General features: G+C 32.8%; 5 protein-coding genes and 1 pseudogene across 7 annotated transcripts in view; 4 read left to right on the plus strand and 2 right to left on the minus strand.

Moving 5' to 3' along the window:
• LOC134725052 (uncharacterized) overlaps positions 1-3,040 on the minus strand; it is a 5,208-nt gene extending 2,168 nt beyond the window's left edge. The window contains exons 1-3 of the mRNA XM_063588548.1: positions 2,327-3,040; positions 1,561-1,603; positions 521-750 (exon numbers count right to left, since the gene is read on the minus strand). Coding sequence (XP_063444618.1) covers positions 521-750; positions 1,561-1,603; positions 2,327-3,022 — 969 coding nt within the window. The 5' untranslated portion in view covers positions 3,023-3,040. The remainder of the gene's footprint in view (positions 1-520; positions 751-1,560; positions 1,604-2,326) is intronic.
• Positions 3,041-13,128: 10,088 nt separating this feature from the next.
• On the plus strand, positions 13,129-21,345 carry LOC134726392 (uncharacterized). The gene is made up of 10 exons (XM_063590792.1): positions 13,129-13,143; positions 13,484-13,714; positions 14,322-14,537; positions 16,152-16,191; positions 16,826-16,923; positions 17,375-17,617; positions 18,307-18,537; positions 18,921-18,951; positions 19,391-19,990; positions 20,665-21,345. Exons 1-10 carry the CDS (start codon positions 13,129-13,131, stop codon positions 20,934-20,936), a joined length of 1,977 nt encoding a protein of 658 aa, XP_063446862.1. The 3' UTR covers positions 20,937-21,345.
• Positions 21,346-28,295: 6,950 nt separating this feature from the next.
• LOC134725048 (toll-like receptor 13) lies at positions 28,296-30,402 on the plus strand (annotated as a pseudogene).
• Positions 30,403-36,627: 6,225 nt separating this feature from the next.
• On the plus strand, positions 36,628-38,789 carry LOC134725047 (toll-like receptor 13). Its single transcript, XM_063588545.1, has one exon. It carries the CDS (start codon positions 36,628-36,630, stop codon positions 38,722-38,724), a length of 2,097 nt encoding a protein of 698 aa, XP_063444615.1. The 3' UTR covers positions 38,725-38,789.
• A 15,078-nt stretch (positions 38,790-53,867) lies between these two features.
• On the plus strand, positions 53,868-57,529 carry LOC134725050 (uncharacterized). The gene is made up of 2 exons (XM_063588546.1): positions 53,868-53,929; positions 54,933-57,529. The coding sequence occupies exon 2, from the start codon at positions 55,030-55,032 to the stop codon at positions 56,743-56,745; it is 1,716 nt and encodes a 571-aa protein (XP_063444616.1). The 5' UTR covers positions 53,868-53,929; positions 54,933-55,029; the 3' UTR covers positions 56,746-57,529.
• Positions 57,530-64,579: 7,050 nt separating this feature from the next.
• Positions 64,580-67,427, minus strand: LOC134725053 (uncharacterized). Of its 3 annotated transcripts, none has more exons than XM_063588550.1 (2): positions 67,222-67,427; positions 64,580-65,554 (listed from the first exon to the last, which is right to left on the minus strand). In XM_063588550.1, the coding sequence occupies exon 2, from the start codon at positions 65,547-65,549 to the stop codon at positions 64,596-64,598; it is 954 nt and encodes a 317-aa protein (XP_063444620.1). In that variant the 5' UTR covers positions 65,550-65,554; positions 67,222-67,427; the 3' UTR covers positions 64,580-64,595. The 3 variants fall into 3 exon arrangements, with proteins under 3 accessions (XP_063444620.1, XP_063444621.1, XP_063444622.1); XM_063588551.1 differs by lacking the exon at positions 67,222-67,427 and adding an exon at positions 66,823-66,946; XM_063588552.1 differs by lacking the exon at positions 67,222-67,427 and adding an exon at positions 66,637-66,796.
• Positions 67,428-72,089: the final 4,662 nt, after the last annotated feature.

Here is a 72,089-nt window from a genome sequence, read left to right on the forward strand (position 1 = left end):
GACTTATTTGTAAATCTCACTTTGCTGAACATTGTTGTCGTTTACAGTTTATTTCTATCCATAATAATATTCAAGATACTAACCAAAAACAGCAAAATTTCCTTAAAATTACCAATTCAGAGGCAGCAACCCAATAACGGATTGTCGGATTCATCTGATATTTACGGGGCAGATAGATTTTGGCCTGATAAACAATTTTAGGACGTCAGATTTGCTCTATATGTTTAGATTTTTAGTTATAAGCCAAAAACTGCATTTTACCCCTATGTTCTATTTTTAGCCGTGGCGGCCATCTTGTTTGGTCGGGTCACCGTACACATTTTTTAAACTAGATACCCCAATGATGATTGTAGCCAAGTTTGGTTTAATTTGGCCCAGTAGTTTCAGAGGAGACGATTTTTGTAAAAGTTAACAGACGACGACGACGGACGATGGACGCAAAGTTATGAAAAAACTAACTTGGTCCTTCGGGCCATGTGAGCTAAAAGGAGTTATAAATATAAAACCTTATAGTATATACCATTGCCTCTTTGTATCCCGGACGAATGTCTGAAGCTGGTATTGAAATTTCCCCACTAGTCAAGTAGGTCTCGGAGTTTTCTAATTTATATTTCGTCAAGTTCTCTACCTCAATGCCAAACACGACGTGATAGTTTCGAGGCATTATTGAGGACAATGTGGTGTTGTTTCCTAGAGAAGAACCTGGCACAGCTGTGGCACCATCAAGCAGATTGTCTATGGAAACAGATTCTACAAGAAGAAAAGATTTTTTTTTAACTGTTCGATTGGTAAATGATTGTGCATTGGATCTTAAAATCATGACACTTTATAAAGACAAGCATGACATGCAAATCATATTATAAACCTGCATGCAAATTTTATCAAAATGATAAGGAACTTGGGAAACTGTAGACTCCTCAGTTTTGCATCATGTTTTCAATTATCTAAGTATTATAGAATATAAAACAACTTAGTCTTAGATCATACGTACGTTGTGTAGACAAGGTTTGGTAGCATCGTTCTAATAGTACCATAGATAAATAAAAAAAAACATAGAGCCTAACGTGACTGTAATAAATAATGATTGATTATACCACGATATTCAAGTGGATCACGGTAGTCTTTTCCAACTTTTTATATAGTATGAATAATTAATACTTAGGCACCACGCGTACGTGCACGGTAAAGTATTATACCATGAGTTAACTTATGCAGAAGTTTTACCCTAATTAACATAGACATAAGAAGATGTAGTTTGAGTGCCAATGTGATAAAACTCCATCAAATCACAATTAATAAAAGTAAATAAGTATTGGTCGAAATACGGAATTTAACACGGAGCCTTAGATCATACCGATTAGCAAGCTATAAAGGGCCCCAAAAATTACTAGTGTAAAACCATTTAAACAAGAAAGGCAACGGTCTCATCTATATAAAAACCACGCGAAACACTTATGAACCACATCAACAAACGGTTCCTAACGTAGGACAGGTGCAAACAAATGTAGTCTCGTGTAGTATATGCATGTATTGAGTGCAAATTTTAATATATATGCATACCTCCTGGAATATTGTCCTGGTCTTTTGTGAGTTTTTCAAGTATCTAAAAGTAAATATATATGTACAGAATACATGATAAATAACCCAAAATTGCAACGTTAAAGAATTTGCAGTTAAACGAACAATTGATAGTACAATGTTGGGACTACATGTTCCTGTCGAATAGTATAATACAAAGCAATCAGGCTAATTGAAGCACATGACTACCTACAAACAACTTGTATACCGCCTTTAATGATTCCATTTAAGTTTCCTAAGACCAACATAACTAGTCGCTCATCGTCAAAAAAATTATAGAGGTTTCTTTCGTTTGCAATTGATCATTTAGAGATCAAGCCGTCTGAAATCGACTTGGAGATTGATCTTTTGTAGACGAAACGCGCGTCTGGCGTAAATACAAAATTTAATCCTGGTATCTATGAGTAGTTTATTTGCAAGGGCATCTTTGAAATTCAATTAGTAAAGTCTGACAAAATTTCAAGGAAACTCCGCAAACAGTTCGAAAAAAAATTGTAAACATTGCTTCTGATATTACTTGTATATCTCATTTTTTGTCAACATGTAAACTTACACGTGCATGCATAAACAGAAATGTGCTGGTATACACCGCATTTTACAAAATAAAACTATTTTTATTTCAATTACTAAACTAAATGAATATAATAATTTCAGTAATTGTAAAAGAAACAAAATAAATTAGCATTAAACAAATGTCTAAGTACTACAAAAAAAATGTATATCGTTAGTATTATAATCGTTAATTTACCTTTAATTGGATTTTCTTCAGTTCGTCGTCCCTCTCTATCTGTTCAAGTAATATTGTCTGCAATTTCATATAAATCCAAAGGTTAAATGGTTGTCTACACACTTCAAACAGTCTTTGTTTAGTTTCTGTTTCTTTCCCATATATATTTGCAATGATCAGTAAGGACTTTGAGATTTGTTCAATAGATTGGTTATACTCTTCATTTGCCATTTTTCCTTTTTTGGCATGCGCAGATTCATTTCTTATCTTGACAAGATCACCAATTGCTTTTCTTTCAACGGAAGTAGGAGGGACTAGGAAATTTATCAAAATAACTCGAGCTAGAGTCACATCAAGCTCTTGTATAGTGATGTTTCCTTTTACAGGACAACAACAGTTTGGCGCCGATTTACTAGTCGGGTTGTGGCATGGCAGTTTTACCCCAGCCGAATCTGTGAATAATGTCAGTTGTGGCGGATGGAGCACCCTACTGCCTTTTGAGTGTGAAGGTGTGCCAGTAGGGCAACTACAGCACGGATAGTAGTTGTAGCAAAGATGGTAGAGATCATGTTGGATCTTTCTGATGAAGTCTTCGTATGTGATGCCTTGGTTTGTCAAATAATATTCAATAAGTTGTTGAAGTGATTCTTTAGTTACATCGACTATAACTGTCGAATGTCTGTAAAAATTTTCTTGTTGTTCCTGCTCTTCTGTCATTGTCCTTAGTAATTAGAGTTTCTGAAATATTTTAAGTAAAGAGAAAAATTAAAGAAAACAATCAAATAAAACTGCCGATTTTTCACGGTAACCGGTACCGTTCAATAAATGATAAAAGGAAATAAATGAAATAAAAATTCGCTATTATCAGCCAATGTGGTTTAATTCTGGCTAAACAAGAAACAACGCTGCTAAATTATTCACTAGCAAGTATATAATTCGAACTCTTTTTCCCTTTAGCAGTCAGAGAAACATGTTAAAATATAGTTATCGCTTATGCTAAACAAATTGAATGATAAATAGGGGGCGGCCTTCATTTACGCGGATTTTAAAAATGACACGTATTACATTTGCGCGGAAAAATGGTATATTATCTGTAGTTTACCTGAATTTTTTTACCTGTAATTTGTTTTTCGATTATTATCCTGAATATAAATTGACGATCAAACCACAACTTGTTATTTCATATATTGATAACATATTCAAGACAAGTCTTAGTTTCTTCTAGAAGCCCTGGAATAGGCCAACCCTCCTATTTTTGTATTTTTTTCTTAAACTTTGAGCTCTTGTTTCAGAATTTTGAAAATATAGCGACCTTCGTAACCTGGCACAAAAAAACGCCTGTTTCTCCTCTACAAGATCTTTATAGTCATACCCCGTGACACTCCTCATTATTTATCACTAGTAGTCCTGGAATAGGCCGACCCCCTGTTTTTTGCTATTTTTCAAATTTTGAGCTCTAGTTTCAGATTTTGAAACATAGTGCCTTTCGATACATTGCACAAAACAAGCGCCTGTTTCTCTACTTCAAGACTTGTACAGTCATATCCCGTGACACCCCTCATTATTTTTCTCTAGAAGACCTTGAATAGGCCGACCCCTATTTTTTTGTATTTTTTTTCAATTTTTGAGCTCTTGTTTCAGATTTTTGAACATAACGCCCTTCGTAACATGGCATTAAAGAAGTGCATATTTTCCCTCCTTAAAACCTTTAGTCATACCCCGTGACACCCCTATTTTTTTTCACTAGTAGCCCTGGAATAGGCCGACCCCCTGTTTTTGCCATTTTTTTTTCAAATTTTGAGCTCTAGTTTCAGATTTTTTAACATAGCACCTTATGATACCTTGCGCAAAAGAAGCGCCTGTTTCACCTTTACAAGACCTATATAGTCATACCCAGTGAAACTCCTCATTATTTTTCTCTAGAAGCCCTGTAATAGGCCGACCCCCCTATTTTTTGTCATTGTTCTCAAATTTTGAGCTCTAAGACTTGTTTCAGATTTTTGAATTTAGCACCCTTCGATACCTGGCGCAAATAAGCGCCTGTTTCTCCTCTTTAAGAACCTTATAGTCATACCCCGTGACATCCCTTATTGTTTTTTACTAGTAGCCCTAAAATAGGTCGACCCTCTGGTTTTTTTTTTGCCATTTTTTTCAAATTTTGAGCTCTAGTTTTAGATTTTTGAACATACTAGTGCCTTTCGATACATTGCGCAAAACACGCGTCTGTTTCTCCACTACAAGTAGATATAGGAAGATGTGGTGTGAGTGCCAATGAGATAACTCTCCATCCAAATAATAATTAAAAAATAAGTAAACCATTACAGGTCAAAGTACGGCTTTCAACACGGAGCCTTGGCTCACACCGAACAACAAGCTTTAACGGGCCCCAAAATTACTAGTGTAAAACCATTCAAACGGGAAAACCATCGGTCTAATCTATATGAAAAAACGAGTAACGAGGAACACGTATATATTACATAAACAAACGACAACTACTGTACATCAGATTCCTGACTCTGTACAGGTGCAAACATTTGCAGCGGGATTAAACGTTTTAATGGATCCAAACCTTCTCCCTTTTTCTGAAACAATAGCATAACAATACAACATAGAAAAACACACGATAAAATATCAATTGGCAGTTTTAACTCAATCGAAAAAGGCAGTTGCTATTTGTCCGGCTAGCCGGACGAATATTACCAGGACTTTTTGTCCGGCCAATACAATGCGCGTGTCACTATAATATTTGTGTGTGCGTGTAATATTACCTTAAGCAGCACCAGGGGGTAGCACATGTTTGTAATCTTTAGTGTTAGGGCCTAATCTTGTTACTGGTAATTGAAATTAATTTGTTGTTTTCTTCATACACGTCATACTGGTATATATAGTCCAATGTGGATAACGAATAATTAACAAAACTCATATATTTATATATATATAACTCGTCTAAACATCAACCCAACAATGTTAGATCTGTAAATTTGCTTTCGCAAATTTTTGGTTCTTCCCTCGCCGGGATTCGAACCCATGCTACTGTGATATCGTGACACCAAATCGCCTGCACTGCAGCCGTCCCGCTAGACCACACGACCACATGGGCTCTCAAAAAAAGAGCTTTCAGTGGGCATGTGTTACCTTTCAACGTCAGTTTAATCTAGCGGCGTACTACAGTACATGATATATAAGGCATGAAGATGTTGTTGTTACAGATCAGCTAAATTATCTATAGTAAAGTATCCTACAAATTAATGTAAGATACAGTCACAGAAAATAGTAATATTCATAAGTACGTCTGAGTCAGTGACAACCCTACAACAGATGTATCCATCGGATCGCCATCAATGTATATATATATATATCCCATATTTGTTATACATTTTATTTAAGAAGAGAGAAAAAATTACTTGTAAAACAAACTTGACTCGTGCATTTCAAGTTAACGCAAAGGATTTTTTTCCTGCTAAAAAAAAATAATATTGTCTGTAGCTGTCAAAGAGAATTATCGACCCCTTGACCTAAAGTTATCCATATTTTGAGTGAAAGGTGAGAGATTTTTCAATATAATGCCCACCTCCCCCCCCCCCCCCCCCCCCCCCAAAAAAAAAAAAGAGTAAAAAACACTGTTTTTTAAATTGTACGTGAGAAGTTCGGGGTGACACGGTGTGCTTTCCCGAAATTTCTCTTCTCTTTGTTTCTCCTGATCCCATCTTTGTTGTTCCGTGTATTTTATTACCCCCACTGTTTATAATCTTATTTCCAACATCCCCACTTCAAGTTTGTAGCCTCAATCCCCCTTCTATATACCACTTCAAGGGCTACTTGCAAGATTCATTTTTGGAATATAACTAAGCTATATTTCATTTAGTTATACAATCCCAGTTATACATGCAATTGTAAATGCCTCTCTCGGCTATACTCTTGCTTTGAACATCTTTTTCACCATTTACACAGCTGTAGCGAGTCAAATAATTTTGTTAAACTATTGTTCTCCGATCAATTATCTTTTTATTTCCCATTTTCAACAGGTCGAATTAACAAGTAAATACGATTTGAGAGTACTCGCAGTTACTGACAGCTAGGTAAAAGCCAAAACTAATAAATAATATAAAAAAAAATCATGCATCAGAGACTAAAATCAACTAAAACACATCCCAGGGATTTAGTATTTTAACGTCATTAACAGTCAAAGAAGACATGACTTGTGCAATGCCAAAAATAAATGTATCGACAGTTAGTGGGATATTGAGGAGCGACTTCTATAGAAATAAAAATAAACGTGTCTGTGTCTCTACACATCTCACCTCAAAAGATAATAAAATTTAGTTATGTTTTAATTTGCTAATGACAAAATCAATATTAGTGCCAATGTGAACTATATTCTGAGATCTAATTACAATATTGGTACGATAACCCTTACTTATAAGTTTGTTTAAAGGTTCGATGAGTTAACAAGGATCGCATAGTGATTTCCTCGCTTTAAGAACAATATTACCATAAAATTAAGGATGTGAAATACCATTTTTAAAACTTGTATAGTCATACCCCGTGAAACCCCTCGTTATGTTTCTCTAGAAGTCCTGAAATAGGCCGACCCTTTTATTTTTTCTCAAATTTTGAGCTCTAGTTTCAGATTTTTTAATATTGTGCCCTTCGATAACTAGCGCAAAAAGCGCCTGTTTCTCCTCTTCAAGACCTTTATAGTCATACCCCTTGGCACCCCTCATTATTCTTTACTAGTAGCTCTGGAATAGGCCACCCCCTGTTTTTTGCCATTTTTTAAATTTTGAGCTCTAGTTTCAGATTTTTAAACATAGCGCCTTTCGATACCTAGCGCAAAAGAAGTGCCTGTTTCTCCTCTAGAGTATTTTTATAGTCATACCCCGTAACACCCCTCATTATTTTTCTAGATGGCCTGAAATAGGCCTACCCCCCATTTTTTGTCATTTTTTTTAAATTTTGAGCTCTATTTCAGATTTTTTAACGTAGCGCCTTTCGGTAACTGGCACAAAAGAAGTGCCTGTTTCTCCTCTACAGTACCTATATAGTCATATCCCGTGACACACCTCTTTATTTTTCTCTAGAAGCCCTAGAATAAGCCGATCTCGTTTTTGCATCTGTGTCTTTTAGTTTAATTAAACAAGGACATCAATGGTGCTATATTTTACAGGGTATGACTACTTTTACATACGTTCTAAATTGAAGAGGGTGCACTGGTGGCCCGCCTACACCTACAAATAATCCGTTGATAGATTCAGAGTTATTGTGGTACTGAATATTAGCCTAAAAAGAGATGTGACTTGTTTTATCAATAGATGGGATAAAAACCATTTAAGAATTGAGTTAAAATTGCTATATTTTAACGGATTTTCTGCCTTTTTGAATATTTTTTTTATTTAATGGCCGTTGTTGTCTTATTCTGTTTCTTATTTTCTCGATTTATCTCCCTATTGTTTGCTGGCTTATTGTTTGCTAGCTACTGTTCGCAAGCTTAAGTCTGGTCCTGTATCCTAGCGATTTAAGATAGCATTGACGGAATATTTCACCAGTTTGAAATTTCAGAAAGTGTGTAAACTAAATTTTCTCTTTGTCTGCTTTTAACAAGCGAATGGTTATCGCTGCCACGAATTTCAATGCAAGTAGGGCAAAGGGGGGAATACGCTTTCATGTAATTAAAGGTTTGTAAGTATTAAATTATAAACTTTTTAGGCTTTTTGTTTCATTATTTTGAGAATTGCAATTTGATGATCGATTAGGTGGGTTTTTTTTATCGTCTCTGTTAAATTTATTCATTTTTATATACATTAGTGACGATTAAGAAATAGACATATTGTGCAGACACCTTTCTTGTGTAGAAAACTATACTACCTATTGCCCTCTAGAAGTAATTTATTTGTTTTTGTCGTTTGATTGCTGTCTTATTTATATATAACCTACATCTTTTACAGTTTTAGTTCATTTTGCTACATACTTTTTAAAAATCCTAACTGCAAGTGTTATTGGGAATATATTAATTGCCTTATTTTCCCTCAATAATATGCTTAGAGGAAGATTTACCGAGGAGAATGTAACTTATTTTAAAATAAAATATTAAGTAAACACAAAAACAATGTTTCATTTTCTGATCTTTGACTTCTCCTCCCCCTCCTTTTTTTTTGTAGTGAAGACATGTCACATCTAAATAATTGAGCTGCAGCTTATGTCCAGCACCCCGTATTTTCGGTACCGACTTAAAAATGGTATTCAATGAATTCGATTGCAAAATATTCATTAAAAAGATATACAGATCAAAATCAGATTTTATTTCATTTAAAATTCTAAATTCGTTTCTTTTTTTTTTAGGAAATTACAAAAAATAATTATTTACTGGTTTGTCTGTGAAACACTGGTAAGATTTACATTGTGACACAAAATATTATAAAAATGATATATTATAGAAATCAAATTCACCCCTTTCAAAATCAAGGGTCCACCCCTTAAGGTAAAATATACTTTTGAACTGTGCCGTATATCTGTGGTAGTTAATGCACACCTTAGTTGTGCATTATCCAGATAATAAAACTGTTCGAACAAAGAGATTTTACCAATGTCATGTGTTAACTTGAATTATTGATCGAAGTTGTTTGTCAACAAGTATTTAATGGTTCTTTTCGGTTAAACATTCTCTGAAATTCAAATGGCGCAGAAGATTTAATTAAACTTGACATTGTTTTGAATATGAAGACTAAATGCTGATTAATTGCAAAGAAGATAAATGATTCACAGATGACATGACGATTACAATAGATGCAAATGGACCTAATTATATGTTTGGTTTGTCATTTGTCTATAAATATTAAACATGTTTTACATCGTCAATTTATTAATAAAAAAAGATATTAAAAAAAAAATAATTGTGAAAGTTTCTTAAATCTTACAACTATATATTTACATGTGCGTTGTTGTAGTAAAAAACACCGTTTATAACCCACCGGCCATTACTGTTTATCAGCCATCACCTATTCTATTGATATAAACCAAACAAACAAAGTTCAAAAAAGTATGGTTCAATAGTCTCTGAAAATTTTATAAATAGTTATAGAGTTTATCACGTAATTTTTTTCTTTAAATTCTAAGTTAAGTAAATTATAAACTTAATACGCCGTTGGATTTCAGTGTTTTGATATAAAATGTTTGATTAGGCAAAACGATTATTATCCTTTCATTGTGATTCGAGAGCTTGAAAACGACTAGTTTCTTTATATAAGGGGACGACTATTTGATATTATTGAGGAGGGGGGGGGGGGCAGGAGGACTTGTTTTGAATCGGATATTTATTTTGGTGGATTAAAGGCACAGATAATTTATTTTCTGCACTGTTGAAGCATGATTTTTTTCATTTTCATTTATACAAGGGACTGATTATTCTCACAATTATATTTGAAATATTTGATAACACAATTTCTAAATTATTTTTTTGTTCTTGAATAAATAATACATGTATAGTCAAGTCAGTAAGTACCATTAAATGAGAATCTTTCCTTGTCCTCTGGACATGCTCGAAGTGAATCTTCTGAATTCAAAACTGCATAGATGGCTGTAACTAGCCTTAATTAATAGAATAATGGCAAACACATTTACCGAGCGGAGCGAGGCTTACAAAATTTCGGCGAAGGGTTTGGGGCCCGTGAAGGACACGAGAAGCTTATCAACCTTTAAGACCAGCACTGGATAATGAGTGTGTTGTGTAAAAAGTAAAATAACAAAAATAACGAACTTTAAAATTGAAAGTCCTTATAAAATTAAAGCGTTAACACACCAAACCAATGAAATACAACAGTCATATTCATAATTTGGTACAGGCATTTCCTTATGTAGACAGTGGTTTATCAAACCTGTGTTTATATCGATGTCATCGATTGTTATAACATGTGTGATATTGCAAGTAGCTGGAAATACAAGAAGCTCGATCACTCGTTTATTGTTTCTGACTTGACAACAAATTTTATATATAGCGAAGAATAGGTCCTCACAATTAAGTAGATCAATAAAGTAAAATAGAGTTTTCTATTTTTAGTTTACAAATTTCCAGATATATTTATATTATTTCCTTGTTAAATTGGTAACTAACAACATTTTAAACGCATTATAATGATGATGAAATCTGACTGAAATGAGTGGTAAGACCATATCCGACATTTAATTATCAAATTTATATTGATTTTAAAAAAAAATCTGTCATGTATGCTATAAGAAAGGTACATAATAACAAATAAATATTTTGAACACATTCATTTAGTCCATTTTATAATGATACTAAAATGTTTATTAAGAGTTAATTACAAGTATTGTTATAAAAATACTTTAAAAAACACAATTTTATAAAATTGAACATGAGAAATCAAAAGTTCACTACAAATCTTCTTATTAATAATATCAAAACAAAACCAGAAAGAAGAAAATAAAAAGAATAGAAGAATACAACAAAATGAAAGGAAATTAGAAAATGACAATTAAAACAAATAATTTCAATTTCAAACTCTGTACTTTTGTACTTTTCATTATTAAAAAAAAAATATGACGTAATTTCTCAGTTAACCATTTTCTTTTATATTTTTGTATTCATTTAAATACCAATATTATAAGGTCAAGGACATCTTTTTTTTAAAGTAACTGTAGTTCACACGGTGCCGAATTAGTTTAAAATACTTATATATTTTTGCATTGCTTATCATTTCTTTGGCCATTCAGGCACCGAGCAAATATTTTATGATTGAGTGTGAGCATTGGCCATTGGGGGTTGGGTGGGTGTAAAAAGTAAAATCACAAAAATTCTAAACCTAGAGGAAAATCTAATCTGAAAGTCCATAACTACATGGCAAAATCAAATAACAAAACACATCAAAAACGAAAATAAGAATTTATCATGTTCTCGATCCTTTTAAATAAAAGAAAAGCTATGAATTCGAAAAATATGTGATTTACTACTTTTTCATTGTTTTATAGGAAAGGGACTTCACTTACAAATTGGGGGAACGGCAGTCAGTATTGTCAAAGGAGATATAGTTACACAAGAGGTACGATTTACCGAAAATAAAACGGAGAATAGAAATAGGGAGTGTGTCAAAGAGGCAACAACCCGATCAAAGAGCAAAAAAAGATCGACTTAACTTCTCCATACGATGCTTTCCTTCGTGATATTCCATTCTGTAAGTCGTTAGTGCCCGATTCTTAATACAATCAAGTTTGATAAGCATTGGTTCGTTCCATTTTCTTTAAAATGCGTCTCTATAATTGAGATTGCGTGTGCTCACGCTACCTGTTTCGATTCTGTATTCATGCCGAATTACCCTGTGTCATAAGCCATACATATAATATAAAATTGAGAACCGAAATAACGAATGTTACAAAAAGACAAAAAATTCTACCAAAGAGCAGAAAACAGCTCAAGGCCATCAATGAGTCTTCAACGCAGACAGAAAAACCCGCACCCAGGCGCGTAGCTCCCTATACGCCAACACGCAGTTGCGTGCACATCGGTTCGGCATGCCAAAAAAAATATTGCAAAATTAAAAAATTATAAATCAAATTTTACACCATGTTGCCACTTTTTTGATTGATGAAATGTCATTAAATAACGGCATTTGGTTTCAAAATAGAAGTTTTATTGGAGATCATGCATGACAAATCGGACACTGTAACTTGTATCTTTTACAAGATTTGAATTTGTTATACTCAGTCTAATACATGTAGTTTCGGAGCACATTTTACAGACGAGTACGGTTTATCTGTTTGGAATGAGATGTACCAATCGTCATTAGCTTTAAACCCTTCGATATCGTTGAAACTAGGCCACGGCGATGTGTTCGAGGGAATACCAGAGCCACTCATCCTGCAAACACGCCAAAACAGTATTGGAAAGTCTCATTTTATTTTGCGTTGATAGACCATATGATAATGGAACTGGAGAGTGGAGTCGCGTCTAGTATAATCAGAAAATCGCTTCTTAGTGCCGTATCTGCTTCCTCGTGTTGTAGGAAATATAACAAACGAGCAAATCTCAACATTGTGTGAGACATACGAAACTGACCTGGTATGTAATTTTGACGAATTCAATTGGGAGGTCGCTCGATGGCAAACACGTACACTGGTTTATAACATCTCGCGAGTGCTACCGTGGTGATCTATCAGTGTACTATGTCTGTTGAAATCTAATGTACGATCAATGAACAATGACAGGTTATCATCGCTAGCATTACTGCATATTCAACGATATTTCAGTGTGGATACCGACAAATAAATAGAGAGGCTCGTTTCTGCCTAGACCCGAAGAGCAGATTTTGGACAATTTTGAGAAAATTCTGTATCAGAAAAATGTGTAGTTTATGTTTTCAATTAACCATGATTTACTTTATTCAGAAGCTTTATGAATAGTTTTACATTCATAAATTGTTTATAAGTCCTATCTACATGTAGCTCCTCTTGCAACTGTCCTATGACCAAAAGCCGAAAAAAAAACATTTTCCTGCATAAAAGGGTCCCAAAAATAGTAGGTGCTTGCACATCGTTTCTTTCTAGCTACGCCCCTGGCACCTGGGGTCAAACTTCAACTGGACACCAAATAAAAATGTGTACTTATTTCAGTAAAAATTGACTTCACACTAAACTCCGAAAAATATAAATAATCTAAAAATAAAAAAAAACAACATGTAAGACTTTAAAAACCAGAGGCAATTATAGACAAACATAAATTCATTAGAACAGCCGTTTCCGTTTCAAGCAAAAGTTGGCTGCAGGATTCTTATGAATTAAATAGAAGCCATCCCTTCGAATGTATATTGAACACAATGATTGTATTGAATGTACGGGTTCCGCTTTTTCCATAGATAATCAGATAAATGTTCCACGTGTCTTGACCAAAATGCCATTAACCCCTTATCGTTTGCTACTAATCAACTGAAATTAACGTGCCATGGACAGCATCACCGGTTGAATAGACTCTAGAAGAACAATACAAATACTCATGAGCACTTGTTACTCTGTTTGATTCTTTTTTCTAAACATTCACTTTTCTGTCAAGGGATTTGTGAACTCAGTCTTTTATTATGCCTTTCCGTCCTTGCCGTTAGCCATGGTGTTGTCCGTTTTAAAGTCATTCGAAATATGGATTGAAAAAATGCAATAAGTTTGCTTCATTTTCAGATTGATGTTATAGTGAATACTACGAATGCAGAGTTAAATCTTAACAATGCAGGCCCTTCTTCTAAAGCAATTTTAGCAGCCGCCGGAAACAGTATTCAACAAGAGTGTAATACTAATTTTCGCTCTAAAATCAATCCCGGTGATGTGGCTGTCACAGGATCCGGATATTTGAAATGTGAAAATATTTTTCATATCTACATTCCAATATATAAAAGTCCAGAAGACGAAAAGGTTCGTATTTAAAAGAACGTTTAATGTTATTACATTTCACCAATAAAAACTTACCGCCACGAAATATCACAATATTGCTGAAAATGGCGTTAAACACGATGACCATCATTAAATTAATCAATAATAATGACGATTTTAGTACCATATGAATGCTACTTCATCAATCATAATTATATATTTAGTCTGCCACTCATTGTGAACAATCAGAATTCTGAACTCGTAAAGGTGAACATATACATGTAATTTAGAATACAAACAAAATTGATATAAATTTCGAATTTGTAACTGTACTTAACCGTTAAACACATAAGATCAACAACAAAAATTGTCTGAGCTAGTGTTTCAATTAATTATATAAAACATCTAATGAAGAAATAATAGATCTTCAATTAATTTAAGGTTTGGAATATTTTAAGCTTAGCATATACATGTACATATATGCATTTTGTTAAGACACTCCTCTATTGTTGAAACCATATGCACGTATTGACCTCTTCATGGTTTTGTTCATTTGCTTCGTTGTGTTGCTTTCGTACCCCGTGTATTCTTATCTATCTCTTCAATTTTTCCTGAAATATAATACATTAATACTAATATTCTGTTAAAGAATATACATGCAGCCATATATGAATGTCTGAAGGAGACTGACAGATTGAGTTTGCAGTCCATTTCCTTTCCCGCTCTTGGAACTGGTGGACTGAATTATGAACCAAATTTTGTAGTAAACTCACTGTTTGATACTGTAAAAAGATACAATGTGCAGAACCCGTCGACAAACATAGAATTGGTTGTATGTGTTGTTTACCAAGATCAAATGTATCAGGTATTATTCATGAGATAAATTAAATATCCTTAATTTTGACTTTATATAAAAAAAGAAGATGTGGTATGATTGTCAATGAGACAACTATCCACAAAAGACCAAAATGACACAAACATTAACAATTATAGGTCTTTGTGTCATTTTTGACAACCGCCCGAAATCAACATATTCCAATTACTATTACTTATCTCATTTCATTGCTTCACACTTTAATATAAATAGCATATCTTTAGTCTTCTTCTTCTTGTCGTTCGCCTTTGCACTTGCATGTCAGTCTTCTCAACGAATTTGGTGGTCTTCTGTAGGGCATTCACTGGTCCGTATAGTTTCTCTTTGGGTAGTGTTTCTGTGTGCCATATCTTATTTCTCAATGACTGATGGATCATGCTGTAAGAGGTGTGTCGTATCCTGTTCTGCTTTCCACAAGGACACATTGGAGATAGAACATCCTTCATGACTTTGTGTAGATGTTGGTTGAGTCTGTTGTATCCTGTCCTCAGTCAAAATATAGTGGTTTGTTCAGATCTTGTTAGCTGATGGTAACTGTCTTGTTGCTGTGGAGTGTTGAACAGAGATTTGATGATAGGCTTCATCTCTGTGAAGCAGACTGGATGTTCTTCCTGTTGTTGTTCAGCACCATACTTTGCTTATGTATCGGCGTGTTTATTACCCCAAACTCCACAGTGTGAAGGGATCCACTGAGGTACTATTGTCAGACTTTTGATGTTGTATAAAGCTTTTTGGAAATGAGATAGCTTGTCGTTTTTCAAAGCTTGTGGCACAGAGGAATACTTCTCGAGTTGTGTTATCGATTTTGGTTTTTGATCGAGTGTAGTATGGTTAACTTTGTAGTTTGAACGATGCAGGCCTGTTGGTAGTGCCTCTGATTGTTGCTATCCATAGGGATACTTAATGTATATACCAGCCTCTCCTTTTGTTGTGGCATTTGTGCCTGACCTATCTGTATACTAGTATACTGTTTCCCATGTTTCTTGAAGCACACTCATTGTCAGTGTTTCCTTTACATTGCTAGTCTGTTCATTTTTGGTTGTAATGAGCGGAACTGAGGTCTGAATGGTGACATTTCCAAGTTTATCTTCACACGGCTTTTTATTCATTGTGAAGTTGGGGATTCGATATACTTAGGTATGCCTGGTGCTTTCTTTGTTATGCTCTTGTCTGTAATGTAAAGCTGAATCTTTTGAGTCTGCCTGATGAGAGTTGTTTCAGTCTTATATTCATGTGGTGGTCTTGTGAACACTGCAATTACATCTTTAGAAATTATTTATCTATTTATTTATTGTTTTCTTTTCTTTTTTTCATTTCTTTCCTTTACTTTTTCTTTGGTATTCTGTTTTCGTTCTCTGTTTTGTTTTCTTTCTTTTTTTCAAGTTAACACATTTCTATTTCTAATATTCTTCCCTTTTGTATTGTTTGTTTAGAGCACTTTTGGGGAGTAAATTTTTTCCTCGGCCTGTCTACACTTTGGTTCATTTTAGTTTTGCATAGGAATTAAAGGGTATATATCCTTGTTTTTTTTTTTAAATCACCACCATCATTAATGACTATGAAAAAGATAAACACAAAATACATGTATTTCTTCGTACTTTTCAGACATTTGTGGCAGCTGCGAGAGAAAGAGCAAGACGAAAAGGTATATTTGTTTTACATTTGTGTACCAAAAGGTATTAAAACCTTTTTCTGCATAGGCAAGGTAAATAACGATCACATTGCAATGTGTTAACGAATCTAATTAAATTGTAGCATTAATTATTTGTTCTCACTCGGTTGCATCCAAAAAATGCTAAAATTAAGAAACCCTCTAAAATTAATGATTCATATATTTCTAATTATTCTTTATTCTAAACAACGTATTTGCATTCACTCAAATACCGTTTTAGTTCTTAAACTCAGAAATGACCTGAGTGATCCAGTTACAAAACAATATACGATTTATTGTTACACTCAATATAATATCTGCTAAAATACGGAAACAAAATGGAGTAGAATGATTTTACACAGTCTAGTAATTTTGGGGCCCTTTATAGCTTTTTGTTCGGATGGGCTCCGTGTTGAAGGCCGAACATTGACCTATAATGGTTTACTTTTTTAAAAATTGTTATTTTGATGGAGAGTTGTATCATTGGCACTCACACCACATCTTCCTATATCTAGAAAATCTAAAAGAATATATGACTATACATTGGAGTAGCATACAACTATATAAATAAAGGAATGAATAATTAAGACCTTCCGTCTACCTAAACATTTACCATTTAATATTACAGGAAATGAGGCTAATAAGACCACATTGAAAATCTCTGGAAGTACGAAAATTGGAAATAGTCATATAAAAGTATCAGTAGGAGATCTAACACAGGAGCAGGTAAACATGACTTCAATTTTTTTGGTATTTATTATCAAAGTGATTTTATCTTAATTAATAGATAATCTCATCATAGATACCAGAATTACAATTTATATTTACGCCAGACGCGCGTTTTGTTTGCAAAAGACTCATCAGTGACGCTCGAATCAAAAATTGTTAAAAGGCAATACTGTCGGGGTGTACTCTTGTGCCTATTAACTTGTTATGTTTGGTCCTTCTTCAATGAACGAATTGTATTTTAATTATTATATTCACTTGAAATTGTATGAAACGACCTTAAGTGTTCGGTATCCCAATCAAATTTAAATTTCAAATTGACAAAACTATCAGTAAATTAATTAAAAACAGAAGACATTTCATCTACAACAAGACATACATGTAAATTAACAGACAACAGGGTTATACACAGGTCCTAAATGTAAATTTCCTACCAAACTCTTCTTTACAGGTAGACGTTCTAGTACACACATGTTCACATTCGCTGCAGCTTAAAAACACGTCCAGACTTGCAACAGAAATATTAAATACCGCAGGGCGGAACATACAAACGGAACTCGATAATAATTATCCAAATGGCTTGAAAAATGGTGAATTTGCTGTCACAAATGGATATGGATTGAGTTGTAAAAAAGTATACCACGGAAAAGTACTAGATTTTACTGCAAATGGCAGGAATGATCGACCAGAAAAAGTGAGTAAAACAATTAGCTATTAATTAATTATGACTTTTGTCTCGCATGCAATGAAAATCGCGGAATTGAAGACATGGGATCACAATTCCCCCGCATCGTCTACGGCGTAAATTATTTGTATTAGGCTAAGGTTTATGTTCAGGAGGTAGAAGCCATGGATACTTTATACCTTGTTAACATATGGCATGGTACGTAGTGTCTTGAAAAGTTGCACATGACTTTCTGGTAGATTGAACCTACTTGAACCGCTTTTTCATTGTTCTTTAGTCAATGTTAAGTGTTCATGGTTGAGTTAGTTTTTCTCAGATACGATAAGTAAGCAGTAAACTATGTTTTGTGAATGGAATAATTTCATTATCTACATGTCATCTGGCAGAGTTCATATGGCCTTGACCTCATTTTATGGTTGACCCCGATTTCCTTTACATGAACCTTTGATACTGTGTGGTGTGTTTTTTGAAACATTTTTTATACCCTCGTATTACAGACTTTCAACTTGAATTTAATCATGAAAAGTAAAGCAGCTGAGATATGTCTGAGTGTACACTCTTGAGTTTTTTTCTGAAATATATGTATGTCTTGATCTATTTAAATCAAGTGACTCAATTCATATGCTTATCATGCTCTCGCCATTGTTGCCCTATTAGCATTTGTAACTCACATATATATTTCTCAATTCATTTTACAGATTTTACTCACATTTATAACAAGGTGCCTCACAGAAGCGAACAAATACGGATCTAAAAGTATTGCATTTCCAGCACTAGGTACAGGAATCCTAAAGTTTCCGTCTGATATTGCAGCCTCTATTTTTATAAAAGCAATTAAAGACTTTATTTCTAAACATCCTCGAACATCGACCACTGACATTAGAGTTGTTGTATTTGGAGGGAATCCGTCCTGGTCGAGCATCCAAAAGGTAATATTGTGTAAAATGTTTAATGAAAAACACTTTTGAATGTCCTAGTATATCGCCTCTCTTTTATTATGAATAAAGTTGCCTAACATTTTATCAAATCTTTGTTGTTGACTGAAATTTCTAAAAAGAATTATATCGGGACAACATTAACGTTTGTATTGTATAAAAAAGTAGGCGTAATATGACATTCATACGAATGTTTGATTCAAATCGGATAGGGTAAAGATGTTCGTCCCTTCTCTGCTAGAATCTTCCTTCTTGAATGTTATTTCTGAAGCTCAACACTAAAATAAGTTAAAAAAACATGTTGAAATTTAATTGATTATATAACTACTGTTACTGTTGAATCAATACTTTTATGAACAATATTTTGTGTCTTTAAGGCTTATAGAAATGAACTGTCAACAGACCGAGGTAAGTTTATATTTAATATGTGATACTTTAAAACATGTATATGCACAATAATGTTAATATGGTAAATATAAACAATCTGGTTTCAAAGCAATATGGCTTAACGAATAAAGATGATGATCTCACATTGGTGTGATTTTTTCATTAAAAAAAACAAACAAAACGCCTCTGAGTGCTGGAATTTCTCGTTACATTGAAGACCTGTTGGTTACCTTTTGCTGTTGTTTTTTCTATGGTCGGGTTGTTGTCTCTTTGATACATTTACCATTTCCATTCTCAATTTTAAAGGATGTAGCTTAATATTTGGGAAATTAAAAAGTTTTGTAAACGAGTCAGTGAGGTTTATGTCTGTATCAAATTCATACTGCTAAACTAAACTAAACATGGTGTGTGTTGATTTACTTTTTTCAAACAGAAATTTTATTATACATATACATTGCAGCATTTCCGTGCTCAAATTTTCTTTCCATGGCTGTTCCAAAGAGAGGAACAAAGGCTTACTTTCGTTATAAATACAATGAAAACCCTCGGCCGCCTACTAATTGGAGTCATTTCACGTGCGATAAAACAATTAAGGACTGGATTTCAATGCAAGGCGCCAATCATTATAAGCTCGTTAAACCCGATCAAAGAATTTCAGACGACATCGAGCATCTATTCCTGAGCACAATTCAACTTGACGGGGCTGAAGTAGTCTCTGTTATGAGAAATGAAAATTTAAAACTATATGAAGAATACTTTCAAGAGTGTCAAAGATTGTACAGTAGAGCTATTGCAACTGGACCATGTAAGTCTCTAGCCAATACACCTGGATCCAGGGGACCATCTCTAACAATGCAGTATGCCAACCGACAAATTGCAAACCTATTAGACTCGGACTTAAACGAGGTTTATCTCTTCCATGGAACAAAGAAGGATAGAGTAAATGTTCTTCTTCACAATGGATTCGATCTAAGATTGGCAGCTATGAATTTTAAATCTCTTTGGCTTGGAGCTGGTGTCTACGCGGCAGAAGAGGCTAACTTATCTGCCCAGTATACAGGTATTCAGCTAATAAATATTTCTTAAATAAAAATGGACAGATGATACCAAAAAAACAAACAAAACTCAATGAGACACCAATAAAAAAATGGCATAAACGATAAATAACGAAAATACAAATTACAAGATAACACCAGTCTACAAAACACAACACAGATAAGACTGATTGACATGTATAAAACAAACAAAAACATGGGTGATCTCAGATGTCCTGTATGACAGAAGTCGAGGCTTCGCAAATTTCGTCAGGCAATAAATCCCGGAATTAATGCGTAAGTTCAAATTATTTAGACCGTTGGTTTTCTCGTTTGAATGGTTTTACACTAGTATTTTCTGGGCCCTACATAGCTTGTTGTTCGATGTGAGCCAAGACTCCGTGTTGAAGGCCGTACATTGACCTATAATGGTTTACTTTTATAAATTGTTATTTTGATGGAGAGTTGTCTCATAGGCACTCACACCATATTTTCATAAATATCTAAGTCTACTGACACCTAAGAATATACAATATAAAAAGTCATCCAACTTGTGATAAAGCTACTATTAATGGATCTCAATGAGGATTTTTTTATTTAATACCAACATGACCAATGCAAAATCTGTTCTGTCTTAAGATAGACAGTAACTCAAAACCAAATTCATATATTTATTCCGAAATTGCTTTATATCTTACAGAAAGAAATGGAGTATGTACAATTTTTGTTATGAGAGTGTGTTTGGGTGATGTCTTTACAACGAAAACACACATGACTGATTTGAAAAGACCTCCTTGCAAATCCTTCTGTAATGGCATTTGCACTCAACATAAAGAATTTTTCGATTCTGTTGTTGGAGAGTTTCCCCAAAGAGAATTTGTTGTGTATGATGATGCAAAATGTTATCCTGAATATGTGATACAGTACCAAGTGGTGCAAAGTCCTCCGGACCCAAAGGGTGGATATTACTAACAGCTTATGCAGCATATTTGATATTATTTGAACGCGTTTTTAATATTCTATAATATATATAATTGCTTTGAAGTTTTTGTGTGTTTATTTATGTATTTTGAAGGATAAGATTGATGTAAAAGGCTTTTCAGATTTTCAAAAGAAATATTAATGATAAAATGATGCAATGGTTAATATGTAAGTGTATATTCGACAATTAAGTGGTCGAGTTCAAATGTAAACTTAAAAATAGAGATTGCTAAATCAATTTTGTACATGTTATTAAAGTACTTGTTTTGTTTCATATAATAAAAACAAATTACATTTCCTCCCTCAAACGACGGATATTTCATAAATTCGGGTTTACAGTTGAGTTATGTTATGTATAGAAATCTTCATAGTTTACATATACATGCAGTTATATATAAATATATTCGGCGTCAATAAAATAGAATTTCTCCTCTGAAAGTAACTGAACTCATTAATTAACAGAATTTGGTTTCAATTATAATTTGGATATATGTCGAGTATTAGAAATTGCGACCGATAACCCTGCTGGTCAAACAACCTGACTGACTTTATAAAAATAGAACATAGGAGTAAAATGCAAAAATACATTTATAAGGTCTGAAATGACAACTTTTTTTCTTAATTTTTCCTTCTCATTTTTGCTTTTTAAAAACTGAAAAAAAGATAGGGAGAAGCTTTAAAATCAAATATTGATTAACAAAACAATTAAGAAATTAGATAGGCAAACATGAAATTGTCAACTTTCTTCTTTTGTAAATGATTATTGGCCAAAAACAATAAAATATAAAAAAAAAAAGTACCGGGAATCCGTATAGTGAAAAATCATCAGCAATGCAAGTGGAGACTTAACAGATTTTCATCATGAATACTACTTTATTTTACAATGTGAGAAAGTGTTTCCTTTGTTGACAATAAAGCTAGACCTAGTTCGGCGACACAGGCTCTTATGAGAATCTATTTTCCTTATAAAGATACAACATTGATGTTTTCATAATAATTTCGTCGTCTTTAAATCAAATGGCGTATATTATTAAGATGTCTATATAAAAAAACGACATCATGACTACATGTGCTCTTCATAACATCGTTATACCATTTTGGCGTCAAATTTCTAGTAAAAAATACAAAAATCTTGATTTGAAATGCAACTTGGGTAAATCATTAATCAAACGGAATACAAAAGGATGTCGAATGAAGGGATTTGCAGAAAACGTAACAATGACACAACAACAGAATCATGATGACCTCTGTTGTATGTTGTTCGTCCCTGAACGAGAATAGTATTATAATAGATGATGGAAGCAGTCAAAGTGTTAGCAACTCGATTGAAGAGCAGAAAACGGCTCGAGGCCAATAATGGATCTTCAATGCAGCGAGAAACTACTGCACCTGGTTGCAAAATTGAGTTGACTTCAAAACAATAATGTACACAAGTTCATCGAAATTGATGCCACACTTAACCCCGAAACATACAAATGAACCAAACTTTTGAAATACTGATAACTAACAAAGAGTTACTAGTACTTCGAACAGAAGCAAAATGCGGAGGGTAACTCGCGGTTTTTCAGATCTCAGCCCATCCCATTACATATATATTGTCAAAAGCACAGTTAATTCTATTTAAAAGAATTTTGAGTCCAAAACTAAGCAAAATGACAGTGATGAAAATAGGCAAAAAGGGACTACTATATGTTACTGACATGCCAGAATTCAATTAATCTCATTGAAGCATTATTTCTTCGTCGTATTGATATCAGAAACAGCCCCTTATGTTTTTGTGGAGTAGCAGAAATATTACTAAATTAGTGCCTATGAAGCTTTTTAAAGTGATTTCATGATAATGACAATTGAGGAAAAACAATATTTGAAATTTAAAATATTGATAATAAAAATATGAATCTCTTGAAAATTGTTTTGTGAAAAGTTATTTCTATTTAATTTCCTTTTTTCACATACATTAAGCAATATTTTACCTTTCCTCCACATTCAAAACTATGTCTTCTGTGCATGTCATTAAAGAAACTTCGAAGAAGTGTTTTATTTGCAGTCAAAATACATTTTTTATTTGTTTATATCTCAAAACTATTCATTTGTATTTTTAAGTTACAATGTTTATGTCTATTATAGTTCACTCACATGAAGCTATGTGTCTATCAGTGATAGCTTGAATGGACGTATCTTTATCAATTTCGTAAATTCAGAAGTTAAGATGTATATTTTTTGTAAAGGTTAAGTTAAATGAATCAAAGGCTCGAACTAGCAATTTGATTAATCCACCATTTGAAAATTTTTAATCTCAAATTCTGAAATCTCCAAGATAATAACCAAACACAAAGTGAGCACAAATAAACCAATGCTAGGGAGTCGTCTAAATCTTACAATGACATGTATTTTTATTTCTAAGAGTTGAAGGCCTTACTTGGTCGTTGAGATTAAAACATCAATGAAAACGGTGTTCTTTTGTTTTTTTGTGTTTTTGTTGTACACATATTGATATTGTGTCGAAGATGGATACAAATGTACCAATATCCATTATTGAATATTCATGCTAGCAAATAGTTGCTTATTATTTGTTATAAATAGTTTTGTTAATTGAGATTTAAACAACATCAACTTATTATTATACTCACAAATATTAAAGAAAAAATGAGGAATATTAAAAAAGAAATAGGATATTAGGAAACAATTTAATTTTGGTTAATTGCGAGATTTTAATTATTTATAATTTGGTGTGAAAAAATCGATGTAGCTTATTAAATAAAAGTAACAATAATGATTTTAGAATTAGAAAAAAAACACTAGTCAAGCTGTTCAAATCCTGGGTATGTTTTAATTTTGTATTTTTACCAAGATGACCTGTAGGTTTTAAAGACAAATTAAAACAATAAAAACAAACACACTATTAAAAGAACTGAACGCATGTATAAACTAAACAAGAAGTTGAAGATAATAAATGTATATTTAAACTTTATATTGCAAAATGACTGAAAACGATTTGAAAAAAAATAGTAAGACGAAAAAGAAAAAACAATTCACAAAACACTGCAGATCAAACTTAAGACAAATCAAAATAAGCACCACTAAGAGAACCTCCGGTGCATCAGAAGTGTATAAAAAAAAACTGTCTTCTAGCTATAACACCAAGTTTAATCTGCATAGAAAGTTTTGGGGATAAAAATTAAAAAAACAAGAACAACAAATATTTAAATCAATTTCGAGAGTTAAACGTTTCCTGTATTTCATAGAGCTGTATTAAGGGAGTTCGCTTCGCAGTTTCAAAACAATTAGCTTTTCAAAACACAATTTTATATTAATAGGGGATTAATACAGTAATCAAAAGAGCAAAAATATATTTTGGTCTATATGCTGGTTTTCGAGAGATATTCTCTCTTGACTTTTCATGGCTTTATCATTGACAAGTTTTTGTTCTTAAAAAACTATTTTTAGTTAAATAAAAATAATCAAAATTTTATAAGACTTTTACAGATGGCTTATCAATATACATGTAAAAGATGCATAAAAAGAAAAAAAATAGGGAACAATGGGCAAATTTCTTAAAGGCATTCAAATGGATAAACCACAGAATTCCGTAAATCTGACAAAAATTCCAAACAATGACAAGCAAACATCCTTAAATCAACATTGGTTTTGGATGAATGATCTTGATCATCTACATTTAAACTATTCTCTTATTTTCGATAAGAATCAAGTACCAATATGTAATGTCGATCAATTGTTGTTCAGCAGACATTTATTATTCATTTAGTTTTGTTACTTTGTGTGTGTGAGTAGGTTGGCCACTGTCCCCTTGAAATGTCCATTTATAGAGGTATTAACATAAAAATGGTAAAATATACAAGGATGGAAATGTTGAATGCTAGACCGGTGTTATGTCCCACAAAGAGTCATCAGTGCTGCTCGAATTTTACAGAGTACTGTTACAGAATTGACGGTTGTTGACAATACGACAATTATAAACGATATTTATATTTTGGTTGAATTTGCCAAATAAAGAAGAATTATGCTTTTATACTCTTATGATAGTTCACAAAAGGTTGAAAATGAAGAACAGCAATACAATTACCCAGTGTTTTGATCACGGAAATACCTTTTGTTCAATTTAATACTAGTATACTTTTATGACGCTTTGAAACTGTGATAGAACGTGTACTCATTTCTGTTCAAATCACATTTAATAATTTCATACAGTTATCAAAAGAAACAAACTTATAATTCAATACGACAGACGCCAGACGCGCGTTTCGTCTACATAAGAACCATCAGTGACGCTCAGATTAAAATGGTTATCAAGCAAAACCAGTACCAAACTGAAGAGCATTGGGGACACAAGATTCCGAAATGATGTGCTAATACGGCTAAGGTAAGCTATGCTTGTGACAAAAAAGTATTTCGTAAAAAAGCATATTTTTGTAAACAGGAAATTTATAGAAAGTGAGACAAGGAAACATTTGTTTTGTAGAATTTCCTATATTATGAGTGTATTTTTTATTTTTGAAATATAATCAAATTATAGAACGTGATTTTACAGTTTCATGTACTAAATGTATCTAAAATCAGTCATGCTGGTATATATCTTTGACTTTGAAAAGTTATTGTCTGAAAATGTTCAGTTGTGGAAACTAATTATATCGCAGCAAATAATATAGATTTGATCTATTTAAACTAACTGATTCTCGAATTTCTATAAGCGTCCATCAGTTCACACAGCTGTATTTCCTCTTTAACTTCCTCAATATATGTAATTTCAGTTAGATATCACGGGAAGTTTAAATACATTCGTCGGATGAAACAACTATAAAGGTCAGTTTTAGAAAATAATTTTTCTAGATAAATATTGCTTTAAGGTCTCAATTCTTTCTTTTGAGATTTTACTTTCTGTCACGATTCAAATTAGTCCTGTGTTTTTGCGTTTTGGCATGTCTTATATTTAGATAACATTGTTTTTCAAAGAATAGATTTGAAATTGGCTACATAAAAACAAATTTACTGATGTTCCCATATTTTGACTATTTTATTGATTGTGACTGTTTATTTAACGCATCATGTAAATGTAACGGAATTTGATGAGACTGTTATTAAAGTGAGAGGGTTAGCGCTATAGAACCAGGTTTAATCCACCATTTTCTACATTTGAAAATGCCTGTACCAAGTCAGGAATATGACAGTTCTTGTCCATTCGTTTTTGATGCGTTTTGTTTTTTGATTTTGCCATGTGATTATGGACTTTCCAAATTGATTTTCCTCTGAGTTCAGTATTTTTGTGATTTTACTTTTTAATTCTGAAATAATAGAATGAAATTGATGACTATTACTCATGTCAATCTAAATCGTTCAAGAATTCGAATAAATAAATAATTGTTATAAAAATGAGATTCATTGAACATTTTGTGTTTCTTCTTCTCTTAGTAATGTCGTTGTATCTCATTACATTTTTATTTGTTTTGGTTCCCAAGGTAACATCTTATTTCAAACTTTCAATAATTTAGAAGAATTTTTGTTATAATGTTTATTGTCATCAATTCATACTGCAATTACTGATCATAAAAACACACCAAACTCAAGTCAATTTCTTTGAAGAATCTTTGCATTAACTTTGCCCATTTGGAAATCAAACTATTCACTAAATTGCTATTGGATATAAAAAAAAAAGGTGTGTTGGTTTTGTTAGGTTTTTCTGGGGTTTTTTTTCCTCAAAATATATCGTTTCAATTAAATGTCGTATGCCGAATTTTAGTCTATTTTTTTTAGAATTTTAGTTTAACTTTTGTCTGCTAAAAGTAAAATCACGAAAATACTGAACTCAAAGGAAAATTCAAATTGGAAAGTCCCTAATCAAATGCAAAAATCACTGATAAAACACAGCACATGAGTGGACAACAACTGTCATATTCCTGACTTGGTACAGGCATTCTCAAATGTAGAAAATGGTGGATTGGACCTGGATTTTTTTCTTTTACTTGCAAAGCATAGCTTGAACATTTTTTTAACAATTCCGAAGATGATTAGTTTAATTTGCAATAAAAATTCTTCAGTGTAAAACTTATAACGTTTTATACATGTATTGTCAAAATTCGTATGTGTTGAATTGCAACTTGTTCCATGCATGCTATTTTTAACACTGCATAACTAATGAACACGTATTACCTTAGAATAAAATTGTTAATGACTTTTTACTTGTAAACTTTTACTTTCTAGTATTCAAATGATGAGAGTAATTGGTCAAAACGATTTTCACTCTCAAAACAAACATAGCTATATATGTTATCGCTAATTTTATCATGATTATATTTATATATATATATATTTACTTAAAACGGGCAACAGTAGTATACCGCTGTTCGGAAGTGACAAATCAATAAGAGAAATCAAATCTTATCAAAAAACTAAAATCGAAGAAAACACATCAACTAGTAGAAGAAAACAACGAACCATCAGAGACACTGAAGTGCAACAAAAAACATACATTGCAACGAATAATAAGAAAACAAATGCTATATCACTAAAAAGCTGATATTTTTTCGAAATACTAAAGATATTTTTACACCCGGAAGTATTAAGTAAAACCTTAAGGACGTTTTGTACCTTAACCCTGTTCATTTTTCGTACTTTTAAATATTTTATAATCTAGGTATCTAAGATGAGTTTATATAATTGTTATCCATGTGTACAATAGCTAAGAACCCCTTTTTATTTACGATCAATGCCTTTGAATAGGGACATATATTTGAAATTCCCTTTTCTCTTGGGTTGAAACCTCTTTTTTTTAAATGGTTAAACTTTCACTTCTGATGCTCTAATAACTATATATTTAATAAATAAAATTGAGAATGGAAATGGGGAATGTGTCAAAGAGACAACAACCCGACCAAAGAAAAACAAAAGCATAAGGTCACTAACAGATCTTTAATGAAGCGAGAAATTCTCGCACCCGGAGGCGTCCTTCAGCTGGCCCCTAAACAAATATATACTAGTTCAGTGATAATGAACGCCATACTAATTTCCAAATTGTACACAAGAAACTTAAATTTTAATAATACAAGACTAACAAAGATCAGAGGCTCCTGGCTTGGGACAGGCGCAAACATGCGGCGGGGTTAAACATGTTTGTGGGATCTAAACCCTCCCCCTATACCTCCAGTCAATGTAGAAAAGTAAACGCATAACAATACGCACATTAAAATTCAGTTCAAGAGAAGTCCGAGTCTGATGTCAGAAGATGTAACCAAAAATATTTCTTACGAAAAAAGTATATTTTAGCAGAATATAAGAACAACGTCCTTATTATGTTATACATTATTTAAGTTAATCTATAGATTTTGTTTCAGACATTATGACTGTTCTGATACTCCTTACGATTTTCCCACTGGTGTTAGCAAACACAATCTGCAACGATCATTGTACATGTAGACATAAAGGAAGAGGAAAAAATAGAATATACGTAGGGACATGCGATGGGAGTTTACAAGGAGAATTGACCTACATTCCGAAATTTCCAAATGGAACCAGCAAAATTGTGTTTATCAACAACGGCTTACAGACACTTTCTAACAAGTCATTAAGAAATATATCATCGATACATTCTCATGTAACTGACTTGAACTTAAAATACAACAAAATAAAATCCATTCACACCAACGCATTCAGTGATATGCTTTGGTTAGGTTCATTGGATATTTCTGGCAATGATCAAATGAATAGTAGTGATTTAGCTAACAGCTTTAATAGTCTGCCGAAAGGTTACATACAGACATTGATTTTAAAAAGCATGAAACTCAAGCACATTGATGACTTGTTTGATGGACTAAAAGGATGCAAGATACAAACAATTACTCTAACAAACAATGAAATTGAAACATTCAATGGCGAATGGTTTGCACAGTTTAAAAATTTGATAATCTTAGACATAAATTCGAACAGAATATCATCTCGAAACCTAAAATTGAAAGGACTCTCAGGCTTAAGATGGTTACATTTGGGCGATAATCCTTTATCTGAAATTCCAGCATTTTGTGATGACGGACTCTCTAAATTAACGACACTACACCTCTCGCATACACAACTGAGGACACTTGCAGAATTAAAAGAAAAATTTCGATGCCTATAATCATTAATTTTTTTATATTTAAACGAACTTGAAATACATCAGTTATATAATAATACGTTTTTAGATTTAAATAGCCTAAAGGAACTCAATCTGATGAACATGCAAGGACATAGCATAGAAATAAGTCCGTATGCATTTAATAGCTCGTCTATAGAACAACTAAGCTTTTATATGACAAAACGATTCCTTTTTTTGAAGTGGTATGCACAAAAGGGAAGTTTTGTACCGCAAACATTTTTCTCCCTATGTAGGAATATAATTTCTCTTGATTTGTCACACAACGTTATCGATTTTAGAGAAAAAGAGATCCGAGATATGTTCAAACCTTTAAAAAATCTTCAGAGACTATTTTTGGAAAATTTACAAATCACTTATATTCCAAAATACTTCCTACACCTTTTCCCAAAGCTGAAGAAGCTCTCGATGGCGAAAAACAAGATAGTACCATGGACGGATGGTATCCTAATCTTTAAGGATGTTAAGTCACTCCAAGATCTTAATTTGGAGAATAATAGAATTAGCATGATAAGTTCAAAATCTATACCATCTAATGTGCTTGATAATTTAAAGACAATAGATCTTTCAAATAACCATTTCACTTGTTCATGTGACCTAATGTGGTTCAGAGACTGGATGAAATCAACAAAGGTTGAAATTAAAAATGCAAAGAATTACAAGTGTGACAGTTCAGAGTTTCTTATCAATTACAACCCGACTTCTGAAGGCTGTAAAAATATCGTTTTGATTGTTGCTGTGTCAATTGGATCTCTGGTTGGTGTTATTCTATTTGCAACAATTATTGTCTATTTTTGTAGATGGCGCATCCGTTTCCAACTATACAACATCCGATCACGCTATAGAAATTATCACAAGCTCACACAAAATAATTGTGTGTATGTTGCCTACGTGATATACTGCTATGAAGATTTTACGTGGGTGAAAAAAAAACTCATCAAGGAAATAGAAATTGAACAAGGCTTCAAACTATGCATTCCTCATAGGGATTTTGAACTAGGTAAAGTGTTTGCGGACAATATCGTTGATCATATGAATTTAAGCAAAACGGTTATACCTGTTTTTTCTAATAACTTTTCAAAAAATGAATGGTGTCTCTTTCAGCTTGATGTGGCTCGAAGCAAACTTACTAAAGAAGGATCATTAACAATTTTCCCCGTCATGCTCGAGGAACTTGAATTCAAAAATATGAATGCAGCAATTTACTCGTTCATAAAGTTATCAAACTATGCAGCTTGGAGCGAAGACAGTAACGCAAGAGAACTTTTCTGGGACCAAATCAAGGATCATTTAAAGAATATTTAAGACAAAGTGGTTCATTTTTTTTATAGTTTAGAATAAACAAGGTGCATACTACACATGTGTTCTTAACTTAACATATAATTTCAGTTTCACTGTAAGTAGTTAAGAGGAAGTACCATATACAGTTCTCTCTCTTCAATTAAGATTAATTAATCAAGATTTATTTAGTAAAATTTTCTCATATGGATAATAACGGTTAATATTACTTGGTGAGATCTTATACCAATTACCTGATATCATATCTAATAAAATAGTGACTAAGTCGAAAAAATTCGTTCAAATAGTTCCAACAGCACAATTCGCAAGAACAGCAAACTAGAAAAGGGTCCGACGGGCCTAAGAGAAAAAAGTAAAAGCCAATTTAAAAAATTAGTAAAAAAAACATAAATATGTTATCTTTTATCAGTCGCAAGTTAAACTTTTTGCATTTAAACCCGGCTTAGGCTTAAACAAAGCTTATCTCTTCCACAGAACAAAAAAAGGAAATGTAAATGCTCTTCCTAACATTCACAATTGATACGATATAAGACTAGCAGCTATGACTTTAAAATTTTTCTGACTTGGAGCAGGCGTCTACTCAACGACAGAGGATAACTGCCCAGTATACAGGTATTCAACTGATAAATATGTCTAAAAAAGGAGGCAAATGATACTAAAGGGACAAACAATAAGACACTTGTTATCTCATAAGCAACACGACGGGTGCCACTTGTGGAGCAGGATCTGCTTATCCTTCCGGAGAACCTAAGATCACCCCTAGTTTTTATTCGTTAGTTTTCTATGTGGTGTCGTGTGTACTATTGCTTGTCCTTTTCAGTTTTAGCCATGGCGGTGTCAGTTTATTTTCGATTTATGAGTTTGACTGTCCCTAAGGTATCCATCGTCCTTCTTTTACAAATAATGGCACAAACACTTAATATTAAAATACAATTTAAACATCCGTTTTTTAAAACACCATATAAAAATGAAGACTTATTTGCAACCAAAACAACTAAAAAAACTGTGGTTATCGCTGATGTCTCTGTTCTGCTGTAAGATAGTTAGGATTTAAAAAAAGACTAAAATTCAAAAAAAATATTCCAAAATTGCACACAGAAAGAAATGTAGTTTGTATACTTTTTGTAATGAGAGTGTGTTGGGTGTGTTTTAGACGAAACGCGTGTCTGGCGTATAAAATTATAATCCTGGTACTTTTGATAACTATTTACAACAAAAGGGCATATGGAAGATTGTGAAGACCTACTTGCAAATCCTTGTGTGAGAATTTTTGCTCACCATAAAGACTTAAGATTCCGTCGTTTGAGAGTTTCCTCAAAGAAAGTATATGAAAAAAAGATATATGACCATGTGATACAATACCAAGGGGCGCAAAGACTTCAGGACCAACATAGTGGGTATGACTAACATCTTATGCAGCACATTTGATTTTACTGGAACAAATAGTGTATATCTTTTAAATCGTTTAGAGTTTGCCAGTTTTGTTTAGAAGGTTAAGATAGGGATCAATTGCTTTTCATTCTTTTTGAATAGAAAAAGCTAATCAGCAATCAAAAGGTGTGTAAATTGTATTTATAAGACAAAATGTGTCCATGGTTAAAGTTTCAGTATTGAATTGGACTTTGCTAAGTCGAGTTTTAACGTTAACTTTATACTAGAGATTACAACTCAATTTATAAGACAATCCAATCATTTATTTTTGTCTTATTTAGACAAACTGAATTTCTTTTCTTCAGTTAAAATACGGACATCTAATAAATCAATGTTTTGCAGTTGAGAGATGTAGAGAGCTTGCCTTTTGTCAAATTGTTAATGTATTTTTCATAAACTATAAGGTAAAACTAGTGAGAGATTTAGGAGTTAGAAAAACAAATCAAACGGTTTAGTTTAATCATGTTCTTTATTTTTGTATTGCTTGCTGAACAGTAGTCTTTTGAAAATTTGCCTTGGCACAAAAGAAACACTGACACACTATTAAAAGAACTTTAAAGAATGTTTCATCAAACAAACAGAAGGATTGTCACAAGGGGACAGTTTGAAGTCGATTAAAAACACAACGTCATTACGTATGAATGAGAGACGATAAAAAGACAAACTAATTAAAAAAAAAAACATTACAAATTGAATTAAGGACTGATCAATACAAACCCCGTTAGAATCTAGGTTATCTGTGGGTGCGCAATAAAGAGTGCTTCGATACTTTGCTCATATTGACTCCTATAATGGTGATTATGTCAAGTACCAATTTGGAAATGAATTTCATAAGGTGATGTCACAACAAATGAAATTATCATAATAAGACAAAATTGGGATGACCATTAGTGTTCATAAGGGAGAACACGAATTTACTGGAAAGAAAAATAATTTGGAATATACAAAATATTGTCGATTATTTTAGGAACGGAGGTTAACGTCCAACATCCAGTTATAAGAAATTGCTAAACAATAACTGCTTTCATGTTGTTGGTGGTTTTTATTGAAGAATTTCATTGTTTAGAATAAATTACCATCATAATATTCGTTTCATTGTAAGATGTAATAGTGAACGTTTTCTGTTTTCCATTATTGATACCTATTTCAGACCGTGACAACGAAAGTGCATACAAATGACAGCTTATATCCTGAGTTTGATTTTCCTGATTAGTTATAACATAAGTTCTTGTATAAATGATGACGTACACATTTTTTCATATATAAACCGGAAACTGAATTTTAATAAAATCGCATAAACTCTGAACTTAAAGGAAACCTCAAAACAAAAACAAAAGGCAAAATAACAACCTTGTACGACAGTCGCATTAAATGCCATTATATTTGCAACGATGCGTGAACAAAACAAAGAGACATAATGGGTAAAAATGTTAAAATTATGGGTAAAGCAGTCAACATTGTATTATAATCTTAATCACTATAAACATATCTTACAAAAATGCTCAAAAGGCATATATTGCTCTCTTATTTCTGTATTTTTTTTATGTATGTTAAATCCACCAATAAAGGATTGACGTAGGATCGCGCGTTGGACGCCAGAACATTAACGTCACACAGGAAGAGATGTAAAATGAATTTCTTGTTCAAAGTATGGAAAGAATATAGTCAATAGTTCACCTAGGTATATCCCCTTAAAAATGTGAATAAGAAATTTACCTTATCCTTCCGGCCGCTTGTCTATATGCTTATTGTGTATTTCTTGTTAGAGAAAAAGACACACCCTTATTCATCAAAGAAACACAAAACGACTTATAGACAAAGCAATTTAGCAAATATGAAAGACAAGAATACAAAATATATCAAATAACAATAACACAATGGCAGAATGTGTAAGTACAGAGCCACGTCATATGTATAAACGAAACACAAAAAGTCCCACGGACAGAGCAAATAAGCATAAGAATAAATACAGAACCACATCAAACGGATATCACAAGAAACGGACCAAACTGTAAAAGTAATAATAATAAAGACAAATAAAAGAACACTATAACGCATTACAAAGATAAAAATCAACGCCAATATGCCAAATCTATACTTGAAGACCATCGTGTTTTATTTGTAAAGTTGATTAGGAATAAGTTTGAGTAGGAGATGCATTATCTTGAAGCTGGAAAGTGTATATCTCATATGCAGGTGAATTTGGTGTATGCTACTAAGATGGGGAAAATTTATAATTTGAAAATTAAAATTGTCTCGTTTATCATAGATTTCGGGAACAGAGATGACTGTGTATGTCAAATTCGACGTATAAGTTTAAACATGAAAAGGAGGAAGACGTGTGTGTGTTTTTTTAATTTTAAGTGCTGGGGGATGGATATGTTAATGGAACTTAATCAGGAAAGTTCGGATTGCTACTGGAAAGAACATCATCACTATATCTGAAAGAGAAATTGAATAACTTTACTCCTTATGTCTTCTTGTTTTTGGTGAGTGTCTGAAGGAACTTCGATTGATATGAAAATATGAGGAGGTCGGGAAGGAGTGGCACATAGTTCGTTCCCATACGAATACCGACAATTTTATGGAAAAAATCTACCTCCAAGTTCAACAAATATGATGTCGAAAAGAAAATTCCAGTATATTGATTCAATGTCCTTTAAGTCATTGCAGTACCTAGGATAAAATTAAATCAAGCGTTTTAGCCGGCAGTATAATATTCAAAGTGCATTATACCACCAATTGTAGATCAAAGATAATTATAAATACTCTGACCACTTTATGCATGTGGTGGGAAAATACTCGGAATTACGAACTACAATAAGAGCTTTTGTTGAAAAAGTCCAATTTTCTAACACGCTTGCAGTAGTTATATGTTGACTTGATAGAACCAAATGAAAGATTTAAAATAATTTAAATTAGCTTTTATTTAGCTTTTACTGATTAAAATGTAATATCCTAAAACTATTTGTACATTTATCTCCTATATGTCCTTGATTAATTTTTTCTACATAGTTTTTACAAAGTTCCTATGTTCAATAGTTGCTTAAGATAGACATGTATTTAGAGTTTGATTACTATCGACTACCTTATTATACTTCCAAAATGAATAAATAAATTTCAATTAAAAAAAACTTCATCTATATTGTGTTATTATACAAATAAAAGTGTACAATGTAACGCATGTCTATATGAAGAGGTAGTTTTTTTGTGATAAAAATTCAAATAAGGAAAACGCTTTAAACACAGATAAAACGGCAAATTTGATAATATTTTATTTGAATAGATTAGATGATTCACTTATTCACAAGTTTTATATAAAGTCCATATATAAGTGCATACAATGGTATTTCCTCGTTTACTTCCTGAATATATATGTTTTAAGTGGAATTACACAGGAAGTCATGTAACAAATATAATCAGACTTTTGATGAAGCAACTCTGAATGTAAGTCTTTACAATTTTTTCAATAAAAGCATTTCTCCATCTCTTAAAAAGAACAAGAAAAAAAGATTGGTAATATTGAGCTTTAACCAGTAAACTTGTACGTCTTTGTTTGGCAAAGCTCAGCGTTTCCGAATTGATGTCTTTTCTTCTATTAGAAGAAGCAATGATTATTGTATTTGTCATTGTTCCCTGGGTAACGTCTTTATTTTCTGAAAAAAATAATATAAGTAAAAAATATTCAGGAACAGTAAATATGGTTAACATTTAACATTACTCAAATGAGCAAATATTAAATCCGCTGCTAAATAAATTTATTATTTCATAAAAAGGCAGGGTGCCTTAAAAACACGCAAGTTAGTCAAGAAAAATACGTTGGTGCAATTTTGAAAAATCAGACATTAAAAAAAACTACTAGACATCGCTAACGAATACTGCAGAATATGTGCTTGGGTTTTATCTCGTTTCATATCCCTCAAAATATAAAAGTTTCGGTCAAATAACATAGACTGATCTTTATCAGTGATTATAGGTTTTTTTTTATCAAATTTTATCTGTATATCAAAGCTTGTCCTGCATTTTACTGACAGTTCCAAATACCAATACAACAGTGGTATAAAAAAAGCATGTTATTGAGTGTCTTGGTTTATATATATATATCCAACATTAGTATATTTAGTTATGTTATTTCTTTTGAAATCCCGGTGGAATATTGTGTTATATCTTGTCATCTGAGTTCTGAATGTTCGGTAAATTTCACGTACCTATATAAAAACGAGGAACACGTATAAACTACTGTACATCAGATTAGTCTAGTTAACCGTGGTTCGTTAAGAGTGTTGTTGCTACTTTTGTTTGTTTTAAACGCGTGTGTATCTGTACTTTTTTCCTGTCAAGTGCACCAGTGTTATCCTTTCACCATTATAATTGTCATATAAGCGGGATGTTTGGCTTCCCATGGAAGAAGGTACAACCAATCATATTTTTGTTCAAATGTCAGCTACTAAGTTAGGATTATGACAGTCGTTAACTTGATACCAAAAATTCCCTTTTTATGTTATTTGCGTTTGTTTTTATTGTTTTAATGATTGATGTGTTACCCTCAGTTTTAGTTGATTACCTGCATTTTTTTTGGCTTATTCTAATTATGACTATTAAACAGCTATATACTACTTTTGTCTTTATTTATCAAAGTTCAGATCCTTATCATAACTATTTTTCTATTTTGCTAAACAAAAATTGTTTAAAGATGAAGCAATAAATTTCAAATATTTCAAATAAGCTCGTAAATTGGTTAAAAGCCCTACATTTAACCTCACGTTATAAAAGATTTTGTGAGTTAATCTTGAAATCTTTGTTTCAGATATTATGCAGTTTCTACTTCTTTCGATTTTGCCACTTGTCTTAGCAAATACTAAGTGCAACAAGTATTGTACATGTTGCGTTGAAAAAGTGAAAAAAAGCAAGATATACGTTGGAACATGTGATGGAGATGGAAAATCAAAACAAAAATTGACATACATTCCGATATTCCCCGATGGAACACGGAAGGTTGTATTTATAAACAACGACTTACAGATACTATCTAAAGAGTCATTAGAAAACATATCATTAGCGAGTTCTCATGTTACTGACTTGAACTTAAAATATAACAATATAACATTCATCTATAACAATACATTCAGTGATATGATTTGGTTATGTAAATTAGACATTTCTGGTAATAATCAACTTCTAGGTAGTGATATAGCTTACAGTCTTTATAGCGTACCGAAACGCTACATAAATACATTGATATTAAAAGACATGAAACTCAAACCCTTTGACGGCATGTTTAGTGGACTTAAAGGGTGCAGGATTAAGAAAATTGCCATGGCTAATAATGATATTGAAATATTCAATGGATCATGGTTTTCACAGTTAAGAGAGTTGATCCAACTAGACCTACATTGGAATAGAATATCAAGCCAAAATTTGAATCTAAAAGGACTCTTTAGCTTAACATGGTTACATCTAGGCGACAACCCGTTAACTGAAATCCCTGCGTTTTGTGATGAAGGCCTTTTTCAGTTAAAAATATTACATCTTTCATATACTCAACTGCAATCATTTGCCGACATGAAAGACAAATTCAGATGCCTACAATCATTAGAACGATTGTTTTTAAACGGCCTCAACATAAATCAACTGCATACAAATACATTTTCAGAATTGAAGAGCTTGAAGGAACTCAGTTTGATTAAGATGCAAGGACGTAGCTTAGAAATAACCCCGTATGCATTTAATAGCTCGTCTTTAGAACAATTAAGTTTTTTTATGACAAACGGATTCCGTTTTACCAATTGGTCTGCACAAGTCGGATATTTTGATCCGCAGACACTTTTCGATAAATGCAGAAATATTTTTTCTCTTGATCTGTCAAACAACTTGTTCGATTTCACACAAAAATCTATCCGAGACATGTTCAAACCATTAAAAAAACTAAAAAAACTTTATTTGGAAAAATTACAAATTGCTTATATTCCCTGGAACTTTCTATACCAATTCCCTCGGCTTCAGTTGCTTTCCATGGCGAACAACAAGATAGTACCATGGATCGATGGTTCATCAACGTTTAAAGACGTTAAGGAACTACAAGAACTTAAGTTGGAGAATAATAAAATAAGCATGATTAGTTCAAAATCTATACCATCAACTGTACTTGACCATTTAAAGACAATAGATCTTTCATATAACCATTTCACGTGTTCCTGTGACCTAATGTGGTTCAGAGACTGGATGAAATCAACAAAGGTCAAAATAAAAAATGCTTACAAATACAAGTGTGAAAATTCGAAATTTCTTATCAATTACAATCCGACTCCCGATAGCTGTAAAAACATCGTTTTAATTATTGCAGTGTCAGTTGGAAGTCTTGTTGGTGTTATTCTATTTTGTACAATCATTATATACTTTTGTAGATGGCGTATACGTTTCCAACTATACAACATTCGATCGCGCTATAGAAATTATCACCAAATGAAACATAATAATTGTGTTTATGTTGCCTACGTGATATATTGCTATGAAGATTTTACGTGGGTCAAAAACAAACTCATCAAGGAAATGGAAATAGAACATGGCTTCAAACTATGCATTCCTCATAGGGATTTCGAAGTTGGGAAAGTTTTTGCGGACAATATCGTTGATCATATGAATATAAGCAAAACGGTCATACCTGTTTTTTCTAATAACTTTTCCAAAAATGAATGGTGTCTCTTTCAACTTGATGTTGCTCGAAGTAAACTTACTAGAGAAGGATCATTAACTATTTTCCCCGTCATGCTCGAGGAAATGGAATTCAAAAATATGAATGCAGCAATTTACTCGTTCATAAAGTTAGCACATTATGCAGCTTGGAGCGAAGACAGTAACGCAAAAGAACTTTTCTGGGACAAAATCAAGGATCATTTGAAGAATATCTAAGACAAAGGAGTTGATTTTAATTTTCAATAGTTTAGAATAAACATGGTACATACTACAAATTTGTCCTGAATAAATCAGCTTTAATAATTGATGTTTAAAATCATTATTTCTCCCAATGCTACGTGTTCCTTAATTTTTGAAGGCCGTTGTGATGAGAAATGAAATAAAAAAGTACTAAGTTTTAAATAATGTATGCCAAACGCGCGTTTTGTCTATAAAAGAGGCATCAGTAACCCTTTAATCGAACAGATGTAAAGGTTAACTAACTAAAATTACAACTAAAGTTATCTATTCCTATGGCAGAACTCCTTAGTATTATATATTTCATTTATACTTTACAAGATTGATCGTTTATATAAATATACAGCGTTAATTTCCATTGTTTAACGGGAGCGTACATTTTAAATGAATAAAATGAATGAAAACTACGGTTTATAGTTTGTGCATTGTGATAAAAAGTTCGTATGTATAATTACTTTCATTTGTTTCTTTGTTCTCGTCGTACTATTGCTAATATTCAATTTCATGACTGCATCAAGTGTTTCTATCAGTTTGCCATAGTGATATTGTGAGCCAAAATTTGTTCCTGTGAAAAAAGTTCCAGTGGAACTAATGTCACAGGAAATATGTTCTGGGAGAACTTTTTTCACAGACAATTTCTATATAATTTGTTCCATCTATATGAAATAAGTTCCACACTTTACCTGGTGAAATAAGTTCTGGGTTGGTGAAATTTGTTCCTTACCTAGTGAAATAAGTTCCATGTTTGTGAGATTTGTTCCTTACCTGGTGAAATAAGTTCTGGATTTGTGAGATTTGTTCCTCATCTGGTGAAATGAGTACCTTGTCTATGAAATTTGTTCCACTGGTTCAACAAGTTATGTTACATACTGAGCACTTGTCATCAGTGAGTTTAAAGTCATTATAAAAACATGTTTTATAATTGATAAGGTAATAAATAAAAGGTGTAAACATCAAATTTGGATCATGTGGAGTAAAGCAAAAGTTAATAACATTATTCTCAATGAATAATACTAAAAATGAAACTTATGAACCAGGAAAGAGTAGAATAAGAAATAATAATAAAAGTCATTCCGAAAAAAAAGAATTGTAATAGTTAAAGATGAATATTTGTACTTTTTCAAAATGGACAAAGTGACGGATCAATTATATTTCAAGACATAGAGAAACAAAAGACACTCTCTTTAAAAACTGTGAAATGACAATAGCTAAGTACATGTATGATTAGAACACCCATAACAGATCAACTGTATAAGGCGGTGGAATACCACTTAAATGATAAAATAGATACAAATTATGAAACATTATGATTCTCATCGCTTTTATTTCTTATCTTCATCCTAAAGTCATGCCTTTAATTGCAAATTAGCCCATGCAAGCGCAGTACTTATTTCCTGTGAAATAGGTTCCAGCAGAACATTTCCATTGATTTCTATAAAATACCTTCTTTCAAAACTAATATCACACACACTTAATTCACTTTTTTTTTAATTCTAATATTGGAACAAAACTCATACATTGTCATAGTGCTGTGATTTTTGTTCCGGAACTTATTTCACACTTGGTTAGAAAATTAGTTCCGGAACAAATTTTATAGTGCTGGAACATATTTTCTGTGACATAAGTTCCGCTGGAACATATTTCCTATAAAATTTATTCCGGAGGAACAAACGTCACGCCGGAACAAATTTTTTGTTACAATATCACATGGTAAGGTTAGAAATTAATCAAGTTAGCAAAATTTGATGCAGGAATGCAGATATTTAATTTGAATTTTCATTTAAAAGAACCAATTCATAAGAATGTTACTTATAAATATTAATATTTTTGCAAAAATTGATTATTTTTGTTTGTTTTTTATTTGTTTTTAAATTGCTATTTAAGGGGAGGTAACTCTAAAATAGTGCATTTTCTAAAGGATTCTACATGGATTTTCCTATTTTGTATTTTAACCGGAAAAAAACTCACGGTGACCCTATCTTTTCTTTTGAGATTCTCAAAGCATTGTCTGAAAACTATCTTTTCCTTAAGTATTTAACAATTCTATCATTTTGTTTAGTTGTAAACCACAAAATGGTGTTTTTTCCTGTATAATCCTTACAAAAATGTGTCATTTTGTCGCGTCCTGTAGCTTGAGAAAATGTGCGGTGACCTACCATTTTTAGCTCACCTGGCCCAAAGGGACAAGTGAGCTTTTCTCATCACTTTGCGTCCGTCGTCTGTCGTCCGTCGTCGTCAGGCGTCTGTCGTCCGGCGTTAGCTTTTACAAAAATCTTCTCCTCTGAAACTACTGGGCCAAATCAAACTAAACTTGGCCACAATCATCATTGGGGTATCTAGGTTAAAAAATGTGTGACGTGACCCGGTCAACCAACCAAGATGGCCGCCACGGCTAAAAATAGAACATAGGGGTAAAATGCAGTTTTTGGCTTATAACTCAAAAACCAAAGCATTTAGAGCAAATCTGACATGGGATAAAAATGTTTATCAGGTCAAGATATATCTGCCCTGAAATTTTCAGATGAATCAGTCAATTGGTTGTTGGGTTGCTGCTCCTGAATTGGTAATTTTGAGGAAATTTTGCTGTTTTTGGTTATTATCTTGAATATTATTATAGATAGAGATAAAATGTAAACATTAATAATGTTCAGCAAAGTAAGATCTACAAATAAGTCAACATGACCAGAATGGTCAGTTGACCCGTTGAGGAGTTATTGCCCGTTATAGTCCATTTTTAACCATTTTTCATAAGTTAAAGTAATCTTTTATAAAAATCTTCTCCTCTGAAACTACTGGGCCAAATTAATCCAAACTTGGCCACAATCATCTTTCAAATTGGGATATCTAGTTTAAAAAATGTGTGGCGTGACCTGGTCTACCAACCAAGATGGCCGCCACGGCTAAAATTAAAACATAGGGGTAAAATGCAGTTTTTTGCGTATAACTCAAAAACCAAAGCATTTTGAGGAAATCTCACATGGGGGATAAAATGTTTATCAGGTCAAGATCTATCTGCCCTGAAATTTTCAGATGAATCAGTCAATTGGTTGTTGGGTTGCTGCTCCTGAATTGGTAATTTTGAGGAAATTTTGCTGTTTTTGGTTATTATCTTGAATATTATTATAGATAGAGATAAACTGTAACATCAATAATGGTCAGCAAAGTTAGATTTACAAATAAGTCAACATGACCGAAATGGTTAGTTGACCCCTTTAGGAGTTGTTGCCCTTTATAGTCAATTTTCAACCATTTTTCATAAATCTAAGTAATCTTTTACAAAATCTCCACTGAAACTACTAGGCCACAATCATCTTTGGGGTGTCTACTATCTAGTTTGAAAAATGTGTCCGATGACCTGGCCATTCAACCAAGATGGCCGTCACGGCTAAAAATAGAACAAAGGGGTAAAATGCAGTTTTTTGGCTTATAACTATGAAAACAAAGCATTTAGAGCAAATCTGACAAGAAGTTAAATTGTTAATCAAGTCAATATCTATCTGCCCTGAATTTTTCAGATGAATTGGACAACTGGTTGTTGGGTTGCTGCCCTCCAATTGGTAATTTTTAAAGACATTATTGCCGTTTTTGGTTATCTTGATTATTATAGATAGCGATAAACTGTAAACAGCAATAATGTTCAGCAAAGTAAGATCTACAAATAAGTCAACATGACCTAAATGGTCAATTGACCCCTTAAGGAGTTATTGCCCTTTATAGTAAATTTTTAACAATTTTATTAATTTGGTAAATTTATGTAAATTTTTACCAAATATAGTTCTCTGTTACTAATGGGCAAAGTTCATTATAGATGTAATTGTAAGAAGCAAAATCGTTCAGTAAAGTAAGAACTTCAAACACATCACCATCACCAAAATACAATTTTGTCATGAATCCATTTGTGTCCTTTGTTTAATATGCACATAGAACAAGGTGAGCGACACAGGCTCTTTAGAGCCTCTAGTTATGTTTTATTTCAAGATATATTAATAGATACTACGTTTTGGCAAAGTACGAACAAATTATATCATTTTTATTTTAGACTCCCATACCACCTTAAGTGTTTTAATGTCTTATCTTACCGTTTTAGTTTATTGACATAACTGCACGATCCGATTTTCAATTAACAGTGGCAAAGTAATCGTTGCAAAAAATCCTGCTCAAACTTTTGTAAAAGACGGTTTTAAATTTGAATTGTTGCGAGAGTTTATGTTCTATGTTGAAGGAACGTGCATATAGTGACCAGAAATACAAGTACCTAACCCATGTTTTCTGTATTCGGCATGTGTAGTGCATCATGCCATGAGACATTGGTACGTAATGAACTTTTTTTTTTTTTGGCATGGAACTCCTGACCAGACTTTGACTTTTTTACCCTTGACCTATGCACTGTGGGTGTGTCGTCATGATACAGTGTGTTGCTTTGTGTATTACCCTGACCTTAAGTATAATTCTAAATTGACCTTGCTTCTGAATATGTAGCATGAAGATGTATTGTCATAAGATTGCGAGTCTTGTGGCACGAGAAACTTTATATGATCTTGACATTTGCCCTCATTGTACAACTTGTATATTTTGTTTGAAGTATATGGAGAATCGTCTGATTGCACTGGTCTCATATCCCATATTTTTATATCTATATTAAATATTTAGATATATTTGTATATTTTTAATCGTAAGATCGATTTTATGTATTGGAGTTTGAACTAGTACACATTTTGTTAAGGGGCCATCTGAAGTCCCCCGCCGGGCGAGGGATTTTCTCACTTTGTTAAAAACCCATTGGTGACCTTTGACTGCTTTTTGCTTTTTTGTCATGTTACTGTCTCTTAAACACATTTCACATTTCCATTCTCAATTTTTGATATGAAGAATGTTTTGATCAAATGAAAACTGAATTTTTTAATTTCCGTGAAAATTAGAAAGAATATTTACTGCTCTAGTAGCACCATGTACTGCAAGTTGTGTTAGATTGATAATTCAAAATGGTTCAATCATTTTACCTTGGATTTCATATGATGGACATGTTGATATGGATAGTCTTTTTAAGCATCTTAAAAATCACATGAAGGTATACGCATATCAATAAACTGAACTCAGTGCGAAGAACCTTTAAAGTACACTTAGACAAAGAGCTCAATCTAGTGGAACACTTTTTTATGCTGGTCACTGTCTGTTATCAAACTGCACCGCAATCCTAAAAAATATGCAAGTTAATTCTAATAGAAGAAGAATCCAAAGGAAGTAAATAAACCGTTTACTGAAATAAATGTACAATATGTCTATGGGCCACAGATGCCCCTGCTTGTGAAAAGAAAACACAAGTAAACTCCACATATAGAAATAGGATTCACGTAATTTTGACTGTTAAGTGACCATAAGCATTGTGTATAAGTTTCAAAACATTTGGTTGAGGCAAACTAAAGTTAAAGAACAGAAACAACAGATTAAGCTATCTTTAGTCTACGTGCTGATATTTGTATCATTAGTACTAGTACCAACTTCTTATATCTAATAACTCTTGAACAGTAACACCACCCAATATCGAACTTGATAGAACTGTGTTATGGGGAAATAAGCATTACGTATAAGGTTTATAAAATTTGAATGAGGCAAACTTATTTAAAAAAAAAAAACGAAAACGCAAATTCAGCATTTTCTATGTTTTTAAAGGAACATGATAACTCTTGAACGGTAAAAATGACGCTACCAAATTTTAAATTCATTCTTTTGTATGTGGAAATAACCATTGTCCCAGGTTAGAAAGATGGTGAAGACCACGCTAACATGTTCAACCCCGCCCTATTTAGTATGCATGTGCCTGTCACAAGTCAGTGGCCTATACATTTGTCCTTTTCTTTCCTCGTTTGAATTTAGTTTTATCGTGTTTTTTTTCTATGTTGTGATGTTATAATATTGTTTCATCCGGCTGCAAATGTTTGCACCTGTCCCAAGTCAGGAATATGATGTAATTTATACGTTTTTTCTCGTTTCTCGTTTTATTATTTAGATAAGACCGTTGGTTTTCTCGATTGAATTGTTTTACACTAGTAGTTTTGGGGCCCTTTATAGCTTGTGGTTCGATGAAAGCCAAGGCTCCGTATGAAGGCCGTACATTGACCTATAATGGTTTACTTTTATAAATTGTTATTTGGATAGAGATTTGTCTCATTGGTACGCATACAACATCTTCTATACCTATTTGCTCATTGTTGAAAGCCGTACGATGACATATAGTTGTTAATTTCTGTGTTACCTGGTCTCTTGTGGAGAGTTCTTCTTTGGCGCTCATGCCACATGAGGTGAAGGGTGTGGATCCTGCTAGCATGTTTAATCCGCCGCATTCTGTTTGTATGTAATTGTCCCAAGTCAGGAGACTCTAATTCATGAATATTCGTTTGTTTATGTGTTACATATTTGTTTTTGTTCATTTTTTGTACATAATTTGTCCGTTTTGTTTTCTCGGTGCTTTTTATAACTGACTATGTGGTACGGACTTTGCTCATTGTCGAAGGCCGTAGGATGATTTATAGCTGTTAATTTCTGTATCATTTAGTCTTTTGTGGAGTGTTCTTATTGGCACCCATGACACATCTTCTTTTTATTTTGTCTATAAGTTTTGTAGTATTTGGTTGAGGCCACTAAAGTTAAAACAACGGAACCCTTTTTTTTTTTATGTTCGGGACGAACGGACTAGAGTAACTCCGCAGTTTATGTCTCTTTTCTATGGTACCAACACAGAAGTTCTGACTAGTGTGCTGGTGCTACGCATTCCACCAGCACTGTCATTAACACACACACACACACATACAATGTTGTTATAAAAATATTCAATCTTCATTTTGATTTGATTATTTTTGGCCTATAATGATTAAATGCATGCCTTAATTTCACAAGTAGTATCAAATTTGACAAATTTATTGTACATATACATTTTTGTTATATTTCATTACTTATTTTTCAATTAAACTTAAATTGATCATCACTTTCTTTTTATATGTCTTTTAAGATTCCGTTTTGAACAAAACGATTTGTTACATATATATACTTCCCACGTATTTCTATCAAATCTGATATTATTACAAAGCAGCTATTAAATAAAATGCATTCGAACTTTAAATGTGCATTTAAATATATATGCAAGTCGTCAACTGGTGAAGTGGCTAGATGCATATATCGTTGGCCAATTGAACGACAGGTCTCCAATTTTGTTGTTTTAAAACGTCTAGAAATATTAACGGAAATAAATAAAAAACAGAACGACTGAATTAAATAAAATAATGTTCGATATAATGAACCATTTCGATTTATTTTTAAAATCTAAACGATGCTTTATTTTTATCTAGTTTCCTAATCATTAGAATGAGAAAATAAATACCTTACAGCTTCTTTAACCGTCGATCCGGATATGTAATAATGTTATAAAACAATTTAAGCGTCTTTGACCTACTTTACCTTTTTATTCGGATACTTGTGGTTATCTTCTTCAAGTTCAACGGGAACATTAGAATAATCTAGAAAAGAACCCAGATGGAACCAGGAATTCGGGTTGCTATAACCAAACAACCCGGATGTTGAACCAGTTACCATGGTTTCGAACCAAAGAACCAAGGTTCAGAACCAAACAACCCAGATGGAACCAGGGTTTAGAACCAGAGTACCCGGAAATAACCTTATTGCATTCGGAATTCTCATGACTCTTTATACCTTCAACGTATTTTCCAAATCATTTATTTATTTAGTATATTTACAAGTTTGATCGTTTATATCAATATACAATGTTATTTCCATTGTTTTATACAATGAAGGTCTACATATAATAGTAATGCTGCAGTTGTTTTTATAAGTTTATGTAAATAAATTTAAAAAAAAAACTTCGGTTTCTTTATAGTACAATCTGAATAAAATTTGGATCTATCATAATTTTCATTCGTATAGTTCTGGACAAAATATTCAATTTCATGATGTTTGATGTATAGGGAAAACGGTAGTATTACATTTTCCCAGCATTAGGTTGGCCTTTTGTGTACCCAAGACAGGGCGTAGGAAGTCAACGTAAGAACGCTGTGATTGGATGTATTAAAGGGTACAAGTTATTTTTTTATTTATTTATAAATAACTGCAGTGTGTATATTTACAATATAAATTTTAGAACCTATTGAAATATTTTCTAGAGAATTATTCGAAAATGTTGCATAATTAGTAAAGGTTGAATCAAGTGCATTTGGTTACTATGCAATTATTCTAAAAATAGTAAAATCACGTGAAGGCCACGTGGAGTCTGCATGCACAAAGCGTGATAGATATTGTTTGGAACCAAATTGCGTTCTGAAATCTCTTGACTTTTTATTACTTTAGCGTATTCTCAATCATTTATTTATTTAGTATATTGATATATAATAAAGCCTGACGAAAGTTCATTCGGTTGTTTTGGGATTGTTCTTAAATATTCGGATACATCGGGATTTTTCAATTTCAAAATTCTGAAAATCAAGTCAAGGCTGCTTGGAGTTTGCATGCAGCAAACAAAGTGAAACCTTTGGGGGAACAACGTAAAAGTAGCATGTTCTGACAGAATATTAGACTTAAGTGAAATGTTTTTGACATCTCTTTTGAAAAAGGTCAAAATGGCAGCCGTTGATATGGACACAGCAAAATTTGAAAAGTGAAGCATTTACGGCCTTCAACAATGAGAAAAATCAAATGCATTATATTTAGTTAGAATTTGTTTAAAAAATATGAAAAGTGAAGCATTTACGGCCTTCAACAATGAGCGAAACCAAATACATTACATTTAGAAGTTGCTTTAAAAAATATGTAAAAATAAAGCATTTTTGACCTTCACCAATGAGCTAATCGCAACTGTTGCTTAAAAAGTGTTTCGATGGAAGTTGCGAATTTCTGTATTTTTCCCATTATCCTGTAATTGGTCTGTATTCTTTATTTTTGTTTAATTATTTTGTTTAAATTTCTTTATACTTTACCACCCTATTAGCCTCTATTTTTTATATTCGGGTATACAAGCGTATAGTATGCATTTACAGTTTAAGATGCCATAAATAAATTAATATAACTTCTGACACTACAAATTCTGTTAATAAGATATTTATTTAGGCGCTCCGTATAAATAACATGCTAAGAATCAATCAAGTTCATATGGACAGGTTACTCTGACATTTTTCTATAAATAGAGAATCAGGTGAAAGCTGCATGGGTTCTTATTATAGGACATTAATCACGACCAGGTCAAAAATGTTGCATAATTAGTAAAGGTTGAATCAAGTGCATTTGGTTACTATGCAATTATTCTAAAAATAGTAAAATCACGTGAAGGCCGCGTGGAGTCTGCATGCACAAAGCGTGATAGATATTATTCGGAACCAAATTGCGTTCTGCAATTCTCTTGACTTTTTATTACTTTAGCGTATTCTCAATCATTTATTTATTTAGTATATTGATATATAATATATAATATATAATTTATGACTACTATCTAATTATTGTTTTACCCCATTCTAGAAATATGTTAAAGAAGGTAAATCGTGTACACCTTTGCACCGGGCATGTTTGAATCTCTTTTCATAACCGTGAATTAATATAAACAATTAAAGTCATACGAAACGAGTGACTGGTGAAAAATAATATTTACCAAATTCTTGCACCAATGCAGGGATTATCATAAACTTAGTCTTGTGTGCACGATTTTATCATTTTTTACGCAAACATACCTGATATATCTATTTTTTTACTCTATATATATATATATATATAAGCTAGAAGCGATGAGATATTTGTAAACCTTTGACCTGACGACTAAATTTTCACATGAAATGAACACAAAACAAATACAGATTGATTTTTAATGAGTTATCCCAAGGAGGTTATAATATAACCTCCTTGGTTATCCCAACAGAGTAGGTGTGTTTGAATAACATTTTTTTACTTGAAGACAGACTTAGAATGGGTCTTAAAAATGTATAACTTAACATGTTTTTGTCTTTTGAAAATTCCCCTCTGACAACCGATCAGCCAATATAGTTTTAATATAAATCAGAAAATGTGGTATGATTAAAAATGATACAATACACTCACCATCCAATATCATCAATTGCTAAATTTAATCGGATTATACAGAACGAAAGCATCACAGTATAAAGATGCATTTACAAATGTTATTTGAATTTATAAGATTGACTCTTCTGAACGAATTTGAACTATACACTTACTTGAGTGTGTTTATAAACATAGCAAGTGTATGATTTGTATGTGCGATCGATTAGACGCCTATATATAACAATTCTTTAAGTGCTGCCTTTCTCCGGAAGACGATATCTTCTTAAAGTGTGTGATTCAAATTATAAATCTTCAGGCGTGTTATATGTATACACTCATACAGCAACATTGAAATCAGGTAGGTGCAAGTTAATTATAGACTGTGTAGTAACATATATTTTTTCAACATAATTAACCTCTTTCAGTGAAATGTAAGATACACATTTTCGTTAGTGTTGATACATGTTATTGGAAAATGGCATTTAAAATGTCGTTAGTTACTAGGTAGGAAATTGCATTAATCATGTTAATTAAATGACTTATTTTGTGTTATATCTTTTTGTATACCTTGGCGAGTCTTCGATCAATCTATGTTTCAAAATCAGTAGATTATCAACTTGGGAGGTATGGAAAATGAAAAATCATATTTAATTATAATCTTCATCTAAACATGTTGATTGTTCTAGCATATGTTTTGTATGTTGTGTATATTTATTAGTGTTGTCAAATTGTACACTTTTGCCTAACCGGATACTCGGATAATCGTTCGACCGATTAATCGGTTAACCGATAATTTAAATTGGTGTTTGAAAGCCTTATCAATAGAACCCTACACATAGATATAAGATGTGGTATGAGTGTCAATATGACAACCTTTCATCCAAGTCATATTTACGCTTTTAGAATTGAAGTTTTTCCTTTAGCATTATAAGGCTAGTCTCTGGTGATTCCTGGCGAAGTTTGACTTTTAATAATCAAATACACCGTATCAACTATAGCGTTTGTACCAACTTCAGATTAAAGAATCAAAAACAAAATCTTAATCTGGTATAATTGAATATGTCTTATGTCTGAAACCTATTATTCTTTCCTTTTCTCTTGTTGTCTCCGAAAATAATGAGATGTGTTTCAATTTGAAATGATTAATTATAAAAAAAGAAGATGTGGTATGACTGCCAATGAGACAATTCTTCACAAGAGACCAAAATGACACAGAAATTAACAACTATAGATCTTGTATGTCTTTTCTGTGGTCGTACTGTGAAATGTTGATGAATGCTGCAATTGGTTGCAACATTTGCAGCGCTTATCCCCACAAGGCTGGCAATTTCCTACATTTTGGTTAGGTTTGGAATTGTAGCATGGGTTCGAATCCCGGGGAGGGCAGAACAAAACATTTGCGAAAGCAAATTTACAGATCCAACATATATATATACAACTCGTCTAAACATCAACCCAACAATGTTAGATCTGTAAATTATATATACAACTCGCCTAAACATCAACCCAACAATGTTAGATCTGTAAATTATATATACAACTCGTCTAAACATCAACCCAACAATGTTAGATCTGTAAATTATATATACAACTCGTCTAAACATCAACCCAACAATGTTAGATCTGTAAATTATATATACAACTCGTCTAAATATCAACCCAACAATGTTAGATCTGTAAATTTGCTTTCACCATTTTTTGGTTCTTCCCTCGCCGGGATTCGAACCCATGGTACTGTGATATCGTGACACCAAATCGCCTGCACTGCAGCCGTCCCGCTAGACCACACGACCACCTGGGCTCTACAAAAATAGAGCTTTTGCTGGCCGTGTGTTACCTTTCCACGTCAGTTTTAATCTAGCGGCGTACTGCAGTACATGATATATTATATAATGCATGAAGATGTTATTGTTACAGATCAACTAAACTATCTATAGTAAAGGATCCTACAAATTAATGTAAGATACAATCACAGAAAATAATTATATTTATAAGTACGTCTGAGTCAGTGACAACTTTACAACAGATATATCCATCGGATCGCGATCCGATGGATACATCTGTTGTAGAGTTGTCACTGACTCAGACGTACTTATAAATATAATTATTTTCTGTGACTGTATCTTACATTAATTTGTAAGATCTTTTACTATAGATAATTCAGCTGATCTGTAACAATAACATCTTCATGCCTTATATATCATGTACTGTAGTACGCCGCTAGATTAAAACTGACGTGGAAAGGTAACACAGGGCCAGCGAAATCTTTATTTTTGTAGAGCCCAGGTGGTCGTGTGGTCTAGCGGGACGGCTGCAGTGCAGGCGATTTGGTGTCACGATATCACAGTAGCATGGGTTCGGATCCCGGCGAGGGAAGAACCAAAAATTTGCGAAAGAAAATTGACAGATCTAACATTGTTGGAATGATGTTTAGACGAGTTGTATATAAATTATGTACACAGCCATGTATCACCATAATTGATGGCGATCAGATGGACACATCTGTTGTAGAGTTGTCACTGACTCAGACGTATTTATAAATATAATTATTTTCTATGACTGTATCTTACATTAATTTGTAGGATCCTTTACTATAGATAATTAAGCTGATCTGTAACAATAAAATTGTCATGCCTTACATATCATGTACTGTAGTACGCCGCTAGATTAAAACTGACGTGGAAAGGTAACACACGGCCAGCGCAAGGTCTATTATTTGTAGAGCCCAGGTGGTCGTGTGGTCTAGCGGGACGGCTGCAGTGCAGGCGATTTGGTGTCACGATATCACAGTAGTATAAGTTCGAATCCCGGCGAGGGAAGAACCAAAAAATGGTGAAAGCAAATTTACAGATCTAACATTGTTGGGTTGATATTTAGACGAGTTGTATATATAATTTACAGATCTAACATTGTTGGGTTGATGTTTAGACGAGTTGTATATATAATTTACAGATCTAACATTGTTGGGTTGATGTTTAGACGAGTTGTATATATAATTTACAGATCTAACATTGTTGGGTTGATGTTTAGGCGAGTTGTATATATAATTTACAGATCTAACATTGTTGGGTTGATGTTTAGACGAGATGTATATATATATGTTGGATCTGTAAATTTGCTTTCGCAAATGTTTTGTTCTGCCCTCCCCGGGATTCGAACCCATGCTACAATTCCAAACCTAACCAAAATGTAGGAAATTGCCAGCATTGTGGGGATAAGCGCTGCAAATGTTGCAACCAATTGCAGCATTCATCAACATTTCACAGTACGACCACAGAAAAGACATACAAGATCTTCTGCAATGTCAACTGCAAAAGTTCAAACGTGATTTACGTTCTTGAGTGTCCTAGATGTGGTCTCCAATATGTTGGTGAGTCTATGCAGCCATTTCACAAACGTCTTAATGACCACAGAAGTGACTTCATAAAAAAAACCGTATATTCCTGTCAGCCAACACTTCAGGAAGATCCTTGTGATCGAACAGGATTGTACATGGCAAAATAGGCAAAGAGAGAATCGGGAGAAGTTCTGGATAAAAACACTGGGTATCCTCCATCCAGATGAAATCAATAGAAAGAAATAATTAAATTTACAGTCTAGTGTTAGTATTATGTTATTCAGGATTTTGGATTTAAATCAATCTACCAGAAATAACCTGTATTATTACTGATCTATGTTAAACTTTACACCTTATACATTATATATCAGTATTTTTAAAACTTTTTTCACCGAAGAAGGCCATTTGTTGAGCCGAAATATTTGCAATTGTTGTATAATTAATATCATCTGTTCTGTTTTTAAATCTTTGTGCGATGATATTCAACACTTTTTAGTGTTTTGTTTTCAATCTATTTATCGGTATTGTTACACAATCTTTCGGACTCTTATAAATATATATATATATATATATATGTATAACATGTCTAAACATCAACCTAACAATGTTAGATCTGTAAATTTGCTTTCGCAAATTTTTGGTTCATCCCTCGCCGGGATTCGAACCCATGCTACTGTGATATCGTGACACCAAATCGCCTGCACTGCAGTCGTCCCGCTAGACCACACGACCACCTGGGCTCCACAAAAAATAGAGCTTTCGCTGGCATATATATATATATATCCTAGTGGGACGGCTGCAGCGCAGGCGATATGGTGTCACGATATCTCAGTAGCATGGGTTTGAATCCCGATGAGGGAACAACCAAAAATTTGCGAAAGCAAATTTACAGATCTAACATTGTTGGGTTGATGTTTAGACGAGTAGAAAATTTACAGATCTAACATTGACGGATCTGTAAATTTGCTTTCGCAAATTTTTTGTTCTTACCTCGCCGGGATTCGAACCCATGCTTCTGAGATATCGTGACACCAAATCGCCTGCACTGCACGACAACACGGCCACCTGGGCTATACAATAATAAAGCTTTCAGTGGCCATGTGTTACCTTTCCTCGTCAGTTTTAATCTAGCGGCGTACTGCAGATATAATATATAAGCATGAAGATTTTATTGTTATAGATCATCTCAATTATCTATAGTAAAGGATCCTACAAATTAATGTAACTTAAAGATACAGTCACAGAAAATAATAATATTTATAAGTACGTCTGAGTCAGTGACAACTCTACAACAGATTTATCCATCGGATCGCCATCAATGATGGTGATACATGAAATGCAAATTAAAAGTTTCCAAGCTTCTTATCGGTAACAAATTTCAAACATCTTTATTTCTGTTATAACTTCTGCTTGTATATTCCATAGATTCTTGATCCATTACTTCAATTGAAATTTAAAACAAAAGTCGCAATACACATTTGATAAACATAAAAACACAGGCATGGCATTTAAAATATTAATTAGCAAAACATCTCACAACATTAAAACATTGAACTGTGTAGGATATACTAGTACTTAAAAGTTTTATATTTCTCATGCACATATATTTTACACGTATGTTTCCACTACATGAATAACGATACGTTGTGACATACTCTCAGATCTGACTATTATTATAATAAACATGTTGTCTTTTTTTTTCAGCTGCTTACATGTATATGTGTTCCTCAATGTGTTAATGTAAGACTTAAACACTAAGAGATGTGGTCAGATTGTTCGTAACACAGTGCCAATCAGGTCAGTCTTCGTTATGTTTGGTACTAATTTCATATTAATATATTAAACAGAATCGTTATTATATTTATGCTTTCACATTGTTTGATGTTTATTTCCGTTTACTTGAACGTATTTAAAAACAGGACTGGAGACGTACTCGTAGTACACTATATATTTATTCACACAACGGCTTGATGAATAAAGTTGTGTCCCGGGTGTTTGCAACTCATTCCAATATAATGTGCTTCGTAAAAAGGAAGATGTGGTATGATTGCCAATGAGACAACTGTCCACAAGAGACCAAAATGACACAGACATTAACACTAACGGGAAGCGATAGTGGGGTTCGTGTTGTTTATTCTTTAGTTTTCTATGTTGTGTCATGTGTACTATTGTTTTTTTCTGTATGTCTTTTTAATTTTTAGCCATGGCGTTGTCAGTTTGTTTTACATTTATGAGTTTGGCTGTCCCTTTGGTATCTTTCGTTCCTCCTTTAACAACTATAGGTCATCTTACGGCCTTCAACAATGAGCAAAGCCCATACCTTATAGTCAGCTATAAAAGGCCCCGATATGACAATGTAAAACAATTCAAACGATAAAACTAACGGCCTCATTTAAATTAAAAAAAATGAACGAAAAACAAATATGTAACACATGAATAAACGACAACCACTGAATTACAAGGATCCTGACTTGGGATAGACACATACATATATGAGATTTTCACAAATGCCTTTTTTAACTATATGTAATCCAATATGAAAAGAAATGTCATCAACTCATTCAAAGGTTTTTCCTTTAGAACGCCTGATACAATAAGAACATTTACAAATAATATAACGAGCAGTGACGGACAAATACATACATATGAATTATACATATTCACCGATTTGAATATTAAAACCTTCGTTGGTTCAAAAAAGTCTCCGCAATAGAGATTAAAATAAACATCATCATTTAAGGCGACAAATATTAGTAAACGAAACGTGTTGATTTCTGGTTTTTTTTATAATCTATTTCAGTGGAATGGAAAGCCTTTGACCTGTTTCCACTTCACATAACTTACTTGCGATTGCGGCGACTACTTAGGCCCGATAGCTATTGAAAGAAAAATCTTGAATGGAAGATAATATTGATACAAAAAAGAACATAATTGTAGACAATATTGAAACCGAAAAATTACAAATGGAGGATAATATTGAAACACAAAAATCTCAAATGGAAGATAATTTTGAAAAACAAAAATATCAAATGCAAGATAATATTGAAACAAAACAATCTCAAATGGAAGACAATTTTGAAACACAAAAATCTCAAATGAGAGATAATAATGAAACACGAAAATCTCAAATGGAGGAAAATATTGAAAAACAAAAATCTCAAATGGAAGATAATATTGAAACAGAAGAATCTAAAATGGAAGTTAGTTTTGAAACAGAATGTTCAATGTTAGATAATATAATGCAAAGACCGCCGTCACACATTACTGTTGCTAACTGGTCAAGGAAAAACACACCTACGGAAAAAACGAAATCATCGGCTTCAGTAATAAGCGAGGAAGTAGATGCATTAAATAAATATGATTCAAAAAAGAAATTGATGAACAATTCGGATATTTGTGAAAACACTGAAAAGGTCATTGGAACTGGAAACACTAATTTGTGCATAAATAATGAATCAACTTTGGAATCAATATGCAAGAAAGACGAAAACGAATATCAGCTTGCATCAAACAACGGTGAAGGGTTAAATTCAAAAAAAGACGACCAATTGTCTTGGGTGGTTCCTGATGATGATACGGATTCCAATGTGTTAAACACGTCTGTTCAATCGATGAAAAATGAAGATACTAAGACTAAGAGGAGTTGTATGGATTGTATTAAACCAGTACAAGTTAAATCCTGGAAGGAAATCAACACAGGCGACCACATTATTCTGTCGAGGAGTTTTTATGATCATCATGCAATTGTAATCAGAGTTATTGAACCAAAGGATGATACCAGTGATAAGATTGATTTAGAACTAATTCATCAAACAAACAGTACTATGGGTGCCTTGTTGGACAAAATCCGTCCGCTAGGATCACTAGCTAAATTACAACGAAAAACTGAAACTGTCGATTTAAAAACAGATATAGTGATGATTTGTAAATATTGGGGAAGCATTAAGCCGAGTTCTTCAGAAGAAGTAGTAAAACGCGCAATTGGAGCTTTAGAGGTTGACCAAGTGGGATTTCGGTATGATATTATTGATAATAATTGCGAACATTTTGCATCTTGGTGCGTTACCGGAACAAAACTCAGCGTTCAAATAAGAAAAGTAACAATTGTTCTTAAAATATTTTTTCAGTTACGGAAAGGATTCCGTGGTCTAAGCGACGAACTATTGAGAAACCAGGTAGGATATGATCATGGCATGCTTTGCAAAATGTGCTTCGAGAGAAATAAGAAAATGCTGAGTGTACCTAAATCAAAAGTTCTAAAAAGAGACCAGATACAAAAAGGGGACATAATTTTGTATAGCTATTTCAAACTTCTACACTGCTCAGTTGTCCTTGATGTCCTCAAGCGAAAAGATAAATATATTAAGTGCGAGATTGCACATTACGCATTTAAGGGACCATTCACACAGAAAAAGATACAAAGTGATATTCTGAAAATTCCATTTAATGGATCAGTTTCAATATTTGATTACTCGCAATCGACTGAATTTAAAACCTATGATCCTGAGGAAGTAGTTCGTCGAGCAAGAGAACGATTAGGAGAGCAAATGTTTTCGTATTTTTCTAATGACTCAAGCCACTTCGCCCGCTGGTGTAAATTGAAATTGAACTAGTTGAAACTAATGAAAGATATACAAATACATTAGCTGGACAGAACTAACCGTTTGCTGATTGAATATAAGTAATTAAGATTCAATCTTATACCCTAGTTAGGTTGGGTTAGTGTTGTTTATTCTTTAGTTTTCTATATTGTGCCATGAGTACTATTGTTTGTCTGATTGTCCTTTTCATTTTAAGCCATGGCGTTGTCAGTTTATTTTCGATTTATGAGTTTAACTGTCCCTCTGGTATCTTTCGTCCCTCTTTTAAAGCTAGCCTAACAAATAAACGTCGACTCGAACAAACCTAATGAAGCGAAGACTAAACTAAATATAAAAAAGAAGATGTGGTATGATTGCCAATGAGATAACTATCCACAAAAGACCAAAATGACACAGACATTTAAAACAACTATACATAACCGTACGGCCTTCAATAATGAACAAAGCCCATACCGCATAGTCAGCTTTAAAAGGCTCCGATAAGACAATGTAAAACAATTCAAACGAGAAAACTAGTAACGGTCTTATTTATGTAAGAAAAATGAACGAAAAACAAATATGAAACACATAAACAAACGACAACCACTGAATTACAGGCTCCAGACGTGGGACATCATATATCATTCATCAAAATTATCGTTGCAGTTAATAGAATTCTTTAGAAAACCAATCAGGGTCGGTAGGTGTATTCTTTTGAAAACTGCTATATAAAATCTATTTATATTTTAATAATCTATCCGAGAGTTAACATAGATTGACTAATACTATCATGATTCAAGTCAATCGTCTTACAATATCTTTTTAAATACGGGCCTTTTATAGCTTACTATGCAGTATGGGTTTTGTTCATTGTTGAATACCGAACGATGATATGTAGTTAAAAACGTTAACTTCTTGATCATTTGTTCTCTGGTGGAAGCTTGTCCCATTGACAATAAATTCTGTGTATTATAATAATAATATAATTTATTTGCCTCCTATTGGAGAATATGAACAAAGCAAAGACAATTACAATAAATCATATACAAACAACACGAACTATAATTTACACAGTCAAGACAGTCAATAAAGACGAGATCACGACGAAAAGTTCAATTATTTACATATGTTCATTACAGTTTGAAGATAGTTTATGTACTTCTAGCAGCAGTTGCGGTTCTGTAACGATTTACAAGAATTGTAGATAAAGTTCACACACATGAAGTTAAACTGTTCACGTTCTTCATTCTGTAGATCAAAATCGGTGTCACAGGCAAGAATACAATTAAGCAATTTATTGTCAGTCATATTTCCTAAGTGAACACTAAATGTAATCGGGTTTATGTCTATAACACTCCTCCAAAATTGATCTCGAGCATCAACTGTATAGTCACATGATAGTATTGCATGAGTACAAGGATCATCAAAAAGTTTACCACATTTATCGCACAGTATTCTGTCGTTTTGTAAGTTCTCGCGTATAAGACAGCACGTTGATGTTACAAAATGGGCCTGTCTGCGCATCAGTGGGTGAAGGTAGTGCTATTCACCACGCCGCATGCGGTACACAAAACGAGTGAATGTCTTTAAAAACAACAAAATCAGGATCCACTGCCATACGGTGATGCCACTTTACTACCTCAACCTGGTAAATTGACGTCTTGACTACCGATTTCCAAGTTGCCGAACTTGGGAATTGTCCATCATTGAGAAACTGATCTAGATATTTCGATAAACCATATTTTGTGAGTATTTCAATAATGTCACAAGCGAAACCTGATCTGGTGTCATACCACCAATGAGTCTACGGAGAAGAATACGGAATGAGACAGCTGAGTATGGAAGGCGACATGTTCTTCCAAAAAACAACAGTTTTCGTTCACATATAAAACTTTCAATTGAAAGCCATCCTAACAATGACACACACATGTCGCTTCTTGTTCTTCTTGGTAAACCTTGTATAAATTTACAAATATAGTGGTGAGTTCTTTCAAGCATCAGTCTTTCAGTGCAGGTAAGTTTTACCCAGAGTTCACAACCGTATAGTGCTTTCGGATAGCAGAGCTGACGTATAATCTTTGCGCATACAATTGGATTTACAATGGCTGGGTGTATTCCAAGGCGTATAACTGATGTCGTTGTCGAGCGCAAGGTGCGACAAGCTTTAAGAGTTCTGTCCATTGTTTTTAAAGATGTATCTAGTTGAATACCAATATGTCGAGCAGAAGTTATATAGTTGATCGGTTCTTGATATAGATATGTTGGAGTAGAAGTTCTGCGTTTACCGAATTGTAATAATTTGCTTTTTGCTGGTGAAAACGTGAAACCCCACATGTTACTATAGTTCTCACATATTGTTACCATCCGTTGTGTCGAAATGCAGTTTGTAGCAATAATAGCAATATCGTCTGCCTGAACTGGAGAGCTAGCATTAAGATCACAAAAGAATGCACCTTCTTTTGAAGATTCTAGTTCGTTTATAAGTTCATTTATAAAGATCAAGTACAGTTTAGCTGACAAAGAACTTCCCTGGCGAATATCACGCTTTAGTTCAAACCATTTAGACAATTTACCATTTGAAGATACGGCACCATACAGATTAGTGTACATACTATCAAGTAAAAGCCAAAGTTTACCATGAGCTCCATACTCGTGCAGTTTTAAACGAAGTCCATCTTGCGGAACAGTATCAAAAGCTTTCGTGCTGTCTAGTAAAACAATATAAATAGTCCCATTTTTTTAATATGATGAAGAGTTACTTCCTGAAGATTAAAAGACGCATTGAGGCTGCTTAAGAGCTTTTGATACGCTACTTGCTGTCCGTTTGGAAAATCTGTTCGTATGCTGGAGAGCTTGATGTCGGTTAGTTTTTCGAATACTTTTGTAATACTTGGTACTAACGAAATTCCCCGATATGAATTTGTATCAGTACGGCTTTTGTTATCACCTTTATACAGGAGGATAATCATACTTTTGTGCCATTCTTTTGGTACGTAAGCATATTGCAGAATCAGAATCCACATGTTAAGGGGGGGGAAAAGAAATTGCAGAAAATTACCGTTACATTTTTAGGTTCGTTCGTTCTGGTTCTTAGTAAAACCTTCGTCAATACCTGAATAAAGAACGGTTTCAATGCCTATAAATGCACAAAAATGTAAACTAACAGCTGAGTTAAATTTTAATATTTCTGCATGTTATATCATTCCTTTTTATTGAAATTGTATTAAAACTGTTTATTCGAGTATATTTGGGTATATTGGGGTAAAAAGTCATTTTGTGATCGTAAGCGGCTGACAAGAACGGAACAAGTTTCAATGAAAAAAGTGATTTAAAATTAAATATTTTTATAAAATAAAGTATTAATGGTGTTAAAATAACATAGAATTGCCTTAAATGATATTATTATTCGATAATATTATGTTGAAACTCTTATTTTAGGTGTATTGGGGTATATTGGGGTATGTTGGGGTATATTGGGGTAAAAAGTCACGCCGCAGAATCAACTATTCTTTTTTTTTTTTTTTTTTTTTTTTTTTTTTTTTTAAATATATATGATACAGAATAAATATAATTGAGAATGGAAATGGGGAATGTGTCAAAGAGACAACAACCTGACCAAATAAAAAAACAACAGCAGAAGGTCAACAACAGGTCTTCAAAGTAGCGAGAAATTCCCGTACCCGGAGGCGTCCTTCAGCTGGCCCCTAAACAAATATATACTAGTTCAGTGATAATGAACGCCATACTAATCTCCAAATTTACACAAGAAACTAAAATTTAAATAATGCAAGACTAACAAAGGCCAGAGGCTCCTGACTTGGGACAGGCGCAAAAATGCGGCGGGTTAAACATGTTTGTGAGATCTCAACCCTCCCCTTATACCTCTAACCAATGTAGAAAAGTAAAAGCATAACAATACGCACATTAAAATTCAGTTCAAGAGAAGTCTGAGTCTGATGTCAGAAGATGTAACCAAAGAAAATAAACAAAATGACAATAATACATAAATAACAACAGACTACTAGCAGTAAACTGACATGCCAGCTCCAGATTTCAATTAAACTGACTGAAAGATTATGATTTCATCATATGAACATCAGGCACATGCAATCCTTCCCGTTAGGGGTTTAGTATCATACCATCATAACATATATGAGAAGAACATAACCCGTGTCATGCCAACAACTGTTTTTAGAATAAATGTGTTTAGTTCCGACGCAAACTCTTTTTTGTTCTATATGGGATACAGTATAAACTCTTTTTCCGACGAAGTCGGTATAGTTTCGGTTTGTGCCCTTTGAACTTAAGGACTCTTAACTATGGCAACAGAATACGCATGCTCGAAAATGCTTTCTGTGATTGGACAAAATGCTGTCATGGTGGGCGATTTGGTTGTGTTTTCAAAAAGGTCTCGAAAATTATATCGTGATGGAAAGCAAGTGAAAAACTATTAATATTTGAACAAGATGTTACAAAGATTTATATTTATATTAAAATAATTGTTTCTCCAATAGGTCTTTGCATCCATGACAGCTGTTTATTCGGGACAATTATATAATTATTTAATGTAAACTTTGTTGTACGAACGTACATGACTTTTAGAACGCACCTACGCATGTGAGACTTCCGCGGGGCTTTGGTGAATGTAAACAGAAAGATACTTCTTATACTACCAATAGTGCTTGGAATCTTGATGGTTTATGTAACAAGCAATTTCTGATGAGTAAAATTATTATGTAGTTAAAAAAAACAAAAAAAAAACAATAGTGTCTTGTCCTGTTACATGTAACCATGAATTAAGTTTAGTGTAAACAGTAGTAAATGTATATTTGTTTCTTGTTATTTGCACTGGATTTTTTGAAAAATATTTTTTTTTAGGTGTCATCACAATATTCTTATATTTTATTGCCTGAATATAACCAGACATAGTAAAGAATTTCTTGTAGTTTCATTCAGATGGAGATTTCATTAAAGAGGTCCTGCATCATTAAGTCATTGTGCTTCTGAAGGTTTTCGAAATGATAGTTTTAAACATAATTATACTCACATTTAAATACGTCGGATATCTTTTTTAAAGATAGTTCTGGTTTTCTATATGTGATATGGTGATTTTTAATCTGCATATCAATTATGAACACTAGTGCATTGTAGTCTGAGACTTCTATAACCGATCAGTGTAAATTCTATTGAAAATTGAGGTCAATATATATATATAGATGGTTTAAAACGTTTTTGTTTACCATATAATACCTCGTGTGTGACCGAAGTTTAAAAACAATTTCGGTCACACACGAGGTATTTTATTGTAAACAAAAACGTTTTAAAGCTATCTATTGATCTCAATTTTCAATAGAATTTACACTATTTTTCCAAACTGTAGAATAATCCAAATAATGATATATGCTGCTAAACATGACAGAAATAATGCATAATATTTTTATGATAGAAACAGGCAAAAAACTCACTATTTAATACAGATTAAATAAGGATATAGATGGGGGTTTAAAAATTGAGCAAAATGGACAAAAAAATAAAGAATAGAGAATAGATAATAATGAGGTTCTGAAATAAAACAAAATAGAGAATAAAACAAAAGAAAGGAGAATCGAGTAAAATGGCCTAACGCAATAAAGAATACCGGGAAATAAAGACCCCCCCCCCCCAAAAAAAAAAAATCTAGGTCGACCCTCCTATACGAATTGTGGAATTCTTTAACAGCAAACTACAAAGTAGTCCGAGATTACTCTGACGTCCAACGGCTGTTATGCCAGACAAGCTGGGGCCGTGGGACCAAAGCTATAGGCGTTTAAGAAATGAATCCTCTTTTTCTAAATATTGTTTATATATCACAGTGACAGTAATTTTAAAATTGAGAATTGAAATGGGGAATATGGCAGAGACACAAAATCCGACCAAAGAGCAGATAACAGCCGAAGGCCATCAATTGCTCTTCAACGTAATGAGATAATAATAGCAAGAACACATTATTTTTTAGTCAACTGTTAAACTATTGAAGAATATAAACTTTATACAAATTAAGACACACACAAATAAAAAAAATAGAAAAAAGGGGTCCATTCCTCAAGCGACTTTGACAAGATATACAAATGTTAAAAGTTTTGAATAACTCTTATACACACTTTTATACCTGCTATCATCACGACACGGACAAAAGATACTTTATTTCAATTCAATTTACAACTGTATTATCATATACACCAGATTAAAGATCATAATATAATGTACACGATTGCAAAAACAATTGTTTTAATATCGACCTGGAACACAGATCATTTGGGATCTTCCGTTCCGATATAGTCGATAATATTGAAAGCTTAAATTTACATGTCTTGACAAATTAATCATGTTATAATCTAATTGTTAGCGATACAACTTGATAGAATGGAAGGGTAGTACCGTCGCATAAATGCTTCAAGACAGAATTATGTAATTATGTAAAAGCTACATGGAATATTCGATCTAGTATACTAGTCTAATTACTTCATATGTCGTTGTATAATATATCACGTGATACTATAATAATTGCTCTCTGATGTCTATTCCTGTTTTATATTATGTAATATATGATGCTAATTTTGCCATAGCATGTCTATGCTTTTGCAATAAAGAATCATTCATTCATTCTTTCAGAATCGATAAAAGTGTCCTTGAGAATATCCATTCCAATACTGATTTCAAATAGAATTAATTTTCTTCATTGTTTTCCCTTAGTTACCCGGGAAGGCGAATCATGCATGCGTAGAAATAGAAGAAGTCGTTCGATAAAATTGCGCAAAAGAAAAAAGACTGCAAATTAGAATATCGATGTTCTGATAATTATTTCTTAACATTCAATTTGTCTTTAAATCCCAATATATCTAAATGAAAATACAAGACAACATGACTACATGTGGTAAACATAAAAAAACACACACACACACTAAAGACCTGCACAGTCCAGTTACCAACAGTAGAACACATAACTTGGAAAAGAAAATAGAAGACGGCACATATGTTTTAAAGGGTTATCCATCGAGTTTAATCCCGCCGCATATTTATGTGTGTTCAAGTTCAAAGTCCTCGTGTTTATAATAGCATGTGCAATATTGTATGACATTTAAAACCAATGTTAAAACTAGTTCAAGACTGGCTACAGGTGAAAGAAATATTAAAAACAAGAATAAATAAACTAAACATATATTAAAACAAGAGTGCACACGCCGAAATGTCTCGCCCTCTTTACTAACCATAGGTGTTATGTTGATAGTCCTACATATTAAGCTTTTCTACAAGTTTCCCATAAAGGTAACATGATCCAAGGAAATGAGACAAAAGTTAAACCAAACAAGAAATACATGTATACCTTACAGTAGTTCAATACACCACATATAGTTAACATATTGCTTATAGTTTCTAAGGAATAGGCTAAAAACAAGAAAACCAAACATTGACCAATGAAATATGAAAATGAGGTCAAGGTCAGATAAAACCATGTCAGACAGTCATGTACAAGTTACAGTACAACCTACAATAAATCTGCATGACATATAGTTGACATATTGCTTATATATTGTTGTAGTATCTAAGAAGCAAAGTTAACCATGAAAACTTAATATTGACCCAATAACCATGAATGTGAGGTCAAAGTCAGATGATACCTTTCAGACAGACATACACACCTTAACATCATTCCCTTTGTCGAGCTTTCTGTGACAGAAGTTTTTTAGCCGACTCGACAAAGAAAAAAACAAAACTGTAAATCTGCAACATGATCAATAGAGGTCGAAATATCAAATTGAAAATGGTTTTGACATTTAAAGACATGAACATTGAGTTGCCTCCTAAATAAAAGAGCGTGAACACAATAGTTGGTAATATCAATTTTATGCTACATGATAATTTCCCGGCTTTACTATAGACATGTAGTTCTTTTTAAACGTTACAATTCCAAAAATTGTTAAAGCTAATACCATCAATATAACAAGTAAAGGGCCATGGTTATAAAACCACCAAATTATTTCTCCATCCCAACTATGCCAGGTTCCACCATGATAATGCTTGAAATATTTCCCTTCATACAACGCAGGACTCACAATATGTATTTCATGCTTATTTTTATATAATCCATATTTTGCAGTAAAATATAAAGGACCAGCAGATAGCAATACCGTTAGGTATGGAATTGGATATCTTGCTTGAGCAGGTATCAAACCAGATATCACTGATTTCATAAATGGATGTCCTTTTGCCGACACGAGCACTTCCAATGAAAATCCGTATGGTCTAACTTCCATAACACCGACTCCTTGATAGCTTCTAAAACTAGATAATATCTTTCTTATAGACTGGTTATTACATCCTATATCTAAATCAGAATAAATTCCACCGTAATGGTATAATAAAAAATATCTCCCTGCGTCTGTTCGAGAAATTGGAAAATGATAACTGTGAAATGCGTTGTAAAACCACGGATATTGTTCCTTGATAAAAGTGTCCAACATTTTATCTGTCCATAACATATACACAAATTCGTTGTATTTACGCGTTAATGGATATTTAACAGATTGTTCTGTCCAAGAAGCTTGTGCATCTTTCCATTTCTCAGGAACATTACTAGATTTCCACGTTTGATGAATTATAAGAGGTATACCGTTCACAGTTGTCTCTGAAACTGGATGTACACTGAATTGTTTTGGTACCACTGACATCTGTATGTTCCTATTGAATCTCAGAACTATTGTTATTATTAAAAGAAGCAAAATTATAGCAATGCATATAAGTCCTCCAATTAAAATCTTTAGTTTTCTAAATAATTCAGCTATAGTAACTTTGTCCATGGTGTCTGAAAAAAATTAATTAAGAAATAAAGCATGCATTTAATCAAATTATTTTTCACTACACAATGGTGTGTTAACATTTGGATTAGCTCTCCTACCCCTCCCCTTTCCTCCCGATTCTTATTTACTAATGTGTAGTATGATACTATCATACTACATACTAGTAAGTGCACTTGCGTCAATGATTGACTTCAAATGCTCGCCACTTATACTCTTCCGATCCACAAGTACATTTGTATTTGCAAAAAATCCAACTTTTTTAAAATTAGATCAGAGAGAGTAAAAGATAACCCTTTTTCAATGATACACGTGCCTGTGCTAATAATCCATTGATTAGTATTGATCTGTTGTGGTTATGCTCGAGTTGTTAGGCGTCATAAGATGTATTTAAGGTCAAGTTAAAGTAAATGGGCTATGTCACAGATTTGGGTGATATTTGCCTTCTTTTTTGGCTTGTTGAATTGAAATAAATAATGCATACTTTATCTTTTATTAATTTCTTAACTATTACTGATTGATTTCTTTCAAAATTGGTGAATATTTGAATAGAAAGTACATAAAATAAGCGAAAAACCTTCTACAACCTCAAATTATAACTCCATAATTTTTTCTTAAAAAATTGTATGTTGTTGGTACATGGATTACTGTTTCACTGATGTAAGATAAGCATTATAATTTTGATCAATTTCAACGTTTGTCTCATTCCATATGCAGCAGTTAATACAAAACATCTAAAATCTGATGGATAACTGGATACAATAAGAAGAAAAATAAGAATCGGGAGAAAAGGCGGGGGGGGGGGGGGGGGGTGGAGAGCCAATCCAAATGTTAACAAACCATTGGGTAGTGAAAATTCATGTTAATCATGTTCATAAACTTAATTCCTCCCCCGCAGGTGAATTTTATAAATTAAACTAGTGAAATGGGGAAGAAAATGCTTCAGGATTTTGTATGGGATTTTAGAATTCTCTCGTCAAATCAGTGATAATTCATATATAACTCCTAAAATTTCGTGGATTTTACATATTCAATGTATTTAACATGTTAGACGTGTACGTTTAGACAAGTTCAAACTTTTTAAACATACAATTGTCAAGGACGTCCTTGTGGTCTGTTGGTATTGTGAAGATCTCAAAGTCTCAAATCGAGTGAAAAAATGGTAATTTTTAACGGATTCCAGGTAATGCTTGGTACATTAACTGATATAAATCAATAGAGATTCTAAAAAACTAAATTTCTACGTTAAATGGCCGAAATGTTCTTTAATCCTTACCTTAAAACAACGCCACAGGAAATCAACAACAGAATATCTTTAAAAATTAAATCCACCCGGTATGTTACGGTCTGATTCACTTCACATTCATAATGCTTCATTTACGATTATTGTGTTTGAATAAAGGACACCTTGTGCTATTCAATTATGATACATGTAGTTATTTTCAGTTCTATAACGTTCTGCAACTGGTTTGTATTTTTTTTATTTACAAATCATGAAATAAGATTACACCGGGTAGAAATAATTCTGTCTTCAGTATTTGTGAATGCATTTAGAATCGATTAAGAGAATACACACATTATATTCAATAGAACTCAATAAGGTTAAAAAGTCGAACGTATATTAATTTCTATAGGCAATTTTGAAATAAAATACTTGATGAATTATAAAACATACCTGGCAATGGAATTTCTCTTTAGTCCTGAAATTTACGAAACTAATTTTAAAAATGTCAAGGATCGTGTTTCGTCATTAAAAGTGTTGTATTACTATTGGCTTCAATGAACACATTAAATAATATCAACAAGAGCGTTTTAAAATACGTTTGATCGATTTGAATAATAAATAAATAAAGTCTTAAAAGAGTCGGAGTCGCTTAGGTCTTTTTCTAATCCAATATTTACAAGAACCCTCTTCAACATTTTGAACTAGAAAAAAAATCATGCCAAAAAACTCGTGTCTAGTTTAAGTATTTCTATGTTCAAATTCTGTTTAAAGCACAAAATGAGTTTTACAACAAAATTATCAATTAAGGGCAATCACTCTTATAGTCTTATAGTACATGTATCAATGATTTCGGCAACCATACTTATTTGTAAATAATGTCTTGGTGCTTATTTTGACAATAGAAATGTCTATATATCTTTTATAGTTTTTCAAGATAATAGGCAAAAACGTTATGATATATAAATAAAAATCGTCATTGGAACAAAAACTTCAATGAGGAATTTTCAAGATACGAGACAGAACACTAAAATTGAGTAAAGATCGACACGAAAGAGTAATTGATAAAAGACAAAGGATTCTTTATTTTTTTAAGGAAAATTAATCATGATTTAATTTTTGAAACTATATAAGAGCATGAAACTTTACATACAGAAATTAACAACAAAGCTACAAGAATTAGTGGCCATGATCTATATAGACTAAGAGAGACAACCTAGTATTCCTAGAGAGCAAATATTATGCCTAAAACGTACAAGAAGATAAAACAATGTGTTTTATTAGATTGTGATTTTTACAAGAAGGTCACTTTGAATACAGAAAATATGTTGAAGTAAAATCCAGGAAGCAAGCAATGATAAAAAGTATACTTCTTCTAAATTTGGACAAATTATAGAGTTTTCTTCAGAAAAAAAGTACATCTACATAAGTTTAATGAAGACAACTATCCATTTTGTTATAAAAAAAAAACATATGCATATTTTTTTTTCTTTTTGAGGTTTTATATGACTTTATAAGAAACTGAGAAACAACTCATTTGATAATTCGGAAAGAAAACGTTTCTGTACACCAATGCATGCTCTAATGATTTCACTTCATCTGCAATATATAATACCCGAGAACAAGTATAGCATCAGTTAAATTTGTAACATATCCATATAGATAATGGGTGTTAAATACTACAGACATTTTTCTTGGAAAAAATCAAGGTATATACAAAAAATCAGAGACAAGACGCCTAAGGTATATACAAAATTGTTAAACTTTAATTGAAATCATGTAATGCATTTTGAAATAAAAACACGATGTTATCTGGCCTTGACCTCATATGTACGGTTGTGTTAAGTGTTTGTGCAAAGTCATTTGCCGTGTATTTCATTTCATTTCTGAGTTATAACCAATCATCTTGAGTTTTTCAAAGTACCATTAAAGTTGTGTGTGCTTCTGTAGAATTATTTGGAACTTGGGGTCACATTGTAACTAAAGCTTGTACACAGGAAAAAAGGGGTGGGCATTTGATTGGTTAACTTCTAGTGATGAAAGTTTTCTTGCAATGAACCGTTATTTGAAATTATGTCTTATTGTACTGTACAGAACAAAACTTTGCTCATGCTTATAAACAAGAGGCTCTCAAGAGCCTGAATCGCTCAACTTATTTTTTTGGGGGGTTAAATCTCTCATCAATGATTATTTTAGCTTTTCAATTTATTTAAATGTTCTTTGAATCGTCCTATCTTCTTCAAAAGCAAAAAAAAAAATTTTTCTCCTATATTCTATTTTAGCCATAGGAGCTATGTGTCTTGACATACAAGGAAATATAATATAAAATGTATACTAGATACTCTGAAACTCATTTAGCCTAAGTTTGGCTGAAAATGATACAGCAGTTTCAAAGGAGAAGATTTTTTGACGTAAGTCAACATGATGAACAAATTGTGAAAAAAAGTCTTTATAGGGCAATAACTCCTTAAGGGGTCAATTGACAATTTTGGTCAAATTGACTTATTTGTAGATCTTACTTTGCTTAACGTTTTTGCTATTAACAGTTTATCTGTATCTATAATAATATTCAAGATTATAACCAAACACTGCAAAATTTCTTTAAAATCACCAATTCAGGGGCATTATACCTGAAAAAACCAGTTACCCAATTCGGCTAAAAATTTCAGGACAGGTAGACCTTGACCTAATAAATACTTTAACTTCTTGTCTTATTTGCTCTAAATGCTGGAGTTTTTAAGATATCAGCCAAAAACTGCATTTTACCCTGTGTTCTTTTTTAGCCATGACGGCCATGTTTTTTGACGAAATAGAAAATAAAACACACACTTTATTTTATACACCCTACTGATCATTCAAATGAAGTTTGGTTAAATTTGGTTGAGTAGTTTTAGAGGAGAAGATTTTTTAAAGTTTGCAAATATGATGAACAAATTGTGAAAAATTGTCATTAAAGGACAATAACCCCTTAAGGGGTCAATTGACAATTTTGGTCATATTAGCTTATTTGTAGATCTTACTTTGTTGGTCGTTTTTGTTGTTTACAGTTTATCTTTATCTAAAATAATATTCAAGATAATGACCAAAAACTGTAAAATGTTCTTAAAATTACCAATTAAGTGGCAGCAACCCAACAATGAGTTCTTTGATTCATCTGAAAATTTCAGGGCTGATAGATGACCTAATGAACATTTTTACCCAATGTCAGATTTGCTCTAAATGCTAAATAGTTTTTGAGATATAAGCCAAAAACTGCATTTGACCCCTATGTTCTATTTTAAGTAACGGCGGCCATGTTTTTTGGAACAAAAATCGAAGCACAAACTTTGTGCAGGATAATCTAAGGAACAATCATGCTAAGTTTCATCCAAATCCATTCAGTAGTAGTTACAGAGGAGAAGATGTTTGAAAAATTGTTAACGACGACAGACGACGACGACGACGGACGCAAAGTGATGAGAAAAGCTCACATTTCCTTTTAGGAAAGGTGAGCTAAAATGAAGATGTGGTATGATCGCAAATGAGACAACTATCCACACAAGACCAAAATGACACAGACATTAACAACTATAGGTCACCGTACGGCCTTCAACAATGAGCAAAGCCCATACCGCGTAGTCCGCTATAAAAGGCCCCGATAAAACAATGTAAAACAATTTAAACGAGAAAACTAACGGCCTTATTCAAGTAAAAAAATTAACGAAAAACAAATATGTAACACAAAAAACAAACGACAACCACTGAATTTACAGGCTCCTGACTTGGGACAGACACATACATAAATAATGTGGCGGGGTTAAACATGTTAGCAGGATCCAAACCCTCCCCCTAACCTCGGACAGTGGTATAACAGTACAACATAAGAACGAACAGTACAACATAAGAACGAACAGTACAACATAAGAACGAACTATAAAAATCAGTTGAAAAAGGCTTAACTCATCAGATGGACAAAAATACAAGTGGAAGTGGCCGGGTACTTATACAACCCGACACAAAAAGACACAAATAACAAATCGGAAAGTACTCGCAGTTATCTGACAGCTAGTTCAAAGCCACTAACAACTAATAAAAAAAAGCATGCATCTAAGACTAAACTATCAATCCGTACACTTCCAACATCTAATGGATTTAGTGTAAAGACGTCATAAACAGCCAGAGAAAAACATGACCTTGTGCAATGCCAAGTTACAGGTATCGTATTAGTATATCTTTATTAAAAAACAAAGCTTTATGAATTTTGCATAACCTGGATTGAAAACCTAACAAAGACATTGGGGTCGACTATTTTATATTCAGTTGGTTTGGGGGGGGGGGCTATTTATTTCTGCAATGTTAAAGCAAGATTTTTCATTTTCATTAAAACTAGGGACTGATCTATGTTTGAAAACACTACTTTTAATTCATTATTTATTCTTAAATACAATAATTAATACATGTGTAGACAAATCATTATCACCATTTAATCATGATTAATCATCAACCTCTGCAGAAATTAATCTTCTGAATTCCATACTGTATAGCATACATACACGGTATTAAGTTCGACTTTAACTAGCCTCCTTTTAAAGTATGTTGAAACACTTTTATTCCGAGCGGAGCGAGGCGAAAAAATCTAACGAAGGGTTTATGAGCCGCTGGAGGCCCCAAGGAGTTTTAGAACAAATGGTGCAAAATCGTACGTTCTGGGCGTTTCCCAGGCCCTTTTAATCTGAAAACACAAGTTCTGTTTTAATAATTTGTTGACAATATTTTGGTCTCAAAGTAAAATGTATAGATTCAGTGTAGGACTAGTTTTTAAGGACAACACCAAAAGATATGTAGGATAAAGCAAACATGTAATTAACAAAGTAAAGTATGTGGCTGCTGTTTTTTTTTTGTTTTTTTTTGTTTTTTATTGTTTTGTTTTTTTGTGTTTCGGCTTTCAGAGTTTTAATCTTTGGTACCTGTAAATTATGCGGTTTATTGTCCAAATTAAGTTAAGAGGAGGCTGAATATCATCGATATAACTATGTCAAGTAAGTTTTCATAACACATTTCAATTAAAACGTGATGTAGCTCCTAACTGGGATACAATTTAAAGTAGTTATTAACTTAAAGTTGTAAAAATTAACTAAAGAGTCTTAAATAGAATAAAGTTTAAAACAAAATTACTGAATTACAAAAGGAATGCAACACAAAGAGATTACTGAAGGGGGTACTCAATGAACAAAAGACAAACCACTGTCGGGGAACAAATAACTTAAAATAAATAAAAAACATGGATCAACAGTACTTGCTTCTTGCAAGACACTCGCCGTGAAAACAATTTGATATGAAGA

This window comes from Mytilus trossulus, chromosome 7, assembly GCF_036588685.1.
Source record: "Mytilus trossulus isolate FHL-02 chromosome 7, PNRI_Mtr1.1.1.hap1, whole genome shotgun sequence".
In the NCBI taxonomy this organism is placed as follows: Eukaryota; Metazoa; Mollusca; class Bivalvia; order Mytilida; family Mytilidae; genus Mytilus; species Mytilus trossulus.

Excerpts from the sequence above, each read along its gene's own strand:
- LOC134725050 (XM_063588546.1), top strand. The coding sequence starts at position 55,030 with ATGGAAGATAATATTGATACAAAAAAGAACATAATTGTAGACAATATT.
- LOC134725053 (XM_063588550.1), bottom strand. The coding sequence starts at position 65,549 with ATGGACAAAGTTACTATAGCTGAATTATTTAGAAAACTAAAGATTTTA.
- LOC134725047 (XM_063588545.1), top strand. The coding sequence starts at position 36,628 with ATGCAGTTTCTACTTCTTTCGATTTTGCCACTTGTCTTAGCAAATACT.
- LOC134726392 (XM_063590792.1), top strand. Across the intron at positions 16,192-16,825 it reads AGAAAGAGCAAGACGAAAAG|GAAATGAGGCTAATAAGACC; the intron begins GTATATTTGTTT and ends TTAATATTACAG. Across the intron at positions 16,924-17,374 it reads GAGATCTAACACAGGAGCAG|GTAGACGTTCTAGTACACAC; the intron begins GTAAACATGACT and ends TCTTCTTTACAG.